This window comes from Lolium rigidum, chromosome 6, assembly GCF_022539505.1.
Source record: "Lolium rigidum isolate FL_2022 chromosome 6, APGP_CSIRO_Lrig_0.1, whole genome shotgun sequence".
Taxonomy (NCBI): domain Eukaryota; kingdom Viridiplantae; phylum Streptophyta; class Magnoliopsida; order Poales; family Poaceae; genus Lolium; species Lolium rigidum.
This window is the reverse complement of record NC_061513.1, coordinates 10,604,814-10,672,735: the sequence shown is the minus strand read 5'-3', so window position 1 is coordinate 10,672,735 and position 67,922 is coordinate 10,604,814. Positions and strand designations below refer to the sequence as shown.

Genomic DNA, 67,922 nt, shown 5'->3' with positions numbered 1-67,922 from the left:
TTCCGAATCTGCGAGATGGCTCCCCCGGCTGAAGCTGCGGCCAACAAGGAGGCGACCCCCAAGAAGACGCCGGCGCTCAACGAGCGGATCCTCTCCTCCATCTCGCGCCGCTCCGTGGCCGCCCACCCGTGGCACGACCTCGAGATCGGGCCCGACGCGCCCACCATCTTCAACTGCGTACGCGCGCCTCCTCCCCTTCCCCCTCCCCCTCCCTCTCCCTCTCCTCCTCTGTTCTAACAATGGCTGTTCTTTATCCATCTGCAGGTGATCGAGATCCCCAAGGGCAGCAAGGTCAAGTACGAGCTGGACAAGAAGACGGGGCTCATCAAGGTCGACCGCGTGCTCTACTCCTCCGTCGTCTACCCGCACAACTACGGCTTCATCCCGCGCACGCTCTGCGACGACAGCGACCCCATCGACGTCCTCGTCATCATGCAGGAGCCCGTCGTGCCCGGCTGCTTCCTCAGGGCAAAGGCAATCGGGCTCATGCCCATGATCGACCAGGTCAGCCGCCTCCTCTGTTTGATCTCTGCGTGCTCATCAGATTTACTCCATCATGGAAGGGAATGGAGGAGGATTCTTTTTTTTTTGACCTGGATGGAGGAGGATTCTGGCAGACGCCTCCTCGTATATGTATTTATGTTGTTTTCTGAAATAAAAACAGGGCGAGGCTGACGACAAGATCATCGCCGTCTGCGCCGACGACCCCGAGTACAGGCACTTCAACGACATCAAGGAGCTCCCCCCTCACCGCCTTGCCGAGATCAGGCGCTTCTTCGAGGACTGTATCCTTGTTACTGTTAATGACTTTATCTTCTGCTCGCTAACATTTAGACATTTTCTACACACACAGTATGATTCGAGTCCCTGACTGAAACTTCTGACAGAGTAGCACTACCTGTAGATCTGGCAACAAATAGCTAGCTGGAAAAAATATTCAGATTTCTGACCAATCTTCATGTCTACTGCGAATCAGTGCTTCTATGATCTTCATTTCTTTGGTTGAATGTGAGTCCTTAATTGAGAAATTCAGACAAGAAGAATGAGAACAAGGAGGTGGCCGTCAATGACTTCCTGCCTTCCGAAGACGCCTATGAGGCCATCCAGCATTCCATGTCAGTTCTCCTTCCTTCCTCAACTACATACGGTTATTCCAGATTCATTTCCAGAACATGAGCAATTAGCAGACTATTTGAGTGGTATGAATTTGCTAATGCTGCTACATTCTCATTTTCAGGGATCTGTATGCCACCTACATCTGCGAGGGCCTGAGACGGTAGGAGGGTCTTTCTATGCTGCCTGATGATCTCAGCTGGTGCCTTGCCTGCCTGCTGGAGGATGTTGACGAAAAGTTGATGTGGAGATGTTACCTTGTCATATAAACATACATTCTTATTTTGTGTTACCTATATATATACACTAGTAGTATATGAGCTTGCCTTGAATTAAGGCAGTAGGCCAGATCAACAAGACATTTTTCTTCCAGCTACCATGTGTAATATGATTTCCTGGCCGATCGCCTGAATATGAGATGTTGGTATATTTTTTTCCCCCACTGTGAATCTCTTGCTGAATTGTTTTGTTGGTTAAGCCGGTAAATATTGTCACTCGACTATAAAAATAGGATTTCCTTATGTTACCTGAGAAGGTAAGAATGTGCTTTTTTTTTAGTGGAGGTAAGAATGTGCTGGGTGTCTTTCCCTCTTTCCGGCTGCAAGTGCAGACCAACTCACCAGCAACGCGTGTATGCTCTAGAATTAGTGGCAATATGAAAGCTGGTTTAGTTGTTCGTTTACATAGAATAATTCTTGCATTTCTGTAAGCAAGCACGTTGTTGCTGAGTTCTTGGCAACATTTTTGTTAGTTCTACTAACAGGGTGCGGAAAGTAATAATCTATACCTGTTCCTTTCCGGTGGACAGCAATTGCATACATTACAAAACCGATATAGTTGTGACTATTTCCAGGATCAAGGCATCTTGGTGAGCAGGACGAGGCTGATGACAATATCATCGCCGCCTGCACCATCGACACCGAGTACAAGCATAGAGGAGGTCCCTCCTCCAGGCCTCGCACATGTCAGGCGCTTCTATGATGACTACATCCTTCTTGTTATTACTGAATTTCTTCTGCTCACTAACATTCACTATAAACTGTCAGTATAGTGATCCGAGGCTCTGAATGAAACTTCTGACAGAGTGGAGTGTCAGCTACCTCCCCATTGCCCATCTTTGAGCATTTTGAGATGCTTAGCAATCACAGCTCATCTCCACATATAAAGCGTACCAATCGAATCGAATGGTAGGCAGCATATGCCACATGTAATTAACTAATATTTCGTTCCTTTTTAGTAGGTTCTAATTAAGCCTGCCATCGGAACCGACAGCGTCAATGCATCATCGTCGCTTACCTTACCTCGTAACAGAGACAACTCTTGCTCTCTCTCCCAGGACCTACCAAACCTCTGGTTGATCGTTATGCACACGACAAGAGTGATATTGGGGATGGAACCTTTCTTCGGACCACATGCATTCTGGATCTCTATCTTCCATGCCCAAGATTTAAAAAAGAAAAGAAGGTTAGGCGAAAAAGGTTACACGTTTGTACATGCACATTAGTAGTGTGCGATGGACAGAATAAAACTGGATATTTCGATCCAAAGGTTAGCCCCAAAACGGCATTTCTTTCTGAGACGTTAACAAGACTCAAATGGAGAAATGCACAATCTATAGCCAGCAAAGCCTCAGTCATACAACTTTGATACAATGATTCAGGGAATCAGCTTATATCTTCACGAGGACAAAATTACCAACAGAAAACAGAAATTCTGACCATCACCATGGATGGCCACCGTTTATTTCTACAGAAAGTAGCTCAGACAACGATATCAATTCCTCTCTGAGGGGCGCAATTTTTTTAGATAAAAGACATCATAATGCCCGACTTTAAATTAATAAAGCCCTTAGGTTCACACAGAGTTTAATACACGCTGCGATACATTATAACACCGATATGTATCTATATATCTTCTCATGTGTGCTTGTGCAGCTTGTGATTGCCCCCACCATCAGGGTCGTTACAGGCATCAGTCAACATCATAACACCACCAGGTGCAGCAGCAAAGATTACATCAACAGCAGCACGAAAGTTACAGAGATCGTTCAGAAATGCATCAGGAGGTTTCGCAGCCACGCAAATCAACAGCAGCACGAAAGGTACATTCTCATTTTCAGGGATCTCTACGCTACCTACATCTGTGAGGGCCTGAGACCGTAGGAGGATCTCTCTATGCTGCCTGATGATCTCAGCCGGTGCCTTGCCCACCTGCTGGAGGATGTTGACGAAAAGTTGATGTGGAGATGTTACCTTGTCATATAAACATACATTCTTATTTTGTGTTCCCTATATATATACACTAGTGGGATATGAGCTTGCCTTGAAGGCTTGAATTAATGCAGTAGGCCAGATCAAGAAGACATTTTTCTTCCAGCTACCTTGTGTAATATGATGTCCTGGCCGATCGGCTGAATATGAGATGTTGGTATATTTTTTCCCAATCTGAATCTACTGCTGAATCGTTGTGTTGGTTTAGCCGGTAAATGTTGTCACTCAGCTGCAAGTTTTTTTTTTTTTTTTTTTTTGAGAACTTTGGAAGGGGTTTCCCCCTACCTAAAATTTATTAAAAAGAGGAGCTAAGGCAGCTCAAAGTTGTACATGCAAGAGATTACAGGGAGGGAGAACATCTAGAGAAAAAGCAAAATCACACAGAGAAGGGAAATTATATAGCCCAATCTGCTAGCCAATGTTGGATAGAAGCTTTCTCCTCATGTTTGGCTCTAAGAGCCCAAAGCTTGCAGGTGTCCATGCACTGCTTGGCAACTATGTGAACTGGGGTTTCAACATCATCAAAAACTTTCCTGTTTCTTGCCAACCAAGTGGTCCACAAAGCAGCTGTAATGACTAAACTCCAGGCATTCTTCTTCTGAGCCGGGCAGCTCTCCCTAGCGGTGTCAAAGATATCTGTAAGATTCTCGCAGCTGGTTAAATTAATCCCTAAGAGCGCAAGGATTTGAATTGTTCTACCACAATTTAGAGCAAAATGTTCAGTAGTCTCCCTTTCCTTGCAGCCAAAGGGACATCTCTCGTCCTCCACAATATTCTGACGGAGTAAAACAGCTCTCACTTTGATCCTTCCTTTGATCAGTAGCCAGGCAAAAACTTTACCTTTTTTAGGTGCTGCACATCTCCATATAGATTCTGCACCTTCTTGCCTGATACCGCCCCAGTTCATGATGTTGTATAGGTTTCTAACAGAAAAAGAGTCTGTTTTGTCTAAACGCCAGCCCCTCTTATCGCCTTGTAAGTTTTGCAAATTACATGTGCCCAAGAACCGAAACAGAGCTTCCTTTTCTTGATCGGCCCGGTCTGAGGTGATGTGGTTAAAAGGGATAGTCCAAACTCCGTCCCTCCAACAGTCCGCAACTGAGATATTTGGCCTAGTGGTGTGTGAAAACAAAGCTGGAAAAAGGAAGCAAAGAGGACCATCGGTCGTCCATTTATCTTTCCATAAAGAGGTAGTAATCCCATCACCCAGCTGAACACATGTAGCATTTCTGTAGGTGTCAATCAACCCCCACAGTTGTTTCCACGCTCTGGTTTGGGTGGTTGGCCTGTCTCCAAAATCCTTTCCCTGCAGGTGTGTAGCCACCACCCATCTGGCCCAAGGCGAGTTGGGCTGAGTTACAATACGGTGGACGAATTTTGTCAACAAACAATCATTTTGAATTCGCAAGTTCTTGATACCCAACCCACCTTCTTCAAAGCTTCTGCAAACATAGTCCCAAGCAACAAGACAGTCGCTACCATTCACAGAGTTTTTCCCTTTCCAAAAGAAAGCTCTCATCAATCTTTCAAGCTCATCAATTACCCACTGCGGTAATTTGATACACGACATGAGATAGGCTGGCAGGGCTGACAGAACAGATTTTGTCAAAGTGAGTCTCCCACCACGTGTAATGAAATGAAGTGAGAAGCCAATTCTGTTTTCAATAGCCGATATATATGGTAGAAAAACCTCTTTTGGGAGCTTAGAGTCAGAGAGTGGAAGCCCCAAGTATACCTGTGGGAAAGAGGCCACATCACAGTTTAGAGCATTAGCAATCTCCTCACTTTCATGCACTGTAAGATTAATTGGTACAAAGGTTGATTTACTGAAGTTTATTTTTAGTCCAGTAGTGCTTGCAAAGTCATCTAGGATTTGCTTCAAGATTTTTGCCTGCTCCACTTCTCCTTGTATGACGATCAAAGTATCATCAGCATATTGTAAAACTGGGCAGGGCTGGTCTTCTAACACCGGGTGTCGAAGAGATCCATTAGCTGCAGATTTCTTTATAGCTTGTTGGAGAACATCAACCACCACAATGAAGAGAAGAGGCGATAAAGGATCTCCTTGCCGCAACCCCCTTTTAATATTGATCCAGTTACCTGGAATCCCATTAAGTAAAACTGCTGTTTTAGCCGATGTAAGAAGCTCCTTCATCCACAAGATCCATTTGCTATCAAAACCTCTAATATGCATGATTGCAAATAAAGCATCCCAAGAAACCGTGTCGAAAGCTTTACTGAAATCCAGCTTGAGAATCATAGCTTTCTTCTTCCTTTTTTTGCAAGTCTGAACTAAATCCATTGCATACATAAAGTTGTCTGCAATGCATCTTGTCTTGACAAATCCAGTTTGGTCCTCATCCACAAGGAGTTTGATCAAAGATTGCAGCCGTGCCGCTAAGATTTTGGTGATCCATTTAACTGTGCAATTAAGGAGAGAAATGGGCCTGTAATTGCTCGGAGAGCTATCATTTTCCTTTTTCCGAAGCAGTATCATATATGATCTGTTAAGTCCTTCCAGTTTAGCATCACCCCGGAAGAATTGATCAAAGAATTTCAGAATATCTTCTTTGATAAGAAGCCAAAAATCTTGATAGAATCCAGACCCAAAACCATCCGGTCCAGGGCTTTTGTCCCTAGGAATATCTCTAATAGCTCTCAAGATTTCTTGTTCACTGAAGGGAATTGTCAGCTGTGCTAAGTTAACAATGTGGGGGTACAACCCCTGGATATCAATGTGTGGAGTAGTCCTTACTTCCGTTCCCATGATGTTTCTGAAATAATCAGTCATGATTTTTTGCTTAGCCTCATGAGTGTACTGCGGATGTCCATCAAGCTGAATCACTTTGATCTGATTAGCTCTCAGCCTTGCCGACGCTCTGGCATGGTAAAATCTAGTATCTTCATCCCCAAGGACACACCAGTTAACTTTTCCTCGTTGCCTGGCTGCCACTGCAATGGAGTGAATCAAGGTTTCAATTTTCTGCTTGACCATTTCTCTGAAGAAACACTCAAGCTTTGTCAGTGGGCGTCCTTCCTCAAGCCAATCTAAAAAGGCCAGGGTCAATTTATTTGTCTCCAACATATCTCTATCAGCTTGAAATTTTTTTCTCCACGTCCCAATATTTTTCCTCAACAGTTTCAGGTTACGGCAAAAACATTTTGCTGTGTCCCTGTAGGAGGGGAAGTGACTCCAACCTTCGGCAACCAACTCGGTGAAGCCAGTTCTGAACTTCCAATTATTTTCATAACGAAAAATCTTGGACTTTGGAATAGTAGTAGATGCAAGTTAAAAATAAGATTTCTTATGTTACCAAAGAAGGTAAGAATGTGTTGAGTGCCTTTCCCTCTTTCTGGTTGCAAGTCCAAACCAGCTCACCAGCAACGCGCATATGCTCTAGAAATAGTGGCAATATGAAAGCTGGTAGTTATTGTGTGATAGAATAATTCTTGCATTTCTGTAAGCAAGCACGTTGTCGCTGAGTTCTTCTTGGCAACATTTTTGCTAGTTGCTGACCAGCAGGGCACGAAAAATATAATCTAATTAAACATATATGCAAAGCAATATAAAAAATAAATTATCCAAAAAACAAGGGATCTATATCTATGTGAAATATCAGATGACTAATACAGTGAAATATCTGATGAAATCATTCTGTGGTCACAGAGATAAGCTGTCAAAAAGGATGAACTATTATGGCATGGATAATTGTAAGAAGCTTCCTAAAATTTTGTTAGACAATACCTGTTGCATTTCATTACGATTTTTACATTCACCCTACAGTTTATAAAGTTGCATTCTAATTTAGGAAGCATTGCACTGAAACTTGGAAAAGACACATGACATGTCATCGTCAAAACAGTTTATTCGAATCAGGATGACATTCTAGATGAGCAGTGTGTATAAATTGAACATGTGGAGTAATCGTGCTGCACTAGTTTTAGTAAGAGCATCTCCAGTCGCGTCCCCCAAACCGTCCCCCAAAGCGATTTGGGGCGCGCCGGACAAAAAAAGCGTTCCAGCCGCGTCCCCCAAAGCCCTTTTTTGTCCGGCGCGGCCCGATACGGTGTCCGGCGCCCGAGCCCGTCCCCGTCCCACAGGGGACGCTCCGGGGACGCCGGACACAACGAAAGCGAGGCCAACCGACGCGGGCCCGACGCGTCGGCGGCACGGTTAATTTTAACCTAACCGTCGCCTACCTCGCGACGGAAGTTATTCGCGCGCAGTGACACACGGCGGCATCTTTGCCTTAATGGCGACGGAGGGGCAGGCGAGACGTCTCGTCGGTCGCTGCGCGGCCTCCACGCGTCGCCGGCGTTCGCACGCCACCGCCCGTTCCCGCGCGATCTTCCCGCCTCTTCTCGTCTCGTTCCCGCGCTTTCTTCCCGACGCCGGCGTCTATAAAAGGTCTCCCGGCTCATCAATGGTAGCCACCACACCCCGCCGGCAACAAACACAGCCCTCGTCGCTCCACAGCCGTCTCCTCCATCACCGGTGGCAATGGCGAACCGCCCCGGCGATGGCCACTTCCCTCCACCGCCGTCTCCTCCATTGACGAGCCGGCTGCGGCGTGCGGCACTCGAGGAGGCACTCGAGGAGGAGGCCCGCCGGCGGCGTGAGGCGCAGCGAGCGGCGGATCTTGCGGCGTTCTCCGCCCCGCCTCCGCCGCCGAGGAGGCCGCGGCGGCAGCAGCGTGGCAGGAGCGGCGAGTGCGACACCGTTGCGGCGTTCGACGCCTCGACGGGACAAGAGGCGCGACGGCGCCGGTACCGGGAGGAGATGGAGCAGCGATGGGCTGACGACCGCCGGCGCCGGCGCGATGAGCGGCGGCGCTGTTCCGTGAACGGCGTGACTCGATCGAGCGCCGGCGGCGTGAGTCGATCGAGCTCCGGCAGCAGGGCGACGGCGGAGGAGCGTCGACGGCGGGAGTCGGCGCTACGGCGCTATGGGGGAGGCGGGCGGAGCAGTTGGCGGCGGCCGACGGGTATGCGGCGGCGATGATGGAGGCGCCAACCGAAGTGGAGGAGGAGGCGCCAATGGAGGAGGAGGCCGAGGCGGAGGAGACCGAGGTGGAGGACGACGACGACGACGACGACGAGTTCGGACCGGTCCGACGACGACGCCCCGCACCCGGACGAGACGGCCGATCAGCAACGCGCCCTCGTCGAGTCCTTCGAGTCGGAGAAGAAGCTCCGGGACGACGCCCGTGCCCGCGAAGAGGCGGAGATTCGTCGCGCCATCGAGCTCTCCCTCCCGCCGGCCCGGCGGGGAGGGCGGAGGAGGACTATCGGCGGGAGCGGCACCGTCCGGCCACCGCCGAACGCAAGGAGAGGAGGCGCGCGCAGGAGGAGCTGCGGCGTAGGGAGGCGACGACGGGCGGGGCCGTCGAACGCGCCGGGCGGTCAGTAGCCTAGGTTTAGATGAAATCTAGCCGTTTTCATTCAAACTTTGTAATATATAATCAAAATTGAATGAAAACCTTTATTTTCCTGCACAAATATTCATTTGGGGCCGGCGTTTGGGGGACGCGGCTGGGGAGCGACGTCCCCCAAACGCGGCACGAGCAAAACACGTCCCCCAAACGCTCAATCCGGCGCGGTTTGGGGGACGGTTTGGGGGACGCGACTGGAGATGCTCTAACTTCTCAAGGGGTGAAAGGAGGAGCAACAAAGAGGACAGAGAGAAAAGACAGATGAGAATCATCAGCATCCATTAGTATTCCTGCCGTGTAATGCACTGTTCATCAAGCTGATCAGCTTATCTTGGAAACCCCGTGGAAAACAGAAATATGCGTCAGTTGCTTGAGCTAGGATCAGAAGTGAGTCAACTTAGCCATGTTCATTTCTGCAGAAAATATCTCAGACGTCGATACCGTTCCTTTCTGTTGGACAGCAATTGCATACATTATAACACCGATATAGTTGTGACTTTTTCCAGGATCAAGGTATCTTTGTGAGCAAGGCGAGGACGACAACAATGTCATAGCCATCTGCATCGACGACACCGAGTACAGGCACTTGAACGACATAAAGGAGCTCCCTCCTCGCCGCTCTCAGAGATCAGGCATTTCTATGATGACTATTCTTCTTGATACTACTGAATTCCTTTTGCTCACTAACTCTCACACATTCACTATAAAATGTCAGTATAGTGATCCGAGGCTCTGAATGAAACTTATGGCAGAGTCTCATTGCCCATCTTTGAGCATTTTGTTGCCTAACCAAATGCAAACTCTTATTAATGGATTTCTTCTGCTCACTGACTTTCACGATTATAGCCAGTGAATATAATTCGAGGCCCTGTCCGAGACTTCAGACAGAGTAGTGACTGCAGATCTCGCAGGAGGCAGCTAGCTGAATATTGGCTCAGTTCTGAACAGGTAGCATTTGTACTGGTAAGTGCTACTTCACATATTCAATTCTTTGGTTGAATGTGCTTCTTCAATAAGGGAAATGGGAATTCAGACAAGAAGAAGGAGAACAAGAACAAGGAGGTAATTGTGAACAAATCCCTTCCCTCGGAAAATGCTTATGAGGCCGTCCAGCATTCCATGCCAGCTTTCTTCCACAACCATGATTCAGGATCTATGGTGATATGCACATCCCCAAAATCCAGCCATCTGAAACTCTGGCTGTACACACGCACACCACGCCACCGACAGTTCAGTCCAAGTAGCATTTGCTTGCCCCGGTGAACATTCAACGGGCCACTAATGTAAGACTAATTGCAAGCCCTACCATGGAATTCCTTTTTTCTACTCGAAAGATATTACTCCCTCCGACCCTAAATACTTGTTGCATGTTCAATGAATCTTGATGAACTTTAGCCCACATACGATTGACTTGGCAACACGTGGCAACCGCTTACAGACTCAACCATGGCATATCGGATCTTCCATTCCTTCCACGTTCCACCTTGCCTTTCTCTTTTTATTTTCTTTTGTTTTCGGCGATCGAGATGCTTAGCTTAGCAATCACATCTCATCTCCTCATATAAAGCCTACCAATCGAATCGAATGGTAGGCAGAATATGCCGCATGTAATAAGTTAACTAATATGTAATTCGTTCCTTTTTTAGTAGGTGCTAATTAAGCCTGCCATCGCAACCAACAGCACTAATGCATCATCATCGCTTAGTGATATTGGGGATGGAACCTTTCTTTTCTGCATCCCTATCTTCGATGCCCAAGATTAAGAAGAAAAGGTTTAGGCGAAAAAGGTTACACGTTTGTACATGCACATTAGTGATGTGCAATGGACAGAATGAAGCTGGCTATTTCTGAGACGTTAACAACACGTAGCTCATGCCAAGAAAAGCACAATCTCCATAAGGTATAATAAAGCCTACTCGGTTAACAGAGCTAGTCTGAAATTTGAAACTTCAAATGGAGAAACGCTGATACAATCTATAGCCAGCAAAGCCTCAGTTCTACAACTTTGATGCAATGATTTAGCGAATCAGCTAATACATCTTCAAAAGGACAAAACAACCAACAGACAACAGAAATATATGTATGTCAGCTGCTTGGACTGGGATCAAATTCTAACTATCACCATAGACAGCCACCGTTTATTTCTACAGAAAAGTAGCTCGGACAACAATATCAAATCCTCTCTGATGGGCACAATTGCATACATTATATCACCGATATGTATATATCTATCTTCTCATTTGTGCTTGAGCTTGTGATTGCGCCCGCCATCAGGGTGGCCGCAGGAATCAGTCGACATCATAAAACACCATCAGGTGCAGCAGCAAAGATTACATCAACAGCAGCACGAAAGGTACAGAGATTGTTCAGAAATGCATGAGGTTTCACAGGCACGCAAATCATCCGTCTCCCAAGTCCACACACGCACAAACACCAGAAGGTGCCTATGCGGCGACCTTGGCCTTGGCTCCTGCCTCGGCTTTGCCTTGCGCCTTTGCGTCTCTGTCCTGCTCTTTCTTCTGCGCCCGCACCAATGCACGTCGTGCCCGGGGACGCATCTCCCGTACTTTGCGTGGCGGCATCACGAAAGACTCGATAGGCCTGTCGTGGAACGGGTGCTCGCCTTCAGCGAATATCCTCAGCTTGCGATCCCTAAACTGGAGAATCATCAAAATACTGGATGTTAGCCAAGGATACCGTCACAAATTAACTGGTGTTAAATGGCAAGCTTGAAAAGGCAAAATAAGGGGAAGAATATGCCTTTCAAACAAAGTGCTTGATTCTACTGGAGTTGGTAAGGGAAAATCAACTTCCTTTCTCAGATAGTACGAAACAGCAAATTTCAGAAACATGTAACAAGCATAGACCATGGCCTTTCAGCAATTAATTGTGCATGAAACACTAGCCATGTGTACTAAACAAAAGAAAAGATGGATGGGATATTTATGGTATGAAAACTTGCAGCAAGAAGTTGAACAAAACATAAGTTGCATGGTACATATGACCAAACTTCTCTGGTTGGTTTTGCTTATATAGACTGCCACCTCGTGACTCAAGGAATAATAATAACAATAACAACAATAATATTAGCACTATCACCAGCTAACTGGTACATGACAAAGTGTTCGGTCAGGTTCATGTGGAAGATACACAGTGGTTGTGTTAGCAGGAGGTCCTATGCAATTACAAGTGGTCGGGTCTTTTTGTAAATAGGCGTAAAGGGAAGGTTTGGGGAAATTGTATCTGCAAAGGTTGCTCTGTTGACTTTTAGCAGTACCATTCCGAGGATCCTAACAAAGTGGCAAAGCTACTGAGCAGTACCATTCAGATAGTACAAAACAACAATTTCAAAAAAAAAACATGTAACAAGGATAGACCAAGCCTATCAGCATCAGAATGTGCATGAAATACTAGTCTATAGGCTGGTAGCTCACGACTTTGGAATAATAATCAGAAGATTAGCACTATCACAAGCTAATTTGTGAATGACAAAGTGTTCAGTCAATCTTCTGAACCAGAGGCAATGGTTCCCTTGTCCGGTTTATGTGGAAGATACACATGACTAAACTTCTCTGTTGGATTTTGCTTATATAGGCTGGTACCTCACGACTTGAGGAATAATAATCAGAAGATTAGCAATACCAGCAGCCAAAATTTGTGAATGACAAAGGGTTCAGTCAATCTTCTGAACCAGAGGCAATGGTTCCCTTATCAGGTTTGTGTGGAAGGTACACAAGTGGCTGTGTTTGCAGGAGATCCTATGCAATTAGGAGGGGTGGTTTTTCTGTAAACAAGTGGAAAGGATGGTTTTGGGAAAATCGTATCCGCAAAAGCTGCTCTGTGACTTTGAGTGGTACCATTCAGAGGATCCTAACTAAGTGATAAAGCTACTGAACAAATTAAAAAAAAAAATGTAACAAGGATAGACCAAGCCTATCAGCATCAGAATGTGCATGAAATACCAGCCATGTGTATGTGTACTAAACAAAGAGAAAGGGGGATGGGACATTATGGTATGGAATACTTGCAGCAAGAACTTTAAAAAAACATAAGTTGCATAGTACATATGACTAAACTTCTCTGTTGGATTTTTCTTATATAGGCTGGTACCTCACGACTTAGGAATAAATAATCAGAAGATTAGCACTATCACCAGCTAATTTGTGAATGAAGTGTTCAGTCAATGTTCTGAACCAGAGGCAATGGTTCCCTTGTCAGATTTGTGTGGAAGATACACATGACTAAACTTCTCTGTTGGATTTTGCTTATATAGGCTGGTACCTCACGACTTGAGGAATAATAATCAGAAGAGTAGCACTACCACCAGCTAATTTGTGAATGACAAAGTGTTCAGTCAATCTTCTGAACCAGAGGCAATGGTTCCCTTGTCAGGTTTGTGTGGAAGATACGCAGTGGTTGTGTTTGCAGGAGATCCTATGCAATTAGAAGGGGTGGTTTTTTTTGTAAACAAGTGGAAAGGGATGGTTTTGGGAAAATCGTATCTGCAAAAAGCTGCTCTATGACTTCGAGTGGTACCATTTGGAGGATCCTAACTAAGTGACAAAGCTACTGAGTAACTATCCGTGCCAAAGATATAGCCATATAGGGTCATTGTTATTACGAGCCTCAACGCGAATATACATACAGTAATCTAAATTACAAAACATGCAGGTAACACATGAAGCTACTATCAAGTCTTCAACCAGAAAAGGAATGAAACTATGGCCAATCCTAGAAACAAACAGAAAATGAAGTTTCACTTACATCACGCAACCGATTGCGGGGAAGCATGCGCATAACAGCTTTGCGGATCACTTCAGTTGGGTCTTTTGCCATCTGGTCCTTGAGCCTTCTTTCCTTCAGATGCCCAATGTACCTATTGGAAAAATGCACATAACAGAAGAATATTAACAGTCATACCATACAAGGTTTCCAGCAGTATTCGCTAGAATTACTAACCCTGTGTGCCAGTAGTAAATTTTATCAGTCATCTTCCTTCCTGTAACACTGATATCTTTTGCATTGACTACAATGCACATGTCTCCATTTTCCACATGAGGTGCGTAGGTTGGCTTGTCCTTTCCCTGAAGCACAGTGGCTATTTGGGATGCCAACCGTCCAAGCACCTGGCACATACGCAAAGTAGCTTATGCATAACCATTTACTAAGAGTACAGATCCTCACAGGTGAACAAGCAAAAGAATCCTGACCTGGCCCTTTGCGTCAAACACACGCCATCGCAGCCCGTCTAAATCAATTCTTCTCAAACCAGCGAGCGCTTTCTGTACAGTACAAAAAAGAAATAAGTGTCAGCGTCAAAGAGCTAGACTGCCAAACTAATCCAAACATTGGTACCGTGGGTTTATAAATTACATTTATGTAAATCCAAATTACAAATAGATACAGGTTTCTTTCCTTTTTCGGGAAGAATCAAATAGATACAGGTTCTTCCACACGATCAATATGGTCATGGAAAACAGACACCTAGTCAAAAATTACACAAACAGCTAGTTATAGAAACATAATAATCAGGAATAACAACTTCATTTTTTGAACTGTTCCATTATCATTTTACTAAGATCCAGTGGCACAGTGAGTGCGCTACCAGCAATAACAAAAATGGTGTTACAGAAAATTTTCTGCAGATTCAGTGGTGGTGTCAGGTGCGAGTGCACTAACAGCAAGCATAAAAGTCATGTTACTAAATATGTTATGCGCATTCACTAATCAATCAGTGGTGGATTGAGTACACTAGTAGGTAACAGTAATCACAGCAAAAAAAAATGTAGCAAAGGCAAGTCAATATTCGGAAATCAAACTGTTGTCGCCAATGCCCCATTTCACCCTCAGTGTGCCACGGATCATAATTGATTCGCACGAATCTAGGATTTTACAAACCGAGAATGCAATGGTACGAAGCTAGGAGGTGGTAATGCACCTATGTTGTTCGTACCTGCACCTACTGAACCAACATAACAGTATGCACAATCAACCAAGACAATCAGCAATAATTCAGTACTATTCCAGAGAAAGAAATCAGCAATTATTTTACAGCCCAAACGATCCAAAGCCAGCTAGCGGAATCTACCAAGTAGGCGGCTCAGCCTACCCGTCTGCAAAATGGGGATCACCGCCGCCGTCGAGCTAGGACTCGCCAGGCTTGAGCGCGGGGGCGAAATGCGGATCGCGTGGCTTCCGTGAACCTCCCCCTTTGGTGCTATTATTACCACGACGGAGAGAGAGAGGGGTGATCTCACCTTGAGGTTTCCGGTGAAGGCAGGCGGCGGCGAGGACGAGGAGGGCACGGCATCCGGGGCCGGCGAGGAAGAGGAGGAGAGGAAACGGGGGAGGAGGCGTAAGGGTTGGGGTGAGGCCTGGGCCAAGGTTCGAAGTGGATTTGACGAAGAACAAGGGATGGGCGAGTGGAGGTGGAGGAGATCACGAGCTCTCGAGCGCCACATCGTCGTCGGCGGCGGCGGCGGCGGCGAGGAGCGGTGGTGGTCGTTCTGTCTGGAGCCGAGGGAGAGAGAAGGCTTCGCACTAGGGTTTATTATTAGGGCCTTGATTTGGCTATTGGGCCGTGGGGGCTATTGGGCCGGTAGCACCGAGCTCGAAAGTTCCTTTTTTTTCAACAGCAGGAGCTAGACAATTCCTTATTTATCTTCAGTGAGACCATTCAAGAAAGACCAATAGCAGCAGAGCCAATCAAGTCATGTGAGATCAAGGCAAGCATGACATGTTGAGAAGAAAAATATGGTGCATCCTGAAAGACGCCGCCTACCAAGTAATTGTTGAGCCAACCATCTGCAAAATTTAGCATAAAAAGTGGATATCCTGTACTGTATATTTCTCAGTTTTCAAATTATATCATGTAAGCTAAGTGGAAGTATCTGTTATTGACTGCTCCTTCCTCTTTTTAGAATGAATACTTAATTAGCTTCTCTACTGAAAGTTGATGGAACTACAGAAGCATCATGAAACTACTAACTTGGGACTCCAGCTTACCAATGAAGGCTATTGCCGAACCTAGCTTGAGAGGTAGGCGAACCGTGTCGTCAGTTGTCTATCCACACAACTGTGGATTTATTCTTAGCGCCTTGCCTTGTCTGATGACTTCCCCCATACGCGAGCTCTACTCAAGTACATTTAACAGTTACTTCCACTTAGCTAGTGTCTGCCATAAGCAAGTTCATTTCAATCCCATGTAACCCAGAGCCCGTTAGAGAATCAAGCTTATCTAGTGTCTGCCATAAGCAAATTCATTTGAATCCCATGTAACCCGTGTGTGAAACAGTTGCCTTTTTGCAACAATGTTGCGTGACAGATGGAGCGCAGGATCCTCTAGGCAAAGTTTTCATGCCTTATGATGCATCGAGTATGGTTCCTACTCAGGGTGTCAGGTGTCTGTCTTCTTGCAGTTTATTCAGAGTGAAGAGAATAGAGACTTGGTATGCTCTGGTTATACAGTGTGATTGCATTGAAGGATTGTTTGCAAGGAGCTCGTCCCCGTCACTTGGCTGAAATCGGTCGAGGACTGTATACTGCTGTCAGTGTCTTCTGCTTAATAGCATTCATGCAGAGTCTGAAGGTTTCCGTTGCCCATGTCTAAGTATTTAACTGACCAGTTACCCTGATGTACATTTTTTCCGACAACTTTGAGATTTGGACTGGTTTATAGATTACAAGATTTATAGGAAATAAGAGGTATGATCTGCAATTTCATATAGACACACCTAGTAAGTAGTAACTCTAGCCACCAGTAGTTAATTTCAGAGCTTTGACCAGTAAGCATGTGTATTGGTGAGTGCCAATCAGCCTCCATACGTAAAATTTCTGCTTGCTGTAGCATACATAATTCGTTGATGGGCACTGCTTAGATATATTTGTCAAAAATAAACTCTAATTCATAGACTCGTTATCAATCTGAATAATCAAATAGCTATGTATGACACACTTTGCTGCAGCATACAATTCACTTGTGGGTGGATAGCCGTTTAAAAAAGGGACTTGGTGTCATACTGAAGGTTTTAAGATCAGGGCATCAATTTGTTCCCAAACCAGGTCAAAACAAAACGTTCCCGACCCAGAACTAACATTGACCTATAATTAAAAAAAACTTTGCTAATAATCTCATGCCGTAATGGAAGAAAATTAGCTGAGCAATCATGTGTCCTCTGGTTTTTTCAGTTATCGACAATCGGGATGCTGCAGGCATTGCCAAGCTAAAAAAAATCAGGCTATTTGCTGAAGCAATAAGTATAAGATTGTACTTGGAGTATGTATTGTGGTCATGAAAATGCAATAAATCCAGAATACGTGCTTACGCTTCATTAACAATCTCTGAATGCAAGAAATGATATCGGAGAAAGACGATGCTCATCTCAACAGCTCTGACCAGTTAGCATGTGTACTGGAGAGTGACACTATCTTAGATTCAATGCTTTTCCTTAATTGGGGATATCAGACAATAAGGATGAAGAACAAGGAGGACTCTGACTTCCTGCTAAAAGTACCACTTATGAGGCCATTCAGCATTCCATGCCAGTTTGATTTTGAACAGTTCTGACTTCAAGTAATATACATTTTTTAGACAGGAAATCATTATTTTACAGGAGTCTTTATGCTACTTACATGTAGAGGGCTTCAGCAGGTAGAATGCTGCCTGGCGAATACTGATACGGTGCCTTACACTTACTTGATGGTGTCAATGAAAAATCGGACAAATTACATTATAAGGATATACATTCAGGTTCCTGCTCTGTGTTACTCCTATACTAGCCGAGCTACAGCTCATATATAAATTATAAATCCTATACTAGCTGAGCTACAGCCCAAACTAAGCTCAAATTTACTACTGCCGGCTTAATTAATTTGTCAAAAATAAGCTCAGATTTACAAAGCCAGATGCACTCTGAATAGATACAATAGGCGACATTTTCTGAAGATATTTTCCAGGAACTTCATACCATATTCAAGTTCTAAGATCAGGGCATGAATGTTTAAACATCACAGGTTAAACATACATAATACATACATGATTTAATATCACAGATTCTAAACACAAGAAACGATATTGAATAACCAGCTTACTCATGTCATCATCATCAGCAGCAGCAAGCACCTGGAACAATTATCATGCAGAAAAAACGTGTTAGCAGAAGGATAAAAACTGTGTCGCGTGCTGCATTATTATATCATGCAGGAACTTGCTTTTTGTGACATGTTGAGATGTATGAAGCACACTATTACCTCATGGCTCATCTTCTCCAATGCTGCAGCAGCTTCAACTTCCGAGGAGACTTGACTAAATCTTATCCCATGGATTTCCCTGTCACGTGATGGCATATAACTTTCATTGTCACACACAACCATTGGTTAAAAGGACTATGATCGACCACCGGAAATATTCAGAACGGATGGGTCAGTACCTTCTATAACATTGTCGTGCTGACAGAATGCATCCTTGAGGGCAATTTCATTGGTGTCATAGGACAGACCTGCAACTCAACTTTCAGCAGGGCAATTTCATTCATTGGTGCCATGGCACAAATAGCAGGGCATCAGGAAATCTTAAACTACATCAATGTTCACAATCTAGCATGAAATTCATCTTCCTAGGTAGGTTCGCAAATTACAGAAAAGAGGTTTGGTTCCAATTATAAAACAGACTGAAAACACAAACTGAACAGCAGGAGTATACAGACCTGCAACTCAAGTAAGTGGAACAAATACTAGGGTGTCAACAGCCTTAACCATCATGTGACAGGGAAATCCATGGGGAAAGGTTCACAATCTAGCATAACAATGGAATGTTCCTTCCGCAAAGAGTTTGAGAGTGTACATCACCTCTTTTTTGATTGCATAGTTGCTAGGCAAGTGTGGGCTTTGGTTGATAGTGTGTTTAAACATAAGGTAGAAAAGTAACTTAGATATAGCTAGTAGATGGCTCTGTAATAAAAAGTTCTTACAATTCAATTTCATCTCTCCTGCTATTTTGTGGGGGATTTGGAATTCTAGGAATAGTTTAGTTTTCAACATACTTACTTGGTTGGATTTGAAGCAGGTGTGGAGAGTGATTCTTTCCTATCTGAGAAATTGGAAAGTTCCTTTCAAGGATCAGTCGTGGAGGGAAGTGGACTCCTTCATGGAGCTCCTGTCGAGCAAGATCAAAGCACCGCTGGAACTGGCACCGAGCTGAAGTGTACCAACTTCGAGTGGATCTCCTCCTGGGCTCCTGCCTCCAAGCTTGCTCATGGAGGGAGGGCTTCGCTGGCATACCTGAAGGAACATCCAGAGGAGGATGCCTCGGTGCATGTCGTGTTGTAAGATGCCTCAGTTCCAGCAGGCTGGTGTGTAATAGGGATAGATCCTACATGTTGCTTTTGTTCCGTAGAGGTGGTGGTTTGGGGGTTTTAGCTGATGAAAACTTTAGTTCTTGGCGTGCTTTTGCTGGCGCTGGGCTGCAGCTGGTTCAGTTTGCCCTGGGGGGTGGTGATGAGTAGGTTTAAACTTGTGGTTCGTTTTGGATTCAAAAGCAGTGGCTTTTGGAAGCGTGGGTGTAAGTCTGTTTTCTGTTTGGGTGAACACTGGTTTCGTTTATGCTATATGAATGGAACCGGGGAGGATGTCTCCCTGAGAATCTAAAAAAAAAATCTAGCATAACAACTCTGCGTTGTAGTGGATACATTTTAGCTGACCAATCAAAGGTTCTTCTGTTTTGTTCAGTTATCGTCAATCAGGTGCTACAGCCATTGCCAAGCTAAAAACGCTGAAAACTACTCTATTGGTGAAGCGATAAGTATAAGACTGGACTTAACTATGTACTGTGATCATGCAAATGCAAGAAATCCGGAGTACATGCTTAACGCTTCATTTAACAATCAGATTGAACACAAGAAATGATATCGAAGAAAGACCATACTCATCTCAGCAGTTCTTACAGTCAAAAAATGTCAACACTTCTGACCAGTTAGCATGTGTGTCGGAGAGTGGCACAAAAAAAGTAAGAAAAAAATATGATTAAGTGATTTATAGTAGAGGCATATCCTAAATGTGTCTGATAGACTCAATTTTTTCATGAAAATAAAGATATTCAATTTGATTTGACTGGACTTAAGACTTTTTTATGTTTTCTGAGAAAGAAAGTGAATGTCTAGAAATGCATCTAATCTAAGAGTTCATAAGGTACCATTACTATCTTAGATTGAGTGGTCTTCTTTAATTGCCTGGAAGTACTACTTATGAGGGCATTAAGCATTCCATGTCATTTTGATTTTCAGCTATTCTAACTATGCATTGTGACTACCTGCAGTCAAAGGTTTTACAGAAATCTTTTTGCTGCTCCCTTGTGTTAGCGATTGGCTGGTTCAGTTAAATATGAAACGATTCATAATAAGTTAAAAAAAAAGATTCATAATATATTTTTCCCCTAGTGAATCTCTACTGAAACATGTATTCTTGAAGAAATGAACTCTCCTGTCGGTAAAACTGCCCAAATTAAGCTCAATTTACCACTGGCTGCTAAATTAATTTATCAAAAATAAGCTCTAATTCACAGAGCCAGCGGCACTCCAAATAATTGCAGTATGACATGCATGTTGCAGCATATACATAATACACTACTTGATGGACAGGTATTCATAATATATCCAAATCTCCAACATTATCATCTTCATCAGCATCTATCATTGGCAGCTTGTACCTGTATAGGAGAATCAAAAGACCATTGGTATCATAAAAATGTGAGCTGAAAACACCAGTTCATAACAGCTGTGTAAATATGCACATAACCATTCAAGCTCAATTACACGAGAAGGCTCGCAGTAACAGATACTAGTAAAGCATATTAGTGACTCATACTGTTCATTCTCTATATAGGTGGCACGCTCAAATCAAGCTCTGCCACTGAAATGTTCATAGGCAACAGTAGCAGCAAGCGAGCTAAGTTGTGCGGTCGAGGAAAGTATAACTGTTGGGTGAAAATTAAGGTGCATACTGAAGGACCCCCCAAGTACATAATTGTTGGTTCCTCAAAAAGAATGGTTGCTGCAGCCACCCATTTGCGAAATGTGGCATAAACAGGTGGTTACTTGCCTTAGTTTTCAGATTTTATCATGCCAGTGCTTAGTGGAAATGTCTATTATGTACTGTTCCTTTGCCCCTCTTTTTAGAATGAATGGTTTTACAGCCCAGCTACGCTTTGCTGAAAGGCATCAGGAGCATCATGAAACTACTAACTGGTGACTCCAATAGTCCAGTTTACCACGAAGGTATGCACTTTAACTATAACTATTGGACAAATTACAATATAAGGCAGAAGGGAAAATTATTGAGCTACAGGCCTACAGCTCCTTGAAGGCAGAAGGCCAAATAAAGAAAGCCTCCTTGGGTTACATGATTGCTGGGTTAAATATGAGATGATTCATAATATAATTTTCCCTTGTGTATCTCTAGTGAATCATGTGTGCTTGAAGAAATGCAACTCTCATTGGTAAAACTACCCAAATTAAGCTCAATTAACTAGTGCCTGCTAAATAAATTTGCCAAAAGAAAGCTCAAGTTTATAGAGCCAGTGGCACTCTGAATAGTTACAGTAATCCAGGCTTGCTGTAAACATGCATAAAACACTTCTGGATGGACAGATATCTTCTCTGGGACCAATTGTTCAACACTCTCGATTTAGGATCGCAGAGACGACATCTAGTAGACATCTTACTCATGTCGACAGCAGTAGTAGCAGATTATCTGTGGTTTGTATAGTCAACTCTTATATTCCTACCATCAAGCACCTGAAAATCAAAAATGTATCATGTAGGAAAGCTGTGCCAGCAAAAGGATGAAAACTGCGGTGGGCACTGCATATTATCCTGCAGGAACTTGACAAGTGACAACAGATGTATAGAGAGCAGTCTACCTCATCACTCATCTTCTCCAAGGCTGCGGCTGCTTCAGTTTCCGAAGAGAACTTGACGAAGCCGTACCCTTTTGATTTCCCCGTCGCAAGATGGCATATTACTTTCACTGTGACACACACACATCAGTCGGAAGACAGTTCCTAATCAACAAAAATCACAGAACGGCCATCAAAAAGATTAAAGAACGGGCATATAGATTACTCCTACCTTCGATAATCTCACCGTGCTGAGAGAAGGCATCCTTGAGAGCGGTTTCGTTGGTGTCATATGACAGACCTGCAACGGAAGTTCCAGTGAAACAGATAAACAAGGCACCAAAAACATCCTTGAATGAACCACATGGATGTTTGCTGTGAAACCAGAATGACTCCCACAGATTCTTCCTAACATTTAAAATCAGTTAGAGTTGGATGCAATATTTGCACAAATTTTGGCAGAGTAATGTGCTGCGCTTGCAATGAGCGAGCAGGATGGTTCAGAATGTAGCATGAAACCCATGTTTCTAACAAGCTGACAGGAATGCAGTAAGATTCAATACGATCTGGCATGAAACCGTATGAATGCTCATAATCTGGAACGATTCATACAGATTCTTCCGAACATTTACATTCGGTCAGAATAGGAGGCAATCAGCAAGCAAAGTCTGCTCGCAAATCTACCATATCTGAAGTGGGAGCACACCAGATCTAAAACAGAGAAGGGAATCGTGCCCAAACAAAGGACAAATTGAAAAGACGGCAAAAGGATCGTACCTCCGACAAACAATTTGGAACAAGAGGAAAAACCGGAGCTCCGATTCAGCAGCTTCCCGACTGGAATCGGCGCATGGGTCGGCCACTTTGCTAACCTAACTGGGGGCCCCACCTAACTGAGCATCGCCCGCTAACCCTAGAAATAATAATCCCCAAATCAACCACGCCCAGATTAGAACATACCAACAACTTCCCGCTGATAAACATAAGCGCGATATTTGGAATGCAAACGGGAAATTGACAGTTTTTGAAAGGGTAACGAGATCCAATTTTCATCTTCGATTAGCAAGAACTCAACGACAACCAGATGTTGTCTTGTGAACCAGCAAATACATACACAGGACTCTCTAACCCCGAAACACATTCCCACATCTCTGAAACCACGACACTTGAACTAGGACATCCTCTATGCAGAACACGGTCTACTCTGCGGTCTTCTTGGGGGTCTTGGCGGCGGTCTTCTTCTTGGGCGACTTCTCCGCCTTCTCGGCCTTCTCGGCGGCCTTCTTGGGGAGCAGCACGGACTGGATGTTGGGGAGGACGCCGCCGTGGGCGATGGTGACCCCGGCGAGCAGCTTGCCGAGCTCCTGGTCGTTGCGGATGGCCAGCAGCAGGTGGCGCGGCACGATGCGGGACTTCTTGTTGTCCTTGGCGGCGTTGCCCGCGAGCTCCAGGACCTCGGCGGCGAGGTACTCGAGGACGGCGGCGAGGTAGACGGGGGCGCCGGAGCCGACGCGCTGCGCGTAGCGGCCCTTCTTGAGGAAGCGCCCGATGCGGCCGACCGGGAACTGCAGCCCGGCCTTGACGGACCGGGTCACCGCCTTCTTCCTGTCGCCGCCCTTCCTCCCGGCCATCTTGGTTGCTTCTCCGGCGAGATGAACTACTCCGGCGACGGTGGCGGCGGCGGGACCGATTTGAGTGCGGGCTGCTGGTGGTGGGGAGTTGTGAGCTGGACATTCGGGGAGGGGACGCTTTTTATGGCTACCGCAGGGGGCTCGATCCGCGTGATGTGACGTGGATGCCGTCGGATCTGGAAACGGCGGACGGTGGAGATTCGTCTGAAGGGCACGATCCGTGGGAGAGGTTCACGGGCCAATCAGAGCTCGGAGAATTTTCGTTCTCGTTGCCCGCTTCTGCGTTTCGTTTCGCGCTGAAAATGAGAACGGAGATGCAAAACTAGGAGGGCGGGAAAAGGCTTCCAGTAGAGGAGTTATTGATTAAGTTTTGTTATTATATAGTTGTAAAAAAAATTGTTATTATATGCTTCTTTCATACTGAGACTTATTATTATGCTCTGCTTATGATGATGTCAGGTGATGCCAGCTGCTTATTTTTTTCAATAAAGAGAATATGTTAATACAGTATTAAAATAATACTCCCTCCGATTCATATTAATTGACTCTAATATGGATGTATCTAGAACTAAAATATGTCTAGATACATTCATTAGAGTCAATTAATATGAGTCGGAGGGAGTATGAATTATATTTGGACTCTGCAACAACATAATGACTAAAAAAAGTCTAACCATCAAGAATGCACACAGCCGAAAAATAGAAAAGAAGATAAAGGAAAACAATTCCCCGTTGAAGCAAACCGAGACTCACAAAGCAATAGTACCACCTGTGGTAAAGGCACCTTGATTACAGGAAAAGCTTCTCCAAAAAGACGACTCCAGGAGGGTAACCGCGCACAAACACCATCGTCGTCCGTTCTAACCAGCATGGTCAGATCCTTGGTTTTCACCTCGAAAGGTCCAATCTCGAGACAATGTCTTCAACAAGAAAATGACTAGGGAGCCACCATTGCCAGGCATAACCAGTTAAGGTCAGACATAAAGGGTTTCACCCAGGAAACTGAGACGCGAAGCTCAAACAACACCGCCAATACTAAAGTCTAGGTAACCGGCCCAAGAGTTTAGAACAATGCTGCAAAACATCAATTGTCTGCCACACATACTTCTTTTGATCCGTTGTGAGAGCTCCCTAGGTTCTTCTCGACTCGACACGAGCATGCGAGAAGGAACTTCAGGAGCCTAGCCATTCTTCTTCAAGCCACCACCGGCACATAACGGTCTCGAACTACTCTACTAGGAGCCGCGAGAAAAGGCTTTATTATTTATTAAGTTTCGTTATTATATGGGGAAATGCATTTCTAAAACCGGGCTCATATGCTTCTGGTTGGATAAAAAATCGAAAAAATAGCAAATAAATTCAAAAAAACTAACATTTTGTACAATGGACATGTGTTCTAACTACACACATAAAATCTCTCCAAGAAAATACATTTGTAGTGGTTTGTACAAAAAAGACAAATTAGAGTGATGTAAGCACCAAATCTAGATGTTCCAAACAACAACTTTATCTTCTTTTTTTGCATAGAGCACTGCATATGTATTTTCTTGGAGATTTTTGGGTTGCAGTTAGAGAACTTATTCATGTTCATTGTACAAAAATTTCAGATTTATAAATTTTATTTGGCATTTAATTTGACTTTTTACTGAACAAGGAGCATATAAGCTCGGGTTCAGAACATGTTTTTCGGGTTGCTTCTTTTTTACTGAGACTTATTATGCTCATCTTATAGTGATGGCAGGTGCTCATGGCCTAAATTACTACCAAACTTTGTTAATGTCGAGGTGGTCAGCTGTTGAGCCGATTGATTGATGGAACAAAGTTGTTTCAGTTAAAAAAAAGACTTATTATTCTCTTTTTATTCAATAGTATATTATTTGCTTGTTTAAACTTTGTATGTGCTTTTTATTGAAATGTATGTTCTTTTTTTATCCAACTAGTAAGCTCTCAATTTTTTTTGAAACGATCTGGGAAGAACCAGATCTTCGTAACCAGGCTATTGCCAAACTAAAAAACAGAAACCAGGCTATTTGGTGAAGGGATAACCGGATAAGCATAAGAATGGATTTAAAGTATGCAACGTGATCATGCAAATGGAAGAAATCCAGAAAACATTCTTAGCGTTTCATTTAACAATCAGACTTTGAACACAACAAATGATTATTCATCTTAACTCTTCAGACCAGTTAGCATGTGTACTGTAGAGTAACAATATCTTCGACTCAATTTTTTTTTCTTTAACTGGGGAAATCCGACATGTCAAATGAAGAGGTGCCTAGAAGTACTATTTATGAGACAATTCAGCGTCCCATGTCAGTTTTAATTTTCAACTATTTTAACTTCTATAGATAATATGCATTGTGCAGACCTGCAACCATTGATTTACAGAATTTTTTATCTCTACTATTAAGAGCAAACTGGTGAATGTCTGGTGTCACATTTTCAGGATGGACAATTATACCCCCACGTCCTAAAAGTATGCTAACAAATCTTATCTGATCTCAATAGATGGCCAACGAAATTAGCTTATTTCCATCTACTATTACGTGGAATTAGCTTATCTCTTCCTAGATTTCTGGAGTCCAACGTTTGGCTTTGTCAAGACGTCCTCGTCTCGCAATTGGCCGTTCGACACCGCGGGCATGGAGCTCTCCACCAGCAGTCAGCCACACGCCCCGAGCTCCTAACCGCCGACTGCGTCCAGCGAAGCTTCTCTCCGCCTCCCAGCCCACGACGACATTCGAGCTCTTTGCAGCATGCGCCATCCATGGCCATTAGGAGCACGGTTGCGCCTTCTATTCCGCTACATAAGCCTGCAGGCCGCGCGAGTCTCCCGCACGCCGCCGGCCGCCACAATCCTGCATGCCAGGCCGCCAACCTACACCCGCCGGCTGCCGCGCGAACGTGCCCGCCGCCGTGTGCTGCGACTTGCCGACCTAACAGAGACCACGATGGCTAATGACGAATTTTTCAGCTCCGTTGAGGACCTCCATTGACGGCTCCGGTGACGAAATATTCTTTCTCCCCGGTCAGTGCATGCATCCTCCTGCGAAAATCCAGGGAATCTCTCTCCGGTTCTTTGTTGTAGGTGCTGACTGCATTCTTGCTTTATGTGATGATTTGCTTATGTCAGATGTAAAATCAGATCAATTTTCTCTGGGAAAGACTGAGAATAACATATCCACGTTAAATCAACAAGGAAAAAGTCTCTTCCTATTGTACATTTGTAGTCTATGCATTTGCAGTGACATGCTTCGAACTAACAATCTTGTTGCTGATTTATTTCGCAAAAATGGCAGGTCTCTGAGCATCTCTAGCCGTGTCCCCCAAAGTGACCCCAAAGGTATTTGGAGCGTGCCGGATATTTTTTCGTTTCCCGTCGCGCCCCCCAAATACTCTATCTATCCGGCGCGGTCCAATACGGTTTTCGGCGCCCCGAGCCTGTCCCTGATCCACAGGAGACGCTCCGGGCATGCCGGACACAGCGACAAGCGAGGCGGGGAGTGGCGGGCCCAACGTGTCATTGACACGGAAGTCTAAACCCGTCGCGTACCTCTGGTAAGGCGACGTTAATGGCGCTCAACTTTCCAAGGTGACGCAGTGAAGCGTCTCGTCATGCATAGCCGTGTGGCCATCCACGCCGGCGTTTATTACGACCAACTCCCCGTTGCCGCCTCGCCTGCCGCCGCTAGACAATAAAGAGCGCACCCTCCTTCCTCTCTCCATGTTTCCCACTCCAATCTCGCTGCACCTCCGTCCTCTCGCCTCAGCGCAATTGTCGTCCTCCCGCAAGAACATCCTCGCGGCGAACGGCTTCGGACGCGGCAGCCTCACGGTGGCGGAAGCGTGGGCGTTGTACCGCGCGCGGTACCTTGTCCCGCCTTAGCCCGTGCTTGGTTTGGGTTGAAACCGTGTAAACCAGCGACCCAGCCCGCACCACACCCGACGAGTAGTTTATTGCGGTTTGAGCGGTTCCTGGATTCAACCCGCAAGAAAAAAATCATTAGCTGGGTTGGCGACGGGCTGGAAACCGCCGAACCAGTCCAAACCGTCAATCTAAATCAATCGGGCTCATGTGGCGTGAAACGGCGGTGCTCATGTGGCTGCCGGCGGCGGACGGGACGGCGAAGACGGGGACGAAGCCCTGCTAGGCCGCGGCGACGGGCGCGAGGCCGCTGGCGACGGAGACCGCGCCGCCACCGCCGCCCTGGAGCAGGTCGGCGACGACGGAGTAGTAGGCTGCGCCGGGGTGCGGCGGCGAGCGGGAGCATGGCGCCACCGGCGGCGCGCGTGGGATGCAGCTTGCGTCGGCGCGTGGCGGAGGACTCGTTGGCGCCGCCGTCGAGGACGGCGGAGGAGGAGGATGCCTACGCGGCGGACTCGATGGGGATACGGAGCACGCCATCGACGTTGGTGGCGATGGCTTGGACGGTTCCCGTGCCGATGGCGGGCTCGGACGCTGAGCGGTGTGAAACCGACTACACCGGTTAACCAGCCCGCACCAACCCGGCAAATCCCCTCCGATCGGAATGGTTTAAACCAGACCAATCCAGTTTAAACTACTGCACACGGTCTGGTTTGAGGAACCAACAGAACCCAGCTTAAACCGGGATTGCACGGGTTGAGTCCCGCCGGACATGCGCCTGCCAAGCAGCGGCGGCTGGAGGAGGCCGTAAACGGGGTCAGCGCCCCGCCACCGCCGCTGAGAACTGATCGCTGGAGGGACGCGATCAGGACCCAGCGCGCTCGCCTCAGCGCCGAGGAGCGAGCCGATCCCACCTGGGCCCCCACCGGTAACGACAACTGGTGGGCAGACTTCTTCCAGGCGCAATACGACGCCGACATGAACACCACCAATGGCCTCGTCGGCCAGAGGAACACGTGAAACAAGGAGGGGCACGTCCGCTTCGGGGGCATTCCTAGGCGCACCCTGCCGAACATCGTCGACGGCATCCACAACGGCGCCCTAAGGCTGGAGATGCCACCTTCCCCGCCGCCATCTCCTTTGGCCGTAGCGCGGTGGCAACCGAGGTGGACGTACCCGTCCTCCTCAAACTCTTCTTCTTCGGGGCCGGCGCGATCGACGCCTTCCTCGCACCACGCCACGTCGTACAGCGTGCCGAAGCGCGAGGTGAAGGAAGAGCCTGAGTACGCGACGCCACCTGCGATTCGAAGGCGCGGCAGCTGCAGCGTCAACATCCGCGAACCAGCGCGGCAGCAGCAGAGGCGCGTCGGTTGCGCCCTCCTTGTTCCGAAGCCGGAGGTGTAAGGAGGAGTGTACTCCTTGAAGGCGTTGATGGGGCTCCTCTCTGCTCTCCTTGGTGCTCTGGGCGAAAGCCCAAGATCCTCGGATCGGGCGGTGGCGGCTCTCTTGTGTCACTCTCTTCTTGAAGACACCGCCTTGGAGCTCATGGCGTGCGGCTCTTCGTTGGTTGGTTGGCGGAGGTGCGAGGCTTCTTTGGATGACGTCGGCTCTTCGTTTGGCGATCTTCGGCAAAGTTTGCGACGTGCTCTTCCCCTGCGTTGAGCTTCCCAGGTGTTGCTTGCTGATCGGTGCGCAGCATTTCGGTTCCTGGGGGTGGTCGGCCTCCTGTGGCATCTCCTGCGACGGGAGGGTTGTTGACCGTGTGCGTGTTCATTGGCTCGCTCGTTGGGTGAGCTCCGGGCCAACACTATTGTTGTCCAGTTTCTATCACGAGTCTGCGTAGTCGCCGTATTAGCCGTGCTCATTGTTCACGCTCCCTGCAGTAGCTTATTGTTCGCTCTCCCGGCGGTAGCTTCTTTGGTAGTTTCTATGGGTATGGTGTGCGTTCTTGTAAGCTGGGTACAGCTTCTTGTATCTTGTCGCTATTGAGGATGTTATTAATTTAACGCCGGGCCTTTGGCCTATTACTAAAAAAACATTCAAGGAGCAGAAACATTGTGTTTCAATTGCTGATGAGAACATGGTTTTAGCCACAAAAACCTATCACCTGGTAAAATTAACTGAGTTGCATTCACCGTTGGCATATCATGTATTCATGTATGTTTTCTATTTTGGTGGGGTAGGGAGAGTATACAGAGAATTGATCTTGTCCAGTCTTTTTGTTTGTGTGAAATAATACTCCTTCCGGCTCAAAAGATGCATCTATTTTTAGGCAATTATCTTCAACCGGAGGGAGTAGTAAAGTGACATAAGATCCATAACTTCAAACGAGGTGGAATTTTTGGAATATCTTGTGGCTTAGTTGTACTACTTTTGCAATTATCACACTACCTCCAATTTAATGAATAAGCCTTATATTATTTTTTTAAGTCAAACATTGTAAACTTTGACCAAGATTTTACAAAATATAATTAACATGTACAATATAGAATCAATATCATTAGATACTCATGCAATATTTCTATATTATATCTATATACATAATATTATAGTGGTTGGTAGTTCTTCTTAAAAGTTTGGACCAGGTTTACTAAGCTTGACTTTTCAGAAAAAAAATATAAACCTTATTCGTTGAAAAGAATGGAGAGTTAACATATGTTGCAAGGAAAAATATGGGCCGTGGCGAAGCACGGGCATTCAACTAGTACTAATTACATTGTAGAAGGCCTATGAAGGTACAATGATGTTACGTTTCCTCGTCACTTGCTTGATGATGTCAACGAAAAATGTGGAGAGATAGTATATACGTTCAGATTTACTCCCATACTAGTTGAGCTAGAGCTACAGGTCTGCAGCTCCTTAAAGGGCAAATAATGAAGGCTCCTTGAGTTATACAATGGGCTGGTTGAGCTAAATATGAGATGTTTAGTTATATATATTTTCCCCGTTGTGAATCTCTACAGATCTTTCAAAAAAAAAACTTTACAACATCAAGTGTACTTCAATATATGCAACTCTCCTGACCTTAAAATTGGCCAAATTAAGCTCAAATTCACTACTGCGACTACATACACTTGCCAAACTTAACCTAAAGTTCTGAATAGATATACAGCAGCATACATAATACACTACTAGCTAGATGGACAGATAATTTTCCTGGGAGTCATGACATATCCAAGTTCTGAGATCAGGGTACCAACTATTCAACATTGGTAAACATACATAATACATGATTTAACATCACAGATTCCGAACACAAGAAACAACATCGAATAAGCACCATACTTTTGTTCTCAACTTCTCATCATCAGCGGCAGCAACAGCAGCAGATCATCCACATTTTGTGTACTGCATCCGTATCTTCCTACCACCAAGTACCTGAAACAGTTGTCATGTTTTTTTTTTTTGAGTTTTCACCGGGGGTGAGCACAAAGGCTCCCACCTGAATGGATTTGTATTCCCTTAGGGGAACGGGTGAATTCCCCGTTTTTTTTTTACAGCATGTGTACAGGAACCAGAGGACCGGGAGTTCAGAGGAGAGAAAGGAGGAGGTACACGCCCGAAGGCAGCCTAGTTCAGGAAGAAAGAGAGCCACACATCGACGTCAGGGCGGCGCTCCAACGGCAGGCGAGCTCTCCACAGCCCAGCGTCGTCCCTGCAGCGCTTGCGTATCAGCACCATCGAGGGCGCGAGACCGTTGAACACGACGTCGTTTCTGTGTTTCCATAGCTGCCAAAGGCACAACAGGCGCAGTGTGGAGGCGGAGCCTGGAGGAGTGGCGGGCGGGAGAGCACAAGTGGCAGCAGAATAGGCAGTTTGTCCGTCGATTGGCGACGCTCCCAGGGAGGCCCAGAACCGCCGCGCAAAGGGGCAGCCAAAGAGGATGTGGCTCGTAGTCTCGAGCGGCTCGTTGCAGACCGGGCATCCGCTTTGGGAGGCAGCAAGGATACCTTTGCGCAGAAGGTTGCTCCGGCATTGGATGCGGTCTTTCACGGCGAGCCACCCGAAGAACTTGACGCGGGAGGGGGCGTAGCTGCCCCAGATGAACTGGCAGTGTTCGTCCTGAACCCCGCCAAAGGTGCAGAGCTTGTAGAGGTCAGCGGTGCAGAGTTTGCCGCCGGCCTTGCCGCAGAGCGGGAGGGAGCGAACATCCACAGCAGTGCAAAGATGGATGGGAGAAAGAATCCCCAGGAGGTCAGCGCGCTGGGCCGTGGCGACGGAGGACAGGCGCGGGGCAAGGATGATGTCGAGCCCGTGCACAAGGACCTGCCGAACGGAAGCGCTCTGCAGCGAACAGTGGGAGAAGAGCTCCGGCATGGTGGTGGCGAGGGGCCCGGAGGGGAGCCACCAGTCCAGCCAGAAAGCCGTGCGCACGCCGTCTCCCACCTTGACCCGCGAGAGGCTGCGGTAGAGCGGAAGGAGGCGCCGCAAGGACGACCAGTGAGCACCACAGAGAGCCGTCGGCGAGTCGTCGCGGTCCAGGGGAAGCCCAGCCTGAGAGGCCCAGACCCACCGGGGCCAGGACTCGCCGGGAGCACAGTGGAGCCGGTGGAGGAGCTTGAGCCTGAGAAGCCCAGCCTGAGTTGTCATGTTGATAAGCTATGATAGGAAAAGGAAAAGAACCGCACTGATCGCTGCACATAATCCTGCAAGAGATTAGCTTGTGCTATATCTACAGAACTACCTTGGTGCTCATCTTCTCCAATGCTGCTGCTGCTTCATTTTCTGAAGAGAACTTGATGAAACCATATCCTTTGGATTTCCGCGTCACGGGATGGCATATAACTTTAACTGTCACACAGAACCGTCTGTTGGAAGACAATTCATAACCAACGAAATTCACATATCGATCGCTTAAAAGATCCAGAAGAGATAGACCAGTACCTTCGACAATATCACCGTGCTGAGTGAACGCATTATTGAGAGCAATCTCATTGGTGTCGTAGGACAGTTGTGCAACTCAACTTTCAGTGAAACAAATAGCAGAGCATCAAAAGAAATCCCAAACCATATTATACATGTGGCAGAGCACTATGCTTTGCATTGTTCATGTTCAGACAGGTTCCTCCTAACATTTACATGTACAGTACTAATTAAGACCGAAGGTGATATTTGCACGAATGTCATCACAATATGCACTGTGCTTGCAGTCAGCAAGCATGATGGCTCACAATCTAGCATGAAACTGATATTCCTAATTAGATTCACAAATCTACTACGCTAAACAGGAAGCTGTCATATCTCAAACAGAGAAAGGATTCAGGTCAAAGCATCAAACATATTTGACCAGACAATGAACAGCAACAGACCTGCAACTTATGTAACAGGAAGCCGGCTGGTTCACGATCTAGCATGAAGTTCATCTTCCTAAGTAGGTTCGCAAATAACCATATGTAACAGGAAGCCAATCATTTGCATTCAGTTAAAACTGTAGGCCACAAATATTAGAATGAGCCCATCTCTGCATCTCGAAAAGAAAAGAGATACGGGTCCAAGCCATAAACAAAGTGAGAGCACATACTGACCCATATTAATGTTCCCAATATAGCATGAAACAAGAATTAACTCGCAGCAGATTCTTCCTAGCATTTGCGTTCAGGTAAAATCGGTGGTTCACTGAATTGCAATTAGTAATCACAAGATGGTTCGCAATCTAGCAAGCATAAGAGGAAGCCATTGGATCTCAAACAGAAAAGAGATTCAGCTCCAAGTAAGAAATAGTATGACCAGAAACTGAAGAGATCAAGTGCAGATTCGTAGCACCGACAAATAATTTGGAGATTGAACGCCTTCACGATTTGAATCGCACCATTGGCTGCCACCATTTCCTCAAGTAAATATCAACAACGAACCCTACAAAGATTTCGATCTTCAGCACGCTGAACCTAGTAATTGCAAGACCATCCTCCAGATCAACACAACAGGAAAAATAGGTGCACAAATTATGGAAATGGAACATTGGTGTCCAGATCCAATATTCAGTAGAGCCAACATCAGAAACTGAAGTGTAGTGAAAATGGAACGGGCTAAGCAATTCGGTTTTCAGATTCCATTAGCAAGAACAAGGACCAGACACAACCAGATGTTGTCTTCTGAACCGGGATTACATACACGACTCCCTACCCCAAAACACACCATTCCTCCATTTTTCAGTAAACCTAAGCTGCAACACGGTCTACTCCGCGGCCTTCTTGGGGGTCTTGGCGGCGGTCTTCTTCTTGGGCGACTTGGGCGACTTCTCCGCCTTCTCTGCCTTCTCAGCGGCCTTCTTGGGGAGCAGCACGGACTGGATGTTGGGGAGGACGCCGCCGTGGGCGATGGTGACCCCGGCGAGCAGCTTGCCGAGCTCCTGGTCGTTGCGGATGGCCAGCAGCAGGTGGCGCGGCACGATGCGGGACTTCTTGTTGTCCTTGGCGGCGTTGCCGGCGAGCTCGAGGACCTGCAGGGGAGGGAGAGCGGAAATCAGAAGCCAGTCCGTGTCGAGAGAAAGGAGGGAAACAGAGGAGAACGAAGCAGGAGCGATGGGAGATGGGTGCGTACCTCGGCAGCGAGGTACTCGAGGACGGCGGCGAGGTAGACGGGGGCGCCGGAGCCGACGCGCTGGGCGTAGCGGCCCTTCTTGAGGAAGCGCCCGATGCGGCCGACGGGGAACTGGAGCCCGGCCTTGACGGAGCGGGTCACCGCCTTCTTCCTGTCGCCTCCCTTCCTTCCGGCCATCTTGGTTGTTTCTCCGACGAGCTGAACTACTGCGGTGGCGGCGGCGGCGGCTGGATCGAAATGGAGCGCGCGCTGTTGTGCTGGAAGCTGTGATTTGGTGGACGGATCGGCGGGGCAATTTATAGGAATCGCGGAGGTGAGCGCGAGGGGGGTCGATCCGCGTGACGTGACGTGGATGCCGTTGGATCGTGGAGAGGCGGGCGGTGAGGATTGGTTCTGATGGAGCGATCCGTGGGACGGACTGATGGGCCAATCAGAGCGCAGCGATTTTGTGTTTGTTTTGCGCGCTTCTTCTTTTCCTTTCGCGCCGGCGCTGAAAAAGGAATTTTGGGAGTGGGAAACGGAATTCCAAACTGACAACCGCGGGAAATGGCTTCTCGTTAAAGGAATTAGAAGTACTACCGATGGATTTCTTTTTGATAAATATCGTTTTATTGTTTAAACAAGTTTTAAGCATCGCATTTGTCTTTACATGACTAAGATGCATGTTAATCATAAAACAATATAAACAATGGGAGACGAATTACATACTAATCATGAGGAAATGTAAATCCTAAGGTGTTGGAGACCCGATCCGAAGATTATGTTGTTTTCCATGTTGGTTTTTTTTTAAAAAAAATCCTCACTGTGCCCTCCAGTCGTGTAGACCCTCAAAAAGTAGGTCACGAAGCATCACACGTGTAGAAATCACATACAAAAGCATATTGGAAAGAGCTAGGAATTAACCAAATCATCCAAGAAGAAACACATACAGATCCATCAGCTTCACTTGTCAAAAACACCACCCCATACTTCAAAATAATTTTGTCCCATGCTTTGAAGATGTGGGACTAAAGGAGACCATAGATGTGGCTAGCAGTCCTATGGTGGATCCAAATCCGTCACATTCGGAATGAAGTTGTACCCCCGTGTATAAGAGCAAGATGTGAATTCTCGGAATTACCACAAATGCGGTTAAAATTTCCTCTCGGGTGAAAATAATAATGTAGTTGTTAGATGGTGCAAACCTAAGCCGCGACATGTAAAAATTAGTGTTGAAGCTAAACTTTTGGGAGGTGGAAACTAGATAGACAATGATGGTCCCTTCCTTTGACATGAGACCTCTGTCTTTTTCCGGCGTCACAGCGGCTCTTTCCATCGCAAAATTTCCTACTGAGAATTGGCAACGCCAGCTTATCACCCACACCTCCGGCCCCTTTGCCAATCCCCACTCCATTGATCCGATTTTCCTCACCGGCGTCGACTTCTCGGCTATTCTCGTTACTTTCAAAGCTGAAACCATCATTGACATTCCCATGCATCTCTGCGTCAAAAACCATTGCAGCACCGGCTCCTACAGTGAAATCACTATCATAGACTTTGATGATCTTGCCCCCGGTTCTGATCCCTCCTCTGGCCCTGATTTCAATCCCATTACAGAGGTTTCTCTTCGGAGGAGGACGAAGATGGTATTGAGCTTGAGGGCGGGACGGGCTATGCTAAGATGATGCAAGTGTTGGGTGTCCCTGCTCCCCTGGTTCCACACGGTGAGCCCCATAGCGCTGCCCTAGCTGCTTCTGTGGTCTCCAGGGCGCTTGCCAATGCTCCTCCTCTGCCTCTTGTGTATGGAGAGCCTATCCTCTCCAAACCAAAAAGTGTGGAGATTAAACTTCACCTGGGCTTCTTCGACGTCTTCGTCTCCGGTGACAACGGCACGTCAGCGACCTTCCGCAAGGCCTTTGACTCTATCGGCTGGGATGCCCTGGACAGGATCCTTGCGGCCAAGGGATTCCCAGACCTTTGGCGCACCTGGATTGAAAATCTCAATCTTTCCAGCCATACAATTGTCCTCCTTAACGGGATTCCTAGGCGGTGGATTCAATGTCGTCAAGGGCTTCACAAGGGGGACCCCCTGTCCCCCTTCCTCTTCGACATTATTGTTGATGTCCTTCAGAAAATGCTCCTCCAAGTTTCCAGGGAGGGGCTCCTCCTTCACCCTTCAGTCGATGATCTCCTCTGTCCCATCCTCCAGTATGCGGACGATACCCTCATCATCAGGGCCATTCCTGAGCATGTCGTCAACCTGAAAAGGGTCCTTGACGCCTTCTTCGCGGCCACGAGACTCACCATAAACTTCCATAAAAGCACGTTCGTCCCCATCAAGACTGACCCGACTATCTCTCTTGCTATGGCTACCTTCCTTGGGTGCGTCGTATCCTCTTTCCCCCATACATATTTTGGCCTTCCCCTCTCCACCCATAAAATTCGCTTCGCCGATTTTGCTCCTATCATCTCCAAGAGTGACAAATGCCTCTCAGGATGGAGAGGTCGCTCCCTCACCATCGGCGGGCGCCTGATTCTTGTTAACTCCGTTCTCACCTCCATGATCTCCCATGCTATGTGCGCCGGCCTCCTTCCGGTAGGCGTCATTGAGGCCATTTACAAGCGATGTCAGGCGTTTGTGTGGACCGGTAACGAAACTTTCAATGGTGGGCAGTGCAAAGTTGCCTCGCCCGACGTCTGTGCTCCAAAAGCTCTTGGGGGCCTGGGCATTCTTTCTATCCCCGCCCAAAACTCGGCGCTTCTCGCGAAATTCCTTACCATGCTCCACTATGATTCCACCGCCCCTTGGGCCTGCTGGTTCCACCGGATGTACGGTTGGGGGACGTCCAGGGATCTTGGCGATCACCACTATCTCGATACTCCTGTTTGGAAGGATATTTTGGCCGGGCTTGAAACCTTCCGCTCCGTCTCCAAGGTCGTTGTTGGAAACGGCGACTCCACTGCCTTCTGGCTTGACCTTTGGCTTGGATCCACCCCCTTTAATATCCGCTTTCCCCTGCCTCTTCTCCCACTCCATCCACCCCCATGCCAATGTCGCTTCCATCCTTCACTCTAGCCACCCCTTGAACCTTGGGCCACGCCTTTCGACCGCTGCCATGACCGAGCTCCGTGTGCTTACCTCCAAGCTTAGCTCCTTGGAGCTCCGTGATAACTCAGACTTTCGCGATAGCCGTCTCAATAACAAAAAGCTTTCAAAAAAATGTTTCTATGCCAATTCTTCCAGGCATCTGCAGACTAACGAGCGCCGTGGGGATCTGGAGGAGCGCTGCCCCCCCCCCCCCCCGAAGTGCAAGGTTTTCTGCTGGCTTGCTAGACGTTGGCGCCTCCCAACCAATGGGAGACGGTTCCGGCATCACCTCTCCACCTCCGCCACCTGCCTCTCCTGCCCTGAAGATGAAGACATTGATCACCTCCTGCTTCTATGCCCCCGCGCTCAGGAAGTTTGGCATTTCTTCCACAACAACTTCGGCTCCCGCGGGGTCGCCCACTTTACAGACATTTGGTTGGCTCAAGACCACTCCTTCGAGGAAGCTACGATCAACACCGCCATCGCTTGGACCATTTAGAAGAGGCGGAACGCGCTCGCCTTTAATATAATTGTGGAAGACCTCTCCCTCGTGTCCTACCGCTGCATTGAGGATGTTAGGCTTTGGGCCTATCGTTGTAACACCCCCTCCTCCTCTGACGCTCCTAATTTTTGGTGTAATAGCTATGATCCCCCTAAACTTATTCCCGTTCTCTTGCCCTCTAAAACTGTTGTAACGTTCCCTGGTTTCGCTCCTTTCCGGAGTGGTTTAATATAATCGTTCAGGCTGGCGCAAGCCCGCTGTAGTCCAGGTCAAAAAAAAGATAGACAATGATGTACATGGTTGGGAATGAAATGAACGTTACCTCCTCCCCCCCCCCCCCGAATTTTCCATTCTTCCTTACAACATGTGAAAACATGAATAATTCTAGGTTCAAGCATCACTCCACACATCATATATCAAATATCTCTTAACAATCATGAGAGAAAAAAAAGTAAAGCGACAAAAAATGTGATTATCGATGTGCACAATGAATTTTGTCATTTTATCCTTTTCCATTCACAGTTTACGTGGTTATGAATTTTAAGTAACATCTGATGGGTTAGTAAACAACTCATCATTTTTGGGGAATTTCCTGTACTGATGTGGTCCTTGTATCATAAATTAAATAACTTTATTTATTCACTTGACACATCGCCATTTATCTGACCATAATTAATTCCATTACAGATGATCATTGTTTTTTACTTTTATAAACAATACAATATGATGATTCCGAGCTTCTCCTTATTTTATTGAATCTTCAAGTAATAAATCTTGAGGCAATCAAATGTACTAAAAAATCATGTAGGCAACAAGCTATTGCATGTTGGGTTGCCTGGACACGGGCAATCAATGTCTTTCACTCCTCGGCTCCTTCTAGAGTACCAACCTCCAACGGCGTCTGCAATTGTCTGCTCCACATAATGGCAATCAAAATTTACATATCTAAACAACAACATTTTGCAGTAGCGATAACACATACCATATGGTAGTGGATTCTTTACTCCATACCTTATTTCCAAGCCTCGGTGAGGTTGGTGAATTCCAAGACATGCTAGAGAGTGTTTGACAGTGAGTGAAGCATGAATCGATGAACATGCCCCAATCCTCCTTTTCTTTGAGGACCTTCAAGTTAGTAACCATTGTGTTCCTAAATCCTATGGAAGGAGAAAAAAGTATTTAGTTTTGCAGAGTACGTAAAAGGCACACATACTAAATGAAGAGGACAAAATACATATTGATAAGCTGAGCCAACCATCAATGAATTCAATCTGTGTGGAATTGCAGTTTCGGATGTTGTCCTTGCAACTCAACCATGAATTATCAGGAGCAGATGAGTTTGGTACAAGAATGTTTTGTATCTGCGGTGAAGAACCACAGGTAGAAACAGGGAGAAACTTAAAACATAGAAGTGGATATAAGAACAAGAAAAAAAATATTTAAAGTTACCTGCCATGAATCATATCCAGAGTTGATTATAAACATGGGTGTTTGTATGGTTTTAATAACCTCAGCCGGAAAGAAACACTAGGAACAACATTATGTCAGCTAATGAACTTACTGAGATAACCTTATTGGAGGCATAAGTGCGGGAAGAAAGTCGAACTGTACGAGAAACTACCTCGGTTGGCTTCTTGTCGACAAGACACTCCTTGGGCAACACTTCTCTAACATTCTAAAATAAATTTGGAACAACAAGAAAAACTCAATGACTTTTGGTACAAAGTGACATCAATTACATGGACAAATGTTGGCTACCGATACAAGAGTAACAAAGCTTATTCTAGTAATCATGTTTTAGGAAAGTAGAAAAATGATTATCGGATAACCATAAGGTTTGATTAGAAAATAATCGATGTATTTCGAGGTTTCAAGCTTCTACGATAGCTTACCTGGAGCTGAACAACTCCATCATACATAGACCAAAAAGACCTTTCTCCAGATATATCCTTTCTGACAAAGAGAAGGTACTTTAGTTCATGTGCAATTTTAGTGGATCACATTTATTTTCAAGAGTCTTACTCGTCAAGGAAAAGACCAGCATCAATAAGGCATTTAACTGAAACCTCCTGAGGGAATCTTGCACTAAAGTCATCGCAATGGAGTATCGCGGCCAGACCACCAGCAGAACAACCTGTAAGGAGGGCCTGAGATGTGTAGGAAAATGAGATTGATTAATTTTCACATAGTCCTGTCTTGACCTAAATAACTAATGGTCGTTGCTGAAATTGCAAGAATGATATTTATGTACTAATGTCTCTTATAAAAAGGTATGTACTCAAATTAACTGTGACCTGTGTAGCATTGATCAGTCCTTTTTCCATGAGTTCGTCAATAACCGCTTCATAGATGCGCAATCCTCTGAAGTGAAGTATGCTTCCATCCTACATCATAACATCAGACCATCATCATTTCAAGCAACGAAAACATCGATGTCGGACCAGGATGAAGAAATATCACCTGCGCCTGATATTCGGCGTCCCCAGAAAATGACGCCCCGTCGCAATACCTCACATAGACCCTGTTCCAGTTGTAGAAATCTGACAATGTGCCAATCAAAATAGTGAAGGACATATCAAACAAATATGTAGAAGGTACCGAAGGTTGTCTTTAATCCTAATGAACAATAATAGGTACTTACTAAAAAAGAATTAAAAGCCAAAAAAGGGCCAAAATCTCCAAATAGTTCCTAATGTCTAGCATAGTTACAAATAACATAGGTCTTGGTGAGTTGAATAAATATTTGCATGGGTAGATGTGATTTCTAGGTGAGTGTTATTAACCGCCTTTCCAGGGTTGCATCCGAGTAAAATCTCGTGTCTCTGTGTTGTTGTGTTCTTCATCTGCGTCGATCGAGCTCGTCACGCGTTGCACCCCTGGCTGAACTAAAAAGGGGAGCTCACATCCCCTGTGTAGAAATCCTTGACATGACACCGCTGGCCGAAGCTGTTGAATGGGCCGCCTGCGTCGGGCGACGAGCCGGCGCCCAGACTTTATGTCTCGTCGGTAGACGAAGGAGCCAGCGGCGCTTTGACTACGGTTGTGATGCTGCTAGGCTGGCCCCACGCGGTGTGCGTTGTCGATGCCCTCGTTCGACCCCGAACCGCTGGGCCGGCACGGGGGTGCTGGTCGGTTTATCGGGTCGCCCTAGATGCCGACACGGTCTAGGGGGCACCGCCGGGGAGCGATTTTAGGCCTGAACCTCCAAAGGTCGTTTGGGAGGCCTTTGGGGGCTCCCGGTGGGGATGTTCTTATGCATGGAGGCGTGCACATGGTTGGAGAGAGCAGTGAGAATGCTTATTGCACCTGAATGGAAGCGTAATCTACGGATCAATTCTGCAATACCTATGATAGGGATTGTGTGAGGTCTATATGATTCTTATAATTCAGCCTTTTCCTTTTTGTTTGTTTTGAGGCTTTGTATATCTTGACTATGCATATGCTTTTTTTAATCTCTTTTGAATTATATTACTATCTTATTTAATGAAGCGTTTCTATCGAGAAAATGAATGATTGTGGAACAAATAGATAAGGAGTGCTATTCGAGAGGAAAGCGCCGATCAGTAGTTACCAGGATTCAGTTGCTCATCATCGGCGAGGATCCCAGAACCGGCGAACCGTAATGATCTCATGAAGTTGGATGAACCAAACTTGGTCATTCTGCGGTCCCAACAATCCTTGACCGTGCTGCACCAGCCTCCTCCCTGTGTGGTTTTAATTGTGAAAATATACCAATTCATGCAGGGACTAGGAAGACAGCTTTTGATCGTAAAATAATAATATGGAAATGCATCTGCTTATGGCACGAGAAGCGAGGACCCAGGACAGATTAATTTCAGTTATGACACTCGCATCTTCAAAAAAGTTATGTATCTTTTGCAAATGTGCGAGTGGTTGATACTACATACCTCTAGGTGGATGAGCCAGCTGTTGGATCCGTCGCCGGAGCCTCTCTGCAGGTGGTAGCCCGGCGGCGTTCCGTCCAAGCACACTGAAACGAAAATCGGGTGGACGATCAAACTACCTCGAGCTGGATGGATGGACTCGTGCAAGAGAGAAGGCAATCTGCAGCAAGGTCGGATGCATAACGTACCGGCTCCCTTCTCCGTGGCGCCGGCGAGGAGGGTGAGCTCGACGCGCGGCGGCGGTGGCGCGCCGAGCGGCCTGCTGGGACGCAGCAAGAGCAGAGAGAGCAGCAGGACCAGAACTACCGCGACGGCGGCGCCCCATGCGCGGTTTGTCCGCGGAGGCTGGCGCTGCTGCTGCTGCTGGTGCGGAAGGAGGAGGAGCGGTTCGGTGGTCGTCCTCGCCATTGCTGTGTGTTTGGCCGTCTCCACGAGCGGAGCTGGCTGCATAAGGTGATAATGCAAGACCAGTACTGTAGTGGTGGACTCTCACAGTTCAAATACTTCCACCAACTGTGATCTGTTGGTGCGTCGGCGCCACGCCAGCATGGGTCGTATCGCGCCCGTTCGATCGACATCATACAGTCAGTAAATTAGACATGTTTCCATTGCGTCGCATCACGTTGCTTTCCGCCATGACGCCTTGCATGTGGACGTCGTGTCCTGCTGCTAGCCAAGTGAGTGAAGCCCAGCACTGTTAGTGAACGTGTGTACAATTCGTGGACATGTTGGTGGTGGGCGACCCTAGCTTGCGGTCACCTACGCGCGCGGTCGATTTCCGACAATCTCTTACGATATTTGTCACCCCACCGTCTAGTGACGGACGCATGAAAAAATTGGAGGAGGACACATCTTAATTTTTTTCACCACCCAAATTGTGAAAATCGTTGTATTTGGTTGTTGGGGTCAAAGTGGATGTGGTGTTTCATAAATTTCAATCTCACTCTCGGTATCGGAATCAAGGCCACCAACTTTGGTTTCCTCATCATCTACAACTAACAAAAGCCCACCATCTTTGGTTTCTTCATTTCTACACAAAATAGAAATAAAACATATAAGTGACAATGTGACAAATATTCCTCTTCATTTTTAGTTTTCTATAATTTGAGTAAAAAACTTTACGAGCAGCTACATTTTTTCTGAGAAAGTTTATGAGCACCTACACGGGCCTCGATCTTGGCTGGGCCTTACACATAATGGCCCACCAAAGCCCAGCGTCCTGGATATTTCCGAGACGCCGGCCTATATCCGAACCTTGCCTCAGTCGTCGTCTTCGCACGCCTGCGAACAGAACCTTGAACCCATCCAGCCAGATCTCACCGGCCGGCCGCCTCCTCCTCCTCATCGTCGCTGCCCCTCCGGCGGCGGCGGCGGCAGCGGCAGCGGGCCCTCGCGCGGTCGACGATGCAGCCGGCGCTGGGCGCCGCACCCTTCGGCGACGCGCTCGTCCCCTCCGCATCCTGCTCCCACCGCCTCAAGCCTTCTCCCCCTTCCTTCACTTGGCACCCCAATCTTCCCTCCTCCTCCTAAACCCCTTCCCCGACACGCCCTACGCAGCTAGTCTCACCCCTACTACTGCCTAACGTCGTCTTCCCTCCTCGTCCCGGCTCGTCTCTCTGTCAGTGCGGTGGCATTTCTCGACTCCTAGGGTTTTGTTGCGGATTGGATCTGACCTCCTGGCGCCTGGGTTTACTGGTTCGCGACTGATTCCACTGAGTGCAGGTAATGGTCACAGTGGCTTATGTCGGCAGAACCGATTTTGTGCATTCATGGTACTGGTAGGGATCATGTCATGGTAATCATCCACAACGTCCTCGATCACGCGCTTATTTCTATGATTACATAAGGCAGCTTCGTTAGTTGAATGCCTAAGGCGGAACGAGAACTAGAGAGTTCGCAAGGTAGAAGGGGAATGGGGACTTCAATTGCTAATAAGCTCTACACAGAAAGTTGAACCGTCACTGGCGAAAGGTGTCTTAGGATCACCGTAGTCCTCTTTCTGGTAATGTAATAAGTATGCAACGAGAGTCTCCAAGGGCAAGAGTAGAGCAGATGCATTTGACTGATTTGTTTTCTGCTGATATCTCTATAGCATTTGCGTCGCCATTCATGGCATTTGAATTAGGGAAACGTGTTACTTCCTGTCCATCTGAGCGTAATGTAGTTAATTTGTTCAGCAAATGCCGTGGTCAGCGTGTTAGTCTGATCCTTCAGTCCTGTTCTGTTAGTTGTTTGCAAGATGAACCATAACTGGCTAAAGTTGTTTCGGGATTATTGTTGTTTTCTTCCTGGTAATGTAACAGCAGTCTGCAAGAGCATGAGCAGAGTAGGAGTTTTGCGGGTTTGTTACCCTCCGATTCAATATAGCAGTTGCATTGTTGTTTTTGGTATTTGAGTTAGTGGAACGTGTTGCTGGTATCATTCATGTCCATCCTTGACGCGTTGTAGTTACTCTGTTGAAAATTGTTAATTATGCTAAACCAGTCTGGTTACGAATCTAACATTGCTTGACGAACGCAAGTTGGTCAGAAAACTGACCTGTTAATTTGCTAAACAAATTCATCGTAAAAAACTAGTCTGCTGTGAATTTAACCTAGCTTACCAAACGACAAGATGGTCAGAAGTCAAACTTGTCACTTGCACTTATCATCGATTCTTATGACCGCTTGAACATATTCTAAACACACGCGAAAGAGTAAAGAGATATCCTATCACATTTTGGGTGTGAACCATATATTTTATCGATTGATGATATCTAGTTTCTATGCATACCACTAATATCTAACTGCTCTCTTGTAGCGGCAACCGACTTCATGGGTGATTTGGCTTGTGATTCTGAAACAGTACCGATGGAGGGTGGCGGCGTCTCTTTTGTCTGCGAGGATAGCCCGGTTATGTTAGAGGCACTTCCTCCAGCAGGGCAGACTGTATGTTCTTGTGCGAAACCCCATCATAGCCAGGATGGAACTCATGAGCAATGCATGAATGGTGATTCTGTGGAGACTGAAATGGATATCCCAGTTTCTCCCAGCCCAGGAGGAAAGAGAGGTGAAGGAGGTGATGGGAACTCTCAGTCCCATGTAGTCTCAGAGTACGGTGAACCAAAGGAGTCCTCAGCTTATGAGCCTTCGCCGTCCTTTCCGGTGAGTTGAACTTGTTAAATTATGTTGTGTTTCCTTTAGCTATCTCAGCATGCCATTAGCATTCTCTGTGTCATGGAAAGTATTTCTATGAGTGGCAAAGGGGTGCTCTAGGTCTGAGTAATCACTAGTTAAAGGGAAAGTGGGGAGGGCATCAGAAATAGAGATATTCTATGATATTATATCCTGGCGTTGGTTTTCCAGGTGGAAATTGTATAGAAGTTCAGAGACAGTGACGATACATGGTGAATTTAAAGAAGTTTTGGTTGATTTGTTCGATGCGCTCAGTCAATTTATCTTCGGTTCTGATGCCAATTATAAGCATCTAGCAGTGTAGGCTTGTCTTCCTACCTGGTTGAGTGGTATTGGTACATTTAAGCTGGGACTTTATGATAAGATGGTAATGTAATTGTGGCAGCATCTTGACCTGTACTACTATATGCAGTTTTATCCTCTCTTGACTTCAGATTATTGACACCGATTCCCTTTCTATTTAAGTCAAGCGTTGTAGGCTTGTTTTCCTACCTGATGTATTGGTGTTGGTACATTTAAGCTTGGACTTTATGATAAGATGGTAACGTAATTGTTGCAGCATTCGGATTTATGTTCTGATTCTCTCTTGACTTCGAATTATTAACACCTATTCCCTTTTTTGTTTCTGTCTAGCCGACAGTAAGGCTTGTCTCTGCTATGAAAGGAGGTCGTGAGAGAAGCGGCGAAGCATCACCAACTGAAGTCCGGCGCGTGAAGTGGGCCCCAGATGTCTACGATCCCCCTGTCACCTCGGTCGACCACTCAGTGAAGAGCCACCAGCAGCGTCCCAGGTCCAGGAAGAATGAGAAGAACAAGCAGAAATTGAAGAAAAAAAAGAGGAAGTCACGCGGCAAAAATAGTGGTTTGCATGATGCTGCCAGTAATCTGCCTGCCCTCCAGGATCCTGGGTAAGAGCACATACAGTTCTTACTGTTGGTGGAGTCATGGTTTCACCCTTCGCGGATTGTGATAAGCCAAACTTGGACGACATTTTGTTTTTCTCAGGCCGTCATCGCCTGATGACTTTGGAGATTTAGAGCCCGAGGTGGTGGATTCCGATGCCGTGGGCCAAGATTTTGTGCACGGAAGCAATGCCATGCACGAGATGTTAGATGACGCCACTAGCTCTCACTAGGAATCCTACTCTCCAAGGTTGCCGATGCAGGATGAAATGGTGATCTGGAGGAGGGTAGCACGTCTTCATGTGAATATGGGGTGTGTAGATAAATAAATCCAGGCTGAGATGAGATGAGATGCCTCTTCTGCTCCAAGCCCTTTTTCTTTTCTTTTGGATGGTGTCCTGTAGTGTGTGTTTGTGTGCACGGTTGATCAGTCGTGTTGTTGTTTGGTAGCGACCGACTGATCTTGGACTGACTCGTGTTGCCACGTTGAGATTATCCCTATTTTCCGAGGGATGGTGAGATTATTCCTCTGCTTTTGGAGATTGATTCTGAGGTGAGATGCCTGCCCTGTTCTGAATTGTTTGGGTGGTGTCCTGTAATGTGCTTGCTTGTGTGCATGGAAACGCTTTGCTGGTGTTGCCACGTTGAGATTGTCCTTGTTTTCTGAGAGGGATGTGGAGATTAAACCTCTAGTTTTTGGGAGTGATTCTGAGATGAGATACCTGTTCAGTTCTGAACTGTTTGGCTGACTGAAGACCAGTCATCTAGTAATCTTGACTGACCGATGTTGCCATGTTGAGATTGTCCCAGTTATCTTAGACGGTTGATGAGATTATATTGCTCTTTTTTCTGAGAGTGATTCTGGGGTTAATCCTTACTGCGCATCCTGATTGATCCTCATTTTTGTTTTTGTTCAACTGAATCCGTTCTGAATTGATCTATTCGTAGGGGTTTTGGATCCTCATTTTTGTAACATTTACACTCACTACATGACATAACTGGAATGATTGGACTCGTATTCATTAGACCATTTTAAATGGGTCAAGCTTTTTTTAGCTTGAAGTTTTGGCTGGTTTGTTTGTGCATTTGGGTAGGCGCCAAATTGAGGAGTGGATTCCAAGAGACCGTGATCGACACTACAATTTGAAGAAGCCAAACTGGTGCAGCCGGAGCCTCCAATGCTCTAAACGAAACATCAAAAACCTTGCCCTCCACGGCCATGGCGTCAACGGTGACAGCCACCGAGCCGCTCCTCCTCCGCCAGCAGCAGTGCCACCGTCGGCCGGCCAACTGCGGCAGCAGACTCGCCGTCATGGCAGCGACAGCATCACTGCTCTTGCTGCTAACGCCTGCATCCGGCCATCTCCACCTTGGGCTGTTCTCTCCGCCGCCGGCCGAGCCTCCTGTCAACCTTACCATCGTCGCCGGCGCCGCAGAGAAGGGAGCCGGTATGTAGCATACGCCAGGGTTCATCCAACGTGTTACCATTGTTTGTTACTTTTTCTTGATATACTGGCTGACGTCGCTGGATGACAGTGTGCTTGGACGGGACCCCGCCGGGGTACCACCTGCAGAGAGGCTCCGGCGATGGGTCCGGCAGCTGGATCATCCATCTACAGGTACTATCACCACCCATTTCCCACCAGAAATCTCAAAAAATGGCATGGTAGGAAGGTGATGTCCTGTAACAAACATGTAGAGTTTGAAGTTTAAACTCGTACTCCCTCCGTTCCTTTCTATAGTGCCTATAGATTTTTGGCATTTGTTTCACAATATAAGGTTGTAGCTTGGCATTTTTTCAATTACCCCCTCGACATGCATTAAAAAAAATCCATACAAAATAGGAAATAATTAATTGAGATTCCTAATACATGGCCCCAAGGATTGCTTAGATTTAGGAAGCAATATTTTTCTTTCCTTAATTAAACCTGGCTGCACATATATGGAGAGTCAACCAGACAGATTTGTGGGATTTGTTACGGTAAGTTAGGAAGTTATCAATTTCCCTAATTTTAGTCTGATCTCAAATCGTTCAGCCAGGGGGTCTTGTGTAAAAAATACTCTTGCGCTAATTTCCGTGCCAAAAATCTATAGGCACTATAGAAAGGAACGGAGGGAGTATTTATTTGGGGGTAAGTGAAAAAAAAGTTATGCATGAATATTGATGGTATCGGCCATATGCATCGCTTCGATGCAGAGGCTGGGGTATGCCCCATTTCGAAAAAAAAGAATATTGATGGTATAGTATTTTGTCACCTGTTCATTTCTGATTTTGGGTTCCTCACACCTCCTAAATGAAATTTATGTTGACCCTGACATAGTAGAACATCACCTTACCAACATTTTTCATATTTTTTAGAAACCATGAAACATCGTTTTCACTTGGTTTTGATTTTTTTTCTTCTATCGTTACTTGGTTTCCCTTGATATTTTCTGATTCCTCGCCCAAATGTCTTCTCTTTTTACGACAATTTTTCATGTCTCAAAAAATATAGCCAGCAGAGTGAATAATAGTAAGATCTTACAGTGTTCCATACTACGTGGAGTAGTGTATGATTTTGCTAACTGAAAATCTACTCTGAAATGGAGATGCTGCTGGTCCTATATATTTCCGGCTGCGATTAAGCAGACACCTTCTGCATGATGGGGATGTTCAGTAAGCAGTCTCAAGGTAGGGTAATCTGTTGACTTTTGTATATTTTTCATTGAGAGGAATCAGGGGGGAGCCTGGTGCGGCACACTCAAGGATTGTTACGACCGCAGCATGACTGACCTCGGTTCGTCTAGTTTCATGAAACCGGTGATGTTCGCCGGTGCTGGGATCTTTGATGGCGATCAGCTGCAAAATCCTAGTAATCACTGATGCTTCTCTCTCATTGCAACTAGTCCTTATTTGCATGGCCTCCTCATTGTTTGTTTGGATAAAGTATATCAGGCTCTCATACATTTTCTTGTTTAAGTATTTCCTTCAACTAATTTTTATCGGCATGCCATTAGATTTCTACAACTGGAACAAGGTATATGCGCGGTATTGCGATGGGGCATCATTCTCTGGGGATGGCGAAGGCCAATCTGAGGTGATTTTACTAAATTCTGATACAATGCTGCCATCAATCATTGCTTCTGGTGAATGTTTCGTTGGTAATGGTGTAGAATGGAACCACACTCCACTTCAGAGGATTGCGCATCTATGAAGCGATTATTGATGAACTCATGGATAAAGGACTCAACAATGCTACACAGGTCATACTTGATTTTGTCAGTTTGCAGTATAAGTCTACTAGAAGAACCATTAATACATAGATATCATTCTCACAAATTTCAGAAAGGAGCATCTGTTAGCTAGTTGTGAACAAGGGCATGTGAGATGTGAAATGTCCTTTTTTTCACACATTTCAGGCTATCCTTACAGGCTGTTCTGCCGGTGGTCTATCCACACTTCTACATTGCGACGATTTTAGTGCACGTTTTTCGCAGGAGGTTTCAGTTAAATGCCTTGCTGATGCTGGGTTTTTTCTTGACGTGTAAGGATATTGAAGATAGTTGTGATCCACTAGCACTGGACCTGAACTAAAGTAGCACCTTTTTTCTGGCAGGAAGGATATATCTGAAAAAAGGTCCTTTTGGGCTGTTTATGATGGAGTTGTTAGCCTTCAGGTTAGCTTTCTTACCCTCCAAAAACTTTTATAAGTCATTTCTTATCTGATTTCAGAAGGTATTTGATGCCACCATATCTTACGATGGAGTTTTTTTTTTCCATGTCTCTTCTTTTTTTTGGATTTATTTCAGAATGTCCGAGAGGTGTTGCCCAAGGATTGCCTTGCCTACAACGAGCCAACCGAGGTAGTTTCAACTGTACAATTCGAATTGCTCCACACACTTATTTTCTCTCAGCATATTTATCCCATGTAAGTATTGCCTGGTATAATGTTTCTCCTATCAGTGTTTCTTCCCGGCTGAGCTTATCAAGAGCATTCACACACCCACGTTTATTCTGAACTCCGGGTATGATTCGTGGCAGGTAAATTTCAACATTTTCGTCTTCTTGTTTTCACATCCACTTGTCCATGTTAAATCCTTATTATTCTATTGATGATTCTTCTGCATAGATACAAAATGTTCTTGTACCGGATTCATCGGCTCCTGACGAGTCTTGGTCGAGTTGCAAGGATAATATCCAAAACTGCAACTCCACACAAATTGATATTCTTGATGGTTAGCCTAGCCTGTTCATGCATTTCTTTTTCTTTTTTCCTTCTGTCATCGAGTACCGATTCCTTTTGGGTCATCTGAAGTGCTAGACATTCCCCTTGTGCATTGTCGATAGGGTTCAAGAACACGATGGTGGATGCTCTGAAGGTTACCGGAGATAAGGAGGACTGGGGGTTGTTCATCGATTCGTGTTTCACTCACTGCCAGACGCTCTCCGATGTCTCCTGGAATTCAGCAGTCTCCCCGAGGCTTGGAAACAAGGTAGCGAGTTCAAAAATCCACCGCAAAATCATGTTATATGTGTTACCTTTTTTTTGGTTGCCCCCACCATTGATTGGATTGACATATATATTTCTATTTTTTCTAATCACAATTCTGCTTCGTGGAGCAGACCATTTCAGAGGCTGTTGGAGATTGGCACCATGGAAGGAGAGTCAAAGAAATTGACTGTGATTATCCGTGCAACCCAACATGCAACAGTCTATTGCCTCTATGATCCATTGTTATTAAATTGGACTGCGTCAGATATTTACTTATGTTAGGATTCAAGAAAATAATAGGGCAGAACCAGCGATCATCTACAATATCACATTCAGAAATTTTAAGACCCTCCACTTACCTCCTAAGTGATCAAAGGAGAATTCAATCCTAGCCGTCGACTAATCGAGGGTGCATTCAGCTATATAACATACCAAATATATAGCAGATAGTTAAGAGTTTTGTTGACAGATGCACGTTCTCTGTATTTTATGGTCATTGAGGTACAATATACCATGCATACCTCACATCGCATATGTATTACAATATCCACATATTCTTTACCTTCGGACAACGTGACATGGTGTGCAATAGTATTTTCACATACGAAGCTTAGCGTACAAAACAGTTTGGAGTTTTCTTTAGCAATACAGAATGTCTCCACAGGAATTCCCTTACTGTTGAGAACTACAATGAATAAGTTGTGTAGGTTTCATGTGATGAGATGACGTGTAGATCTATTCCAATATTAATGCACTAATATCATAGATTAGTACTATTTCAGCAGAACTAAGCAATATACTTTGCAGTTACATACTTACTCAATTAATTGTTGTGTGACAGTACTTGGCCAAATTGCACGTGGCTATTATGTTGGTTTATAACTTCGTATGTTTTAGAGGTATTATGTTCATCTTGGATACTTGGACTGGTATTTGTATACCTCTTATTTATCTAATGCAAAATAATGGAACTATATCGTATGCTCGTCGGAACAATAAAAAGTAGTGCAGCAAGCATAGTGCAGATTGCCACACTTTGAGTGGCATGCCACACGCACACACCTGGTTTGGTCTGAACTTGAGGCCAAATACCCTAAGATATGGCTTTCCACCGAGTCTAAAAACATGTATATAAACTGCACTACAAGTAAATGTAACTTTGCCAATCACAAGTACACTTCAGAGCTGTGGTACCATATCTAACAGGACATTATGATATATAAACATTATAGCAGAAATACAACCACATTGAATGCTTCAATCTAAGTGTACAATTCATATCTAAGAAATTAAGTTCAAAACTATAGGCAAGTCAAAATTTATGTTGGCTCAATTGCAGAACACACACACTTTTGAGGGGATGAAGTTAACACAAATATAAGAAAACAAAACTCACCGCAACAACATTATGGCACTGACGCAATGCTAGTTCGACACTGAAAAATATGCAGGCAGCGGACCAAATGTTCTTGACTCAGTATTGTCGCCATTCACGCTGGCCTCGGCATTCTCAACAAATTGATACGGTACCTATTGTCTAGAAGATGTTCACTTGGCGCTAGAACTTGAGTATTGTACATACTATATCATTCTTATCTTGCGTTAACTATAGATGAGATTAAAAATGACATTCCTTCTCACTCACTTAAAATATTAAGTGAACCTAATTGGATATGTATAGCTCCTCCCGTCGGCTGTCGTCTACGTGCTAGTGCCGCCAACGAGGCGGTGACGCGGTGGCCACGTGAGGGAGACGAAATCGATTCAGGGCTTGCTTGATTCAAAGGATCCCCGAAGGAATTTTTGTAGGATTCTTACCCCTAGTATTTTTTTTCCTATAGAGGCTATTTCATTTAAAGTGAATGGATTTTCTATACTACAATCCCATAGAATTTCTAGCAAGATGTTAGATCTCTTGGAAAATTTCCCACGTGTCCATGACAACTATGGCATGCACCCAATTTCTATAGAAATTTCCATAGTTTTTCCTGCGGTGCAACCAAACAACTTCTGTAACTAATTCATGTAGGATTTCACATATCATGACATATTATTCCTACGATTTTCCAATTCATGTGCTTTTGAAATCCTTTGAATTAAAAAGGCCCTTAGGGTTCAGAATGTTTCCTTTTTTTTTGGGTGAACCACACCGGTAGGAATAATTGGATTTCCTTGGACCGAGGGGGTTGGGTTGGGGCCGTTTACGCAATTTTTTGTGTGGTAGCGGATTTTCCTCACCATTAGTTCTAAGAATGTAAACGGATCGGATAGGATCGGATATCGCTATTTCCATATCATGTACCTTATTTTTGTAGCGGATTTGGATCTGAGCGGATAATTATCGAATGCGGATTATATCGAATTGCGGATATGCAGCGGATTCGGGACAGACTCGGGTAGGAAGCGGATAATTGAGTAAATATACCCATAAAATTAGAAGTATGTTTTATAGACTATAGCCAAATCTCTACACTTGTTCGTATTATCTTAGTACTACCTGGAGTATTACTACTAAGATATGACAAATTGACAGGAGAAGCATAGATGTTGGATCGCATCGATCATCATGTGGATGAACTAGGAAGGCAATGGCGCGGCGACACGCCGCGCCCGTGGCGTAATAGTGATTCACGAAAGGAAACGTGGTGTGTGATTATTAGGCAGCTGGATAGGGTAAAAATGTAGAGCTATTATATCATTTTCATCAAGTTATCCGGTTGGAATGAAGCGTTCAAAGAAGCAAAGACTGGCTGAAGCTGGCCTAACGGTACGAAGTGTCCACCTTTTTATGCACCAAGACAGACTGACTTTGCAATTATAGAATTCACGGTAGAAAGATATATAGGGAGGGTCGACAATGAACTGCCTTAATAAATTCTTTGTAGCAAGACTGAAATTCGAGCAGAAACAGTACAGTGATGTAATTATGTTCTGATCACTTACGCTATGATTCATTCGCCTGAGTAAATGTAGTGTTTTAGTAAGTTTCATCGGGTGTTGCTTGAAAACCCGAGGTATGCGTATCCTTCTCTACGGACACGACACAGAAGCAAAGCTTCAATCTCAAAAATTGAAGAAAAATTATATAGAGATAGTTTTTCCAAAGGGGTATACAACACCAAACATCTGTGCTCCTAAAAGAGCAAAAGTACGACCACATGTCACAATTGGGAGAGCTATGCTGATAGAATTAATTCTGAAGGGGATATACACATGCACATAGATACGGTTGCTGAGAAGTTACTGGTGGCAATTGATGTTTGCAAGAATGAGCAAGAAACCTCACAAGTCGGTACTACAACTACAGTGGAGCCACCACGTGCATCATAAATCCAACCCACAAGGAACAAAACATGTTCCTCCGACATTCAAAGCATAAGCAAGCCAATATACAGTTTTAAATCTATCTGAAACTGGGCTAGAATAGCAACTTGTGGAAATTCGACAAAGCCATACTTCGGTATACCACCAGCCAAAATCATATTTTCTATAACACATGCAGGGAAGAAATCTCGGAGACAACCAATGATAAGAAAGCAATGGAACTTTCATTCCGACGCCATTCACATATACCTACACCTGCTCGGCCAGGTTGATCCACGCCTTGAGGTCCTGGACATCATCGACCTATGAACGTAGACGTCAAGTTCTTCGAAGACGGGAGGTGTGCACCAGGAACCATTTTCTTCAGACTGTTTAAACGAAGTACTCAGGTTCCCACACTTGAATGTTATAACAGGATCAGATGCAAGAAAGCAGCACGTACAACAGAAATCTAAGTACTTGGGAAAAAATTGCCCTTAGTTCAGTGCACAAATCGGATTCAGATATCCTGAACTGTGTTCTTGCAGATCAACAAAGATAATAGCTACAGAAAAGATTGTTCCTTAAAATTTTGCATATGCTCATAATGAATGTTTGGCTCTTTTTTGAAAAAAAAATGATGAATATTTGGCTAAGATTCTGGTCTATAGCAGACCTTGTTATAACAGAAAGTACAATTAGCACCGCTGAGAAATTCGAGATACATAATGGAACAACAGCCATTCCCAAATAGAAACTTTTTATGAAGGGACAAATAAAAATGTTCACCATTGTAGGCATTCAGACCAAATCAAATGGCAGCTAGCATTCCCTATACTTTAGCTGGTCTCAATATAATTCAGGGAAGGAGAGTAAGAGCAGCATAATTATTATTGTTTTTGCAGGAGAAAAGTAAACCATACTTCAGAACCTCGGCAATAGGAGAAAAGTAAACCATACTTTAGAACCTTGGCAATAGTTGTATCCTCCGGAGAAATTTCCTGGGCTTTCTCAAGTTAATAAGAGCAGCCTGAATGCATTTTCGAGTCAAACTATAGTCAAAGAAAAGGAGAAAATATATTTTCATTAAACCAAGAGATGGTCCATCACCTCGTTGATATGTATCGTTGACATGTATGTGATCCCTAGCTTGACTTTGCTCCAAGGCATAGATATATTATACCGTGAACACTATATACAAAGAAATCATATCCGAACAGCATAGTATAGCAGTGCCATTATCTAGCATGACAAATAATGAAAACGCTTGCAAAAATCTACAGAGCATTATTCAGAAGACAATGGCGTACTGAAATGGGGTGCCGATGCCATACAATTTGCTGTGCTTACTCAACCAATCATGGTTATGTAACCAGGGTGTACACGCATCGCAACAAACTATATAAAGTTAACAAAATATGTATTTCATCATGCTCAGTATCATTTTGGCCCATGCAAATCAGCCACAAAATACTCGGTATATTGTACAACATGACTACACTGATAGCTGAAACTTTTCTGTGTGTGTTCATCTGTCAAGTATATATGAGTCATGAAGCACAGTGATGTACATATGAGGCATTCAGCGCACTCAGCAGGATGGATATTTTTAGGTTTATCGCTAACGGGGCAAATTTATCTCAGATACGGAAGAATCAATATTACTACTTTTTTTACCAGTTGGCATATTAGGATGTATATACATCGGCTGAATCTGAGGAAAAGAAGTCATCATCCACTAAGATTCTAGCTGAACTCCGTCCATTGACATTTATACTGCTATAATTAGTGAGGAGGGGGAATGAAAAATTAACTACCTTGGTTCATATTCATAGACGATCTAACTATTGCAGCAAACTGTTTCAGCAGATGTTATTCCAAAAAAACAAACCTAACCCTAAACCAAGTACCATGAACCTTCCACTAAACACACAAACATCAATTGATTAAATTCATGTGGAAAAACAATTTCTAAAATAAGATTACCTTAGCTGATCCGATATATATATAAACATCTAAGGCACTTATAAGCATCACCATGGAGATGAATTTTTCCCAAGCGCAGTTAAGATTGACACCAATCTTTTTGCATTGTCACCGAAAGAACATTTGCCTCGACACCAATCTTCTTGCAATGTCACTGAAAAGAACATTTGCAGTTAAAGTTGACACCAATCTTCTTTCACTGTCACTGAAAAAACATTCAGAAAATATAAGATCTTACCATCAAAATCGGAGCTTCAGGATAGCACGCGTGATGACTAAATATGATCCATCTACCAGGAACATCAAAGATGAATTGCGCTAGCACAGTGCCATTCTCTGTACAGAAAGAGTACTTATTCAGGTGCCATCTTAACCTGTAGACCAAGGGTGAACAAATGTAGGAACAGTAATACATTGATAAATTTTCTTGTCAGCAGAACTGTAAGATCATTTTAGATACATGGAAATAGTACATTTCACTCAGGTTTTGAAGGAAATAGTGCTCAGTATAATATTACATTAACGGTGACATGTGTTGTTCGCGGAAACTTATCTGCTTCTTAAATTAGCAAATCCAAAAATCAGCTTTCACAGAGACGTTTTAATCAAGAAATCAACACACGATATTTGAATAAGAACATAAAATCGAGGTAATGCATACTCCATGACTGCAAATGGTAAATGCCTGCATTCCTGAGTTGTCCACAATATTGCTTCACTTCATATATGTGTGTACACCATGATGACATAGAAGATGTTAACATATGAGAAGGTGCACTGACGTCAAGAGCAATTATAAAAAATAATAATAAGGTGAACGGCAAGTTAAGCTTTATTGTCACATCCCAAATTCCTTCTATTATTGGCGTTGTCTGCAGCTCTTCTTGTGTGGTAATGCTGATCTCACAAGACTGGGTGTCATCTCAATTTTTGACCACCAAACTAAAAGACCAAAGAGGTAATGGGATATGAGCTTGCTAGAGGCATTACTATCCATAGCACAAAGCCTGATTCAAACACATACACCGCAACTTTTTTTAGAATACCAACACAGCAAGAAAGGAAGAAAACAGAAAGAGCAGACATACGTAAGTTTACCTGCCTTTGGGTTAAGGCATCTCTGATCTGAAAGAAAAGAAGAGCGAGCAGCTCGATTCTCATGGTATTCAGCGGCTTGCAGTCGGGTAGGACTGGACTCTTCCAACTGGCTGTATATGTGACAACGCCACCGCAGTAGTAGTGTCTGCGACTTGCAGGACCTCAAGGGCAGAGAACACGGCGAGGACTGAAGAGGGCGACCGCCAAACCCTTCAAGGAGGTCGGACCAGTCAAGCGGGACGTGAGGCGCCGCTGCCAGTCGACACTGCGGTCTCCATCACCCCAGCCCGCCTCCCTTTTGCTGGTGGACGCCGCGGCGTCCGCCCCGCTTGCGCCCGCCTCCATCCCCGTCGCTGGACGTCGCGGTCTCCACCCCGCCCGCCCCGCCCGCCCCGCCCGCCTCTCTTTCGCTGGTGGACGCCGCGGCGTCCGCCCCGCCTGTGGCCGCCTCCATCCCTGTCGCTGGAGGTCGCGGTCCACATCCCTTCCGTCCCTTCTCCCGTTGCCGGACGGCTCGGCCTCCATTGAATCTTCCAGAAAAGCCCAGATGTGAGGAGAGGATGGGGAGGATCAGCAGCCGTGCCCATGCCTCCCAGCCGCCGGGCCGTGGTGGCCTCCAGCTTCCCCTCCATGTCTCACCCGCGGCGAACCTGCCTATGTACGCCCCGCTCCGGACCGCTTCAAGGATCAGGAACTCCTACGGATGGAGAGCGGAGATGAGGCTCTTGGTGGCGGCACGCGCGTTGGGCGGGGACGGCGCCGTGGGCAGCGAGTGAGGAGCGCGGCGAGGAGGTCGACGCGGCTGGACGCCTGTGACCACAGCTGCGCGGAGTCGGGAGGAGCTGATTGATTGACACGGTGGAGCTTCCTTTTCTTTTTCTAAGGTTCTACTGCGGTGGAGTTTCTGGATTCATCTGTGCCGCTTTCACCGTCCAACTCTGTAATCGAAAAGAACATGCTCACCGGAAGAGATAAGGGAAAGAGTCTGTAACCGGTAACCCCGGTAATCTCTAATGTAAAAAAAAAAAACGTAAGAGAACACAGAGACTGAATTAAAAAGGAGGAAAAAAATTATCTACCCGTCACACCAGGATTGGTGATAAATAACCCATCTACAGTGCTGAAATCAATATGGAATGCCAAAATTGATTAGCTTTTATGTAGGGTATAATATGAATCCACCTCCTAGAAGAGAAGCGCTACGATTGGCTATGAGGCCCAAGTTTCCTCTCGTTTTGTTGACCTGAGTTTCCTCTAAGTTTCTGCGGCGGCGGGAGAGGAGCTCCATCCCAACCAAGACCACCGCCACCGCCTCCTCCCCACGCTGCCAGATCCCGCCGCCGACTCCTCCTCCAAGTTCCCTCGTCCGCCAGATCCCGGCGTCGCCGTCGCCTCCAACGCAACCTCCCTCGGCCGCCGGCAGACGTTGGAAGGCTGGCTTTCACTCCGGTGAGTTCTCTTTCCACCCCTCTAGTCTAGTTGTAGGTTCTTGATTGGCGCCATGATTAGGGTTCTTGATTTCCCGTCAGATCTAGGCCTGCACAATATGTATGCGCCATGGACATGTTCTTTGATCGATTTGTTCCAGTGCTAGGTTAATTAGTTATCAGGTCATCTCGTTTCCACAAGAGAAAATAGTCCAAGTTGCAGAGGTAAGCAGCTTGACTTGTGGCATGTCGTCCAGGTCAAGTGAGAAGCTGATGAGTGATGACTTGGCAGCAAAAAATACTCTTGTCACAGCAAAAGGTTCAGTCGTTAGTTGGAGTAAAGAGCTCAAGACTGAGCAAGCTAGATGCCAGTTAACCCCCCCTCGTCATCAGACAAGACCTGCATTACGAGTATGACACCCTGTGCCAACCACAGTATCAGATGATCAGAAGAAGATGATTGGCAATTTGGCATCGTCTAGGCATGGCATTGTGGCTGGATTTGGCATCGGGGTCTGGGGCAGCAAGGGCTAGGCCTTCGCCAGCTTTATTTTGCTGGACCTCCCCTCGTTGCGGGTGAGATTTGGATTACGGGCGTGCAGAAAGTGGAAAGTTAACAACTTTATTGAGTCGCTCTCAGATTGGATCCAAGTGATTTCTTCATGTAGCTGTTGCATAAGTAGTCTAAGTTAAACAAGGCCTTTCGTGTTTGTCCAATCTTTGGTTCAGATTTGTGTGGATTCTAAGTTTACATTCTGTTTTTGTTTGTGGTCGATCTTGTTTGACAGGTTTGAAAGGCTGAAGTTTTCATCGTGTGTTAGAAAAAGCTCACCATAGAGTTAGGAAATGGACATGGCATTGCCGATTGTCAATGCCACCACGGCGGTGCTTGCTCGTGTCTCAGCTGCATTCAACGCTCCTCTTGCCCGTGCGGTCGTCTTCGGTGTTCATATCGATGGTAAGCCTCTTTTATCCATATGATGACGGTGTTGGTATAGTTTTTTGACATTTTGAGGTGCTGTCATTTTTCAGGTCACTTGGTTGTGGAAGGACTTCTTATTGCAGTCATAGTGTTTCAGCTTTCTAGGAAGAGCTACAAACCTCCAAAGAAGCCACTTAGTGAAAAGGTAGATTGGTTTTCTGTCCACGGACCACTGTCTGTTCATGTTCAAAGTATTGGTATTGGTATTGGTCATCGCATCATGAAACATTTTCGTAAGAGTTTGGAATTTTATCTCCGCAGGAAGTCGATGAGCTATGTGATGAATGGGAACCAGAACCTTTGTGTCCTCCAATCAAAGAGGGGGCCCGAATTGAGGCACCAATCTTGGAAAGGTTTGTGTGATGTCTTAATTTCATAAGATGTAATCCTATCGGTTTGCTAAATTTGTGCTGGTAGTTTTTCCCTTTTCTCTTTTCCTATCGCTGTTTTGTGCCCGTGCACCTATGAATTATAGGAATAGCTTGCAAACTCCTAGCATTCGCATTGCTCTGCTAAGTAATTCTTACCATAGAACATCTATGTTGTCATTCGTCTTGGTTATTGTGTAAGTATCTGCAAAAGAAATAGATAATTGTAAAGAACCTCTTGCAGAAGTTTATGCAAATGATATTATGTTTTAATCAAAGCTCACCATCGGCAGATATCATGCTAGAGATTTTTCTTGTATGTGGATCGATCTATTCTAATTCGATTTGCTGAGATCCATGGAATATGAAATGTATATATTTACAGATGGGCCAGATTATGATTGCAGGATATGTGCAGTTTCTCGACATATGTCATAGGCCCTTTATTTGACGTATGGGGACCACGGCTAACACTGCTAAGTTGATTTCTTATACAGTGCTGCTGGACCACATACAACCATTGATGGGAAGGAAGTTGTAAACTTTGCATCAGCAAACTACCTTGGTTTAATTGGCAATGAGAAAATTACCGTAAGTCGTAACTAAACTTTGAAAGTATTTTTGACAACTAAATTCGTCCAGAATATCTTATAAATGCGAGTGGAATGTAGGATTCTTGTGTTGGTTCGTTGGAGAAATATGGCGTTGGATCCTGTGGTCCACGTGGCTTTTATGGAACAATTGGTTAGTATATTTTCTGTGTATGTTCACAGCCAATTACCTCTACTGTGAGTATGGAGGAGCTTACTTTTGAACGCGGAACACTTGCAGATGTCCACCTTGACTGTGAGGCAAAAATAGCTAACTTCCTGGGAACGCCGGACTCCATTTTGTATTCGTATGGGATATCTACCATATTCAGTGTGATACCTGCCTTTTGTAAGAAAGGAGATATCATAGTGGCGTGAGTAAATCTTCCTTTTAATTTGTTGGGATTAGATATGCAATATAGCATACTGGTTTCAGGCGGACAGACAGTTGTTCTCACGTTTTCAGTTTGCCAGCTTATACCCAGCTAGTAATTTGCATTGTATATCATTTTTGCCAGTTGGGCTGAAGCCATTTTTGTATGTTCATTGCAGTGATGAAGGTGTTCACTGGGCAGTGCAAAATGGTCTCTATCTCTCAAGAAGTACTGTTGTTTATTTCAAGCATAATGATATGGCTTCACTCGCTAGCACTTTGGAAAAACTTACTCGTCGGAACAAACGTACTGAGAATATTAGACGCTACATTGTTGTGGAATCTATCTACCAGGTATGCTTTTGCTTCCTTTTGTGTTTATTTTGTGTTAGATAAGTGTAGGTTTTTTTATTATTTGTGCAGGTTTTCAACTTCAAATAGTTATGCTGATTGTAAACCCATGAAATATTTTAGATATAAACCTTCCGATGAAACCCCCTCTTGTGGTGACTGCAGAATTCTGGTCAAATTGCCCCCTTGGATGAGATAATCAAATTGAAGGAGAAATATCGTTTCCGTGTTATTTTAGAGGAGAGTCATTCGTTTGGTGTGCTTGGCAAGTCTGGACGGGGCCTTGCTGAACAATATGAAGTTCCAGTGAGTATTTGGTGTTTACTCCTAGTGTTAAAAAAGAAAATACTCTGCTGCAAAACTGAAGAGCTGGATCCTGGCCTGGTTCTTTCTATTTCTGAAATTTTCTTACATTGTACAGATTGACAAAATTGATATTATCACTGCTGGAATGGGAAATGCATTAGCTACCGATGGTGGCTTCTGTACAGGAAGCGCCAGAGTTGTTGATCATCAGGTAGATGCAATTCCAGATTGCTGAAACATCAAGATAAACAGAATTTGTGTCTTTAAACATTTTGAGTTTTGAATGATTAAGGAGTTACATTTTTGCAGCGTCTAAGCAGTGCTGGCTATGTTTTCTCTGCCTCTCTGCCACCATATCTTGCCACTGCGGCACTTTCTGCTGTAAACTATTTGGAGGAGAATCCCTCGGTTCTAGCCAACCTAAGGAGCAACGTTGCTCTTCTGCATAAAGGTAGAGATGTTTGACTTGTCATTTAACAACTTGTGGAGCTAGATGTGCAACCCATGATATGTGCCTGCTACCTGTTGTATGGTCACCCACCTTGATGCCTTTTATGTATTTGATTGCAGGACTGTCAGGTACACCAGGGCTTGAAATTTCTAGCCATCTTCTGTCACCTATCGTCTTCCTCAAGCTGAAGAAATCGTCAGGGTCTCTAACCACTGACCTAGATCTTCTCGAAACCATTGCCGATCAGGTATGCTCGAATGGGCTCGGTGATACTTCCAGATGCGAGGTACCTGAATTTTCATGTGCATATACTCACAAATCCTTTCTCCAATAGGCTTTGAAGGAAGATTCGGTTTTCGTCGTGGCATCGAAGAGGTCAACTTTGGACAGGTGCAAGCTTCCGGTTGGAATCCGCCTGTTCGTATCAGCTGGTCACACGGAATCAGACATCTCCAAAGTGTGTTCATCCTTGAAGAGGATTTCCGCGTCGGTCCTTTCAGACCACGTTTGATCCTGGATCCCCTTCAAGAAGAGAGCGACTTTGGTCGGTCTTCGATGCCCTGTGTACTCTACTACTCTAGGCTGTGTGTTTGGTATATGTACATAACAGTTATGTACATTTCTAGATCTGATCAACTCGTGTTGTTGCTGAAAATTTTGTAAAACTTTGTGGCTAGAGATGCCACGCTTTTGCTGTACATTTGACTGATTTACATGTTGTAAACTAGATATTTTTTCAGTGCCCCTCTTTCATGTCTCTATACTCTCTCTCTCTGCACCTTGGTAACGTGAATACACATACATTCGTCATTTATCTCTGCAAAAAACAGCGACATCCACTGTCGGATAAATGCAATGCACAAGATATATAGGCACGAACTTTTCTACTCGGTGAATGTACATTGATCTATCTATATACTATATATTAAGGGTGGAGCAAAATAGAGCTCCTTCAGCGCTCCACATAAGGTACTGTAGAGCTCTATTTTCTTCCAATCACAGCGTGCCATATAGACGCTTGCCTTTTCTTTTCTTTTTTATAATTTTTCTACATAGCGCACTTTACTCCTACGACAGTTATTTTTTAAAATACCTCTTTTCATCATTCGATGGTGATTGCTCGATACAACTTTTGGGCCGTAACTTTTTAATGTAGAGCTCCATTTTCTTCCAATCACAACTTGCCACATAGATGCTTGCCTTTTTTTTGTATATATATAATTTTTTGTGCAATTTTTAGTTACCATTTTCGATCGTTATTTTTTTTAAGTAAGTTACCTTGCGTAGCGCACTTTACTTCTACGACAGTTTTTTTTAATACCTCTTTTTTATCATTCGATGGTGATTTCTCGACACAACTTTTGGGTCGTAATTTTTTACACTAACTTTTCTATGCTCGCAACAACACTTTTTTTAAATTTCTTTTTTTAATCCTTCGATAGTCATTTGTCCACCCAACTTTCCGACCATACCTTGTCGCCGTAATTATACTTCCGTACTTTTTTGATGTTGTGTAATTTTCCGACCATAATTCGTCATCAGTTGGGAATAGTATTTTCCCCTCTTTGCCTGGTAATTCTCTGACACAACTTTCCGACCATCTTTTTTCCGATGGTATTTAACCCTACGTTAATTGTTTGTTGGTGATTAATTTCTGGGCAGCATTTCTCTGGTGGTAATTTCCAATTATTTGACATTAATTTTTGATATAACTTTCCAGCTGTAATTTTCCATGGTAGTTACCCCATGGTATCTCTTCGACGCTCAATACTTCTCTGTCCGTAATTCGTGAGCAGTTATTTCATTTTTTTTGTCCCTTCTACATTGTTTGGCAGTAGTTTTTCCTCACACTTTCATCTGTAACTTCCCCACGGTAACTATCCTTCAGCAAATTTTTGAGGGTGGGTAAATTTTCACCTGTAATTTAATCTTTTTATACTTTTTTACTCTTTTACAATAACTCCATTGTCGGTCGTCTCTTTTATTTGGGAAAAAATACTATTGATGTCTTGCTCTCTTCTGCATTAACTTTAGACAACAATATTATATTACAGATCATGTATCTCCAACATTATTATTAACCGATTAATCAATAACGTTGCCCCATCGCGGGCGGCGCGGCGTGCCCCGCATCTTCCTAGTACATACATTAAGGACGGAACAAATAACGGCCTGTTAGTGATCTGAGTTACTGTAGAGGCCTAATTTTATCCAATCGTTTCCGTGACGCGTATGCCGTTAGCACTGTATACGCGCGAGATTCCATGTGCCCTCTCCACTTCTTTGCCCTTTTCTCCTCTTCTTTTCCTTTTTTCCGTGCCTCTTTAACCTCTTTTACCGGTCTTCTTTCGGTAGGCTATTCCTGATTTTTCGGCTCTTTCCTGTTAGCCAGTGCTTTTCTGTTTTTACCTATCGGCTATTGCCGGTTGCTCGGTCAAGACGGTGATTATGTGCCACGTCTGGTCTTTCGTATGTTACGTGTCCTCTTCCCACTTCTCTATCGTAGTCGGTCGTCTGTTTTGAATCCCTGCTTATTGTTCTTCCAGCCGTGTATCGGAGATATCGATGTGCTTGCCGTGCCTCCTCTTTTTTGCCGCTCAGCTATCCCCGTCGGCCAGGTTTGGTCTCTTCTCCTTGGTTAATTTCTCTACTTTCTGTGATTAGTTCGTGTTTGGAGATTTTCTCATGCGTGGCGCTCCTTCTATGCAGGTTTTAGAATGACCAGCCGCCCTGTTTCTGGCCGGAGGCGTGGCTGCCCTCCTTCCGTGTCGCCTCCTCCGGTGCCGCACCATCGTTGTGGATTGCGGGATGTAACTGCTGCGCCGGTCCTCACCATCGGCATCGTGGTCGAGGTCGTGGTCGGCCTCCTTCTGATCGTTCCCGCGCCTTCAATTTTCTGGTCCCGCATGTTCTTCCTTCTGGGGTGCATGCCTTTTCTGATCGGCATGCGGATTCTCTGCCTGTTTCTTCTGTTGCCCCATCTTCGTTTGATGTGCCTCCGCCTGATGGTTCCATTAGGTCTTCTTTTGGTTCCACGGTTCTTCTTGCCATCTTCTTCGACTGTGCCCTCCTTGCTTCCTGAGGTTGTCGCTTCGAGATGAGGGTCTTCTCGTCGCAGGGCCATCCTGCTTCTACATCGCCTGTTCCGACTCAAGTACCATGGAAAGACCATAGCGAGTAGGAGAATAGCGATCAGGTGGGGGACAAGTCCAAGAACAAAGATCATGAGTCGGCTGGACTGCAGAAGACGACACACCAGAAGTAGAAGGCATGTCAGGAGGAGCATCCACATCACGAGGACGACGAGAATAGTGAAAAAAGACAGGGGATGAAGAGGAATCACCGTAGGTGAGGCAGGAGAGGTGGGAGACATCGGAGAGGAAGGTGGAGAGTCAGGCGACGAAGGAGGTGAGGAATGCGTAGGAGAAGAAGGTGGCAAATCAACAATGTGGGGACACGGGGAGGGGGAACCCAAGGCATAGAGGAAGGAGTATCAGGGAACATGAGAAAGGAGATTTCCTCCACAGAAAAGGACGAGGAGGAAGGGCGCAGGTAGAATGGACGAGACTCATCAAAAGTCACATCCCGAGAAATGCGCATCCGACGACCAACGGGATCCCTTGTGCTCATCACTGTATCCAAGAAAAACACACTCAACAGATTGAGGACTTAGCTGAGTGAGTTCGCGTGGGGCAAGAAGAACATAGCAAACACAACAAAACAAGCGTATCACCGAGTAATTATGAGAATGACCAGAAAGACACTCAAGAGAAATGCCACCCTGCAGGGCAGTCGAGACCTGAATGTTGATGAGATAGGTGGAAACCGACACAGCCTCTGCCCAAAAGTGAGGTGGGAGAGAGGCGGCGATGATCATCGCACGAGCCGCCTCAAGTAGATGGCGGAGCTTGCGCTCAACCATGTCATTCTGAGCATGAGCACTAGGACAATAGAACTGAGCGAGAGTACCATGCTCAGCAAGAAAACCACGCAACATCTGGGAGACATGCTCACCAGCAGAGTCAGCTCGAAACACACGAATAGGCGTGGTAAACTGAGTGTGAACCATGGCAGAAAAATTCTTATATATGAAGAGAACCTCACTGCAAGAAGTCATAAAATAAAGCCAAGTGTAGCGAGAGAAGTTATTGATAAATATAACATAGTAGCGATGGACCCCCTTTGAAGCAAAGGGAGCTGGACCCATACATCAGAATGAACCAAGTCAAAAGGACACCGAGACACTGACTCACCAGTGGGATAAGGCAGCTGGGTCTGTTTGCCATGTCTGCAACCCTAACACTATAACGAGACATCTCCTGAGACAGGTCCTAGAAGATCTCGACGAACTAAAGACGACAAATGAGAACCACAAAGATAACCAACACAATGATGCCACTGCTGAAAGGAGGCGGGAGCGAAAGCAACTGTTGGAAATATGCCCTAGAGGCAATAATAATATGTTATTATCATATTTCATGTTCATGATAAATGTTTATATTCCATGCTAGAATTGTATTAACCGGAAACATAATACATGTTCATAGACATGTGTTGTCAATTAATAATGGGGTCACATCATTAGGAGAATGACGTGATGGACAAGACCTAACTAAGCAAAGCAATTAGACCATGTCACAATGTTTAAATTGCTGTAGCTTTCCAGTGTCAAGTATCCTAATCCTTAGACCATGAGATTATGATACTCCCTAGCACCGGAAGAATACTTTGAGAACATCAACCGTCACTTCGTAATTGGGTGATCACAAAGGTGTTCTTGGGTATCTCTAAAAGTGCCTGTTAGGTAGCATGTATCGAGATTGGGATTTGTCCATCCACGTGACAGAGAGATGTACTCAGGGCCCACTCGGTAACACACATTCTATATCGCTTGCAAGCACGTGACTGTTATCACCAGATTTTAACCAAGTCTGGAGACGGGCCGTGATTCAATGGGCTTAAAGAATATGCACGGAAAATATTCCTGAACCGGCCTTGTATAAGAAGTTTGGGCTAGATTGCCCGTGTATCTGTAAATTATAATAGGTTACGTGTCGGTTAGAATTAAGAGATAGAGTTTAGCTCGTACACAATTGGGTTTGTTCCCAAGTTAGAAAGTCTACGGACTATAAATATGTATCTAGGGTTATTGAGAAAGGAGGACGATCACGTTCACAACAAATCAATCTAGGCGCATCGCCACCCCTTGTTTCGAGGGTTTCTCCCGGGTAAGCGACATGCTTGCCTAGATCGCATCTTGCGATCTAGGCGGTATCAGTTTATTCGTTGTTGGTGTTGCTCGTGCTGAAGCCTTTTTGATGGCGAGCAACACCCTTATCTTAGGTGTTTTGGGGCTGACGTCGATGCTTTCACGATATACTTGCTTAGCTACGCTGCCCCTCGATATCTAGCTGCCCTTACACCTATCTTAGGTGTAAGGGCAACATCTTGCTTGTTCTTTATTTAGTAGATCTAATCCGTTATAGTTGTTCCTTGTTCTTCAAGGATTGGTTTGATATCCGCATGGTTAGGCCTTATAAACGGGTTGAACGATCCGGTAGTGCGTAAGGTGTGGTTTATTAAGCCCTAGAGGGATTGTTACGGGGATCAACTTCGTGTTGGTTTTAGGCCTCTTTAGGGCTGGTTTTCCGTCATCTTACGTATCTGCTAGGCTCAACTACGCATAGGATGTTCCGGTTATGCGGTGAAAACCCTAGACTATCGTAGATTAGTTTAGCTTGATATCGATAAAGCATGATCCCCATATCATTATAAATCCAACGTGAACCATGGGGCAATCGGCTCTTTGAGCCGATCCACAGAGCAACCTAAGAGCCGATCGGGGCTCGTATTTAATGTTTACGTGTTTGCCATGCAGGAAACTAATCGAAGCAATCCATCACCTTCCTGACCAGGTATAGGTGAGGTGGCACGCCCTTGCATCAGCCGGGACGTGTGCCGGAGCATTGCGGGCCGTTGCCCGAGGGACCAGGATCCACCAGCAGTCCTGGGAGCCTCCCGGCTCTACGGTGTTGCCCGTCGCTGCTCGCCGGTGGGTTTTGGTAGGCAACAGTGACTAATGAGTTAGCCACAAGATAATGTTGTATTACGGTACGAGTAAAGAGTACTTGCTATGAACGAGATTGAACTAGGTATGGTGATACCGACGATCAAATCTCGGGCAAGTAAAATATCGCAATACAAATGGAAGGGAATATGGGATTGCTTGAAACCTTGATATCGTGGTTCAACCAATAAAGATCTTCACTGAATGTGTTGGAATCATTATGGACATCCAGGTCCCTCTATTGATTATTGATCGGAGAGGTGTCTCGATCATGTCCGCACATTCTTGAACCCGTAGGGTCACACACTTGATGCTCGATGTTGCTAGGGTAGAAATGAGATATTCATTGGAGTTTCGTATGGGATCCAGGACATCACGAGGAGCTTCAGAATGGTCCAGAGAATAAGATTCATATATGGGAAAATCTTTTTAGGGTTTCGGAAAAGTTTCACTGATGATTGGAATAGATATATTTGAATATATATATTTGATAAGAAAGAAGTATGGAATATTTGAAATATTTTCAAAGAGTTTCAGCGTGAAGTACAAAATTGTAACAAGAAAATCGAGTGTCTATGATTGGATCATAGAGGAGAATATTGAGTTACAAGTTCAGCAAACATCTGAAGAGTTGTTCCACAACTTGTGCATCCCGGAACGCCATAGTATGATGGAGTGTCCAAGAGATGTAATGCAAACCTTGTTGGATCGATGATGAAATTAATAATACATCCATTATATTTTGTGAATTATGCTTTAGAGACTAATGCCTTTACACTAAATAGAACGCCACCATAATCTATTGAAATGACGCCATATGAGTTATGGCATGGGTAAAAACCCAAATTGTCTATTCTTA

The 67,922-nt window shown here is 45.2% G+C and overlaps 9 protein-coding genes and 1 long non-coding RNA gene across 10 annotated transcripts in view; 4 read left to right on the top strand and 6 right to left on the bottom strand.

Annotated features, from left to right (window-relative positions):
• LOC124661902 (soluble inorganic pyrophosphatase 4-like) overlaps window positions 1–1,553 on the top strand; it is a 1,829-nt gene extending 276 nt beyond the window's left edge. Inside the window, exons 2-6 of the mRNA XM_047199789.1 lie at window positions 1–177; window positions 265–504; window positions 665–785; window positions 1,034–1,115; window positions 1,238–1,553. The exon at window positions 1–177 is cut by the window's left edge and continues 15 nt beyond it. Coding sequence (XP_047055745.1) covers window positions 16–177; window positions 265–504; window positions 665–785; window positions 1,034–1,115; window positions 1,238–1,280 — 648 coding nt within the window. The 5' untranslated portion in view covers window positions 1–15 and the 3' untranslated portion in view covers window positions 1,281–1,553. The remainder of the gene's footprint in view (window positions 178–264; window positions 505–664; window positions 786–1,033; window positions 1,116–1,237) is intronic.
• A 9,216-nt stretch (window positions 1,554–10,769) lies between these two features.
• Window positions 10,770–15,313, bottom strand: LOC124664696 (50S ribosomal protein L13-like). Its single transcript, XM_047202156.1, has 5 exons — window positions 15,073–15,313; window positions 14,026–14,097; window positions 13,775–13,941; window positions 13,580–13,691; window positions 10,770–11,472 (listed from the first exon to the last, which is right to left on the bottom strand). Exons 1-5 carry the CDS (start codon window positions 15,274–15,276, stop codon window positions 11,260–11,262), a joined length of 768 nt encoding a protein of 255 aa, XP_047058112.1. The 5' UTR covers window positions 15,277–15,313; the 3' UTR covers window positions 10,770–11,259.
• A 6,242-nt stretch (window positions 15,314–21,555) lies between these two features.
• LOC124662159 (glycine-rich RNA-binding protein 2, mitochondrial-like) lies at window positions 21,556–22,605 on the bottom strand. Its single transcript, XM_047200036.1, has 5 exons — window positions 22,599–22,605; window positions 22,482–22,541; window positions 21,937–22,005; window positions 21,729–21,835; window positions 21,556–21,603 (listed from the first exon to the last, which is right to left on the bottom strand). Exons 1-5 carry the CDS (start codon window positions 22,603–22,605, stop codon window positions 21,556–21,558), a joined length of 291 nt encoding a protein of 96 aa, XP_047055992.1.
• Window positions 22,606–22,837: 232 nt separating this feature from the next.
• LOC124665091 (histone H2A.1) lies at window positions 22,838–23,356 on the bottom strand. The gene has a single exon (XM_047202493.1). The coding sequence runs from the start codon at window positions 23,333–23,335 to the stop codon at window positions 22,904–22,906; it is 432 nt and encodes a 143-aa protein (XP_047058449.1). The 5' UTR covers window positions 23,336–23,356; the 3' UTR covers window positions 22,838–22,903.
• Window positions 23,357–33,375: 10,019 nt separating this feature from the next.
• LOC124661951 (protein H2A.6-like) lies at window positions 33,376–33,917 on the bottom strand. Its single transcript, XM_047199840.1, has 2 exons — window positions 33,741–33,917; window positions 33,376–33,639 (listed from the first exon to the last, which is right to left on the bottom strand). The coding sequence occupies exons 1-2, from the start codon at window positions 33,915–33,917 to the stop codon at window positions 33,376–33,378; spliced, it is 441 nt and encodes a 146-aa protein (XP_047055796.1).
• A 4,008-nt stretch (window positions 33,918–37,925) lies between these two features.
• LOC124661494 (pectin acetylesterase 5-like) lies at window positions 37,926–41,622 on the bottom strand. The gene is made up of 12 exons (XM_047199362.1): window positions 41,403–41,622; window positions 41,218–41,300; window positions 40,881–41,013; window positions 39,770–39,849; window positions 39,604–39,693; window positions 39,332–39,456; window positions 39,202–39,262; window positions 38,931–38,984; window positions 38,759–38,836; window positions 38,565–38,670; window positions 38,321–38,466; window positions 37,926–38,220 (listed from the first exon to the last, which is right to left on the bottom strand). The coding sequence occupies exons 1-12, from the start codon at window positions 41,620–41,622 to the stop codon at window positions 38,110–38,112; spliced, it is 1,287 nt and encodes a 428-aa protein (XP_047055318.1). The 3' UTR covers window positions 37,926–38,109.
• Window positions 41,623–42,636: 1,014 nt separating this feature from the next.
• LOC124667377 lies at window positions 42,637–45,866 on the top strand. Its single transcript, XM_047204669.1, has 4 exons — window positions 42,637–42,936; window positions 44,014–44,357; window positions 45,021–45,295; window positions 45,393–45,866. The coding sequence occupies exons 2-4, from the start codon at window positions 44,028–44,030 to the stop codon at window positions 45,520–45,522; spliced, it is 735 nt and encodes a 244-aa protein (XP_047060625.1). The 5' UTR covers window positions 42,637–42,936; window positions 44,014–44,027; the 3' UTR covers window positions 45,523–45,866.
• A 642-nt stretch (window positions 45,867–46,508) lies between these two features.
• Window positions 46,509–49,997, top strand: LOC124662158 (pectin acetylesterase 5-like). Its single transcript, XM_047200035.1, has 12 exons — window positions 46,509–46,737; window positions 46,826–46,908; window positions 48,009–48,141; window positions 48,287–48,366; window positions 48,443–48,532; window positions 48,689–48,813; window positions 48,886–48,946; window positions 49,079–49,132; window positions 49,233–49,310; window positions 49,399–49,504; window positions 49,617–49,762; window positions 49,893–49,997. Exons 1-12 carry the CDS (start codon window positions 46,509–46,511, stop codon window positions 49,995–49,997), a joined length of 1,290 nt encoding a protein of 429 aa, XP_047055991.1.
• Window positions 49,998–53,655: 3,658 nt separating this feature from the next.
• Window positions 53,656–56,165, bottom strand: LOC124661637. The gene is made up of 3 exons (XR_006990247.1): window positions 55,289–56,165; window positions 54,175–55,204; window positions 53,656–54,094 (listed from the first exon to the last, which is right to left on the bottom strand). It is a non-coding gene; the product is annotated as an uncharacterized LOC124661637 (long non-coding RNA).
• Window positions 56,166–57,334: 1,169 nt separating this feature from the next.
• On the top strand, window positions 57,335–61,735 carry LOC124661635 (long chain base biosynthesis protein 1a-like). The gene is made up of 13 exons (XM_047199509.1): window positions 57,335–57,597; window positions 58,364–58,533; window positions 58,608–58,702; window positions 58,819–58,910; window positions 59,423–59,516; window positions 59,597–59,669; window positions 59,757–59,889; window positions 60,068–60,242; window positions 60,405–60,545; window positions 60,661–60,756; window positions 60,855–60,996; window positions 61,116–61,243; window positions 61,331–61,735. The coding sequence occupies exons 2-13, from the start codon at window positions 58,422–58,424 to the stop codon at window positions 61,505–61,507; spliced, it is 1,458 nt and encodes a 485-aa protein (XP_047055465.1). The 5' UTR covers window positions 57,335–57,597; window positions 58,364–58,421; the 3' UTR covers window positions 61,508–61,735.
• The last annotated feature ends 6,187 nt before the right edge of the window (window positions 61,736–67,922 follow it).

What these genes read in the sequence shown, in the direction of transcription:
- LOC124664696 (XM_047202156.1), bottom strand. Translation starts at nt 15,276, where the DNA reads ATGTGGCGCTCGAGAGCTCGTGATCTCCTCCACCTCCACTCGCCCATC. An exon ending in ATTTACTACTGGCACACAGG is followed by an intron (nt 13,692 to 13,774) that starts GTTAGTAATTCT and finishes TTTTTCCAATAG; the next exon opens with GTACATTGGGCATCTGAAGG. An exon ending in CCCGCAATCGGTTGCGTGAT is followed by an intron (nt 11,473 to 13,579) that starts GTAAGTGAAACT and finishes ATGATTCTCCAG; the next exon opens with TTTAGGGATCGCAAGCTGAG.
- LOC124662159 (XM_047200036.1), bottom strand. An exon ending in TTCCAAATTGTTTGTCGGAG is followed by an intron (nt 22,006 to 22,481) that starts GTACGATCCTTT and finishes CTTCCGTTGCAG; the next exon opens with GTCTGTCATATGACACCAAC. An exon ending in GCACGGTGAGATTATCGAAG is followed by an intron (nt 21,836 to 21,936) that starts GTAGGAGTAATC and finishes TGTGTGTCACAG; the next exon opens with TGAAAGTAATATGCCATCTT.
- LOC124665091 (XM_047202493.1), bottom strand. Translation starts at nt 23,335, where the DNA reads ATGGCCGGGAGGAAGGGCGGCGACAGGAAGAAGGCGGTGACCCGGTCC.
- LOC124661951 (XM_047199840.1), bottom strand. Translation starts at nt 33,917, where the DNA reads ATGGCCGGAAGGAAGGGAGGCGACAGGAAGAAGGCGGTGACCCGCTCC. An exon ending in TCGAGTACCTCGCTGCCGAG is followed by an intron (nt 33,640 to 33,740) that starts GTACGCACCCAT and finishes CCTCCCCTGCAG; the next exon opens with GTCCTCGAGCTCGCCGGCAA.
- LOC124661494 (XM_047199362.1), bottom strand. Translation starts at nt 41,622, where the DNA reads ATGGCGAGGACGACCACCGAACCGCTCCTCCTCCTTCCGCACCAGCAG. An exon ending in GCTGGCTCATCCACCTAGAG is followed by an intron (nt 41,014 to 41,217) that starts GTATGTAGTATC and finishes AAAACCACACAG; the next exon opens with GGAGGAGGCTGGTGCAGCAC. An exon ending in CACCGAGGCTTGGAAATAAG is followed by an intron (nt 38,221 to 38,320) that starts GTATGGAGTAAA and finishes TATGTGGAGCAG; the next exon opens with ACAATTGCAGACGCCGTTGG.
- LOC124667377 (XM_047204669.1), top strand. Translation starts at nt 44,028, where the DNA reads ATGGGTGATTTGGCTTGTGATTCTGAAACAGTACCGATGGAGGGTGGC. An exon ending in AGCCTTCGCCGTCCTTTCCG is followed by an intron (nt 44,358 to 45,020) that starts GTGAGTTGAACT and finishes GTTTCTGTCTAG; the next exon opens with CCGACAGTAAGGCTTGTCTC. An exon ending in CCTGCCCTCCAGGATCCTGG is followed by an intron (nt 45,296 to 45,392) that starts GTAAGAGCACAT and finishes TGTTTTTCTCAG; the next exon opens with GCCGTCATCGCCTGATGACT.
- LOC124662158 (XM_047200035.1), top strand. Translation starts at nt 46,509, where the DNA reads ATGGCGTCAACGGTGACAGCCACCGAGCCGCTCCTCCTCCGCCAGCAG. An exon ending in CGATCAGCTGCAAAATCCTA is followed by an intron (nt 48,142 to 48,286) that starts GTAATCACTGAT and finishes GCATGCCATTAG; the next exon opens with ATTTCTACAACTGGAACAAG. An exon ending in GCTGGGTTTTTTCTTGACGT is followed by an intron (nt 48,814 to 48,885) that starts GTAAGGATATTG and finishes TTTTTCTGGCAG; the next exon opens with GAAGGATATATCTGAAAAAA.
- LOC124661635 (XM_047199509.1), top strand. Translation starts at nt 58,422, where the DNA reads ATGGACATGGCATTGCCGATTGTCAATGCCACCACGGCGGTGCTTGCT. An exon ending in CTTCGGTGTTCATATCGATG is followed by an intron (nt 58,534 to 58,607) that starts GTAAGCCTCTTT and finishes GTCATTTTTCAG; the next exon opens with GTCACTTGGTTGTGGAAGGA. An exon ending in CGTTGCTCTTCTGCATAAAG is followed by an intron (nt 60,997 to 61,115) that starts GTAGAGATGTTT and finishes ATTTGATTGCAG; the next exon opens with GACTGTCAGGTACACCAGGG.